The following is a 72,089-nucleotide window of genomic DNA, read 5'->3' on the forward strand; positions in this document are numbered from 1 at the left end:
CAACACAGATAAGAGGGCTTATGAGTCCACACCTGTCAACACGAACTGTAGCGAACTGGTTATTAGCATTGGGACTACCGGCACGCACGCCTCTAGCCGTTTTCCTCTCTCGCCGCAGCATCGATGTGCAGACTGGTGCCATTAGAAGATCACTTGGAAGATGTGTAAGGTGCAATATTTGTGGTTTACTTATTTTACAACTGAAGACAACTGTGTAAGTAGGAATGACATGTTTGATGTCGCAACATGAGCACAAAAATACACGCTTTTACACAGTTTTCAATGTGACAACAAAAAGCAGTTGTCAGGATAACTCATCTCGTCAACATCAAAAAGTGAAATAATCCTAAACTCAACAAGATTAAATATTAACTCTCAGAAGGTTAAATTATCCTAAACACGACAATATTAAAGTTTAACTAGAAGTTTCTTTACAAAATTGTTCCTACACTTACATTATGATGTTGGTCAGTACTACGAAAATCGTCCGATTCCGGTTCAAAGTTCGGTACTATTTTTAGGATGACAATCAACTCTATGGTGGATGGTTAGTTATGTGACAAATTGAGCAAAAAAGATTACCCAAGGTCGCTCGATTTTACGGTGGACGCAAGCTGGTGAACCAACAAGTTTACACCTTGTAACCTCCCCCTCACTTATCGACCTTAATGACAGTGAAAAATTAAACCGCGTGTACCTAATGGAAATTTGGGAAAAGCAATCGTCACCGAGGTTAATTTGTCGGTAAAGAGGGAGGAAAGGATTACATCTAAATGAAAGGAAAAATGCTAATGAAACTGGTGGAAATTAATTTTGAAATAGGGGTAAAGTTAATAAAGAAAGTAAATGTGCAGACGTTACATTAACAATTAATTAGCGGTAATTAGGTATTTGAGATTTGTGGGAAATTATGGTCGCCAGTCCTAAGGACAATTACTATAGTAACTGAAAAAGAAAGGTTATTACACATATAATTAGCACTAGAAGCGTGGCAACTGAAGGTTGACACGTGTAGTGTGAAAACTGAAAGTTTGTCAGAAGTAATAAATTTCGCTACACTCTGACTTAATTTAGCAAAAGAATTAATAAAACCGGAAAATTGAAAGTTAATTTAGTGACTGAAATTAATAGTGAGCTATGTTTCTGAAGCACAACGAAATTCAGTAAAATGCGGTTAGTCTTGGACTACCTCAACAATCATTTCAAAAGCTACTTGAATCTACGCAATTTAGAAATAAGAGATTTAACTTTGAACTTGAATTAAATGATTCTGAACAATTAACAATAGTAAAATTTGGTACGTACCAAGCTGAGCTGCAGTCACAGGTAAGCTAAAATATGGCAACAAGACTAGCACTCTTAATTTGTGCTTGTGTAATCTAGATATTGTAGCCAGCTATGAATACTTTAACTCAACTTTGAAATTAAAGCAGCGAAATTGAATTATATTGTACTTTAATGCTGGCGTCTGAATTTCAACGACACTCGGGTTCATTCCGGAAAAGGAAGGGACCCTGCTTGGTAATGCAATTGGGACAATGAGCAACAAAGGTTCAAGCTAAGTTGCTGTAATTTTGTGATGCAACCATTTTAAAAGTATGAAAAGCTGAGGTCTGCCATACAGTTCTAAATACGTGCTTCCAGTCTTCCTTGTTGGTTGATTGGAGGTTTGAAGTCGTCGATCGAGGAGGTGGCGACAGTCACTCATTGTCGGCCGTCGCTGTTGCAGAGGCTGGATGTTGGCGCGCCTTCTTCTCGACACGGTCGCCAGTCGAAACGGGCTCTTGATGTGCGCCAGATAATGCTTTCCGTCCGCGACACCATGTCAGAAACTATCATCGCAAGTCGAGCGCAATTACATGCTGCCAAACCCCGAAAGCGCGGCAACTCGCGGGAGCGTCACACAACACACCTGCTCCACTCGCTACTCCAGCCACACTCTCCCTGGCCGCGCTCTACGCGGCAGAGTTAACACTACCAAAGATCCTACACACTTTGATTCTTCACACGACCTATCGATGTAATCGTTCGATAGCAGTTTTCCCTAGGCAAGACCCAGCGTAAAAATACAAGTAATATTTACGAAACAAACCAATTATACATCGACATAAATGCATAAATATATATATACCAATAGTAAAACAATTACAATATGTAAAGACACAGAAATGTCATATATTCAGGTAACAAAAATAAGGAAAACAAATTTATAGTACAGTAGATGGAAATAGGAGGATATGCATTTCCGGCGTTACAACCTCTGCACGCGGTATTTACCTTAAGCTGTGATGAGCTGTCGTCTGCTAGGCTACTCTCTTCCGGTGAAATTCCTATAAAACTAATTACACCATTGCTGAATTTTTCCAGCAGAAACTTTGTCTATGTTTCTCATTATGCGAGACAACATGTACTCATCCTTCGTCTTAGAATGTGGCGATATACACGCGCATGGTTGGATCAGCGTGTATATCATAATGCCCTCTCAGTTCTCGCAAGAACAATTAACTAATTGGCTGGTTCGTTTCTCCAAAGTTGGAGCTAAACGATGCTACAGCTAATTTGTATCTGTATATCAGCCGCTGTGAACGCAGTGTTCACACAAATTACTCCTCTGCGTCGTACAGAGCGTTATGCACCCTGTTCTGCAGTTGACGCCAGTTCAGAGAAGAACCTCCGAAAATTTCCGTCTTGTCTTACTCATAGCCGAACTGTCTCCCCACCTGGGTTCTTTCGTTCTTCCCGTCTCGGCTTTTTTCGACCAAGGAGCGTTCCTCTTATTTTATGGAAACTCTCTCTACCAATCGCTAGGTCCCTACCATTAAATTGTCTCTTTTCTCCTTCCCAGCGCATTTCCTCCAATCGAATGTTTTGTGCCCATTCCAGATGCTTAAATGCATACATTGTCTTCCTCACATATGTTCCACTTTCTGGACATGTGATCGAAAACGCGTCACTGGTCTTGTTTCGTATCCATTTGTAATTCTGAAAGGCAGATTTCTAAAATCTCTCTTTCCTGTCCTCCCTCAGATTGGCCGTTATTTTCACTCTCCTCATCTGAGTCACCTGGCCAGTCGTTGACTTTCTGCCCGGGACATCCCTTTAAGTGGTTTCCGTGTTACCCCTGTAGCGCAGCCTTGCCTCTGCCCTCGTCCCTCTGAATTCCAAACTAAAACGCCTCTTGCTCCTTGTTTCACCTTCCACTCAAACGTGCATTATAGGAACGGTGTGTTAATTACCGTCAATTGAGTGTCATCCCTTTTTGCATTTCATACTGACAGGCAAATTTGCTCATTACTACCAAATTAAGTTAGATGTCATATTCACCTTGCCATTGTGATATATGAAGCTCTCATGTAAGGTGTGAATCTGACCTTCATTTATTCTGCCACCTTACAGATTGAACGGCGCGCTGCCATCTTCAGCGATGAAAGCAGATCCTGCCTGCACGCAACTGGTGGTCGTTTGTTTGTACGTCGTAGACATGGTGAGCGCCGTCTCGTTGAGTGCACTCGTCCAAGACACACTGGCCACACCCTAGGCCTTAAGGTCCAGCTACAACTCTTGTTCACCTTTGGTGTTTGTGGAGGGGCCGATAACCAGCGCTTGGTACGTGCAGAATGCTGTGACTCTCGTTCGTTTGCTGTTCTGCAACACGAAGGTGATTTGTCTTTACGACAGGATAATGATCGTCCACACTCTGCCTGTGAAATTCAATGGGCTCTAAAAGACGTGCAGCAACTTTCCTGTCCAGCACGATCTAGACTTCTCGCTAATCGAACACGTGTGCGATCTTACGGGACGAGAAGCTACTCGTGCAACTCGTCAACCAACAACTTTTAAAGAACTAAGTGAAGAGGTCGAGCAGGTGTGGCATGACGTGTCCCAGGACAGTATTCGCCATCTGCACCATCGACTGGACGCCAGAGTCAGTCTAAAACGGTGTATTAATCTTTTTCGGACAATGTTGAGCGGATGATTTGGATGGGATTCGGTTAATGAAAAGGGGACATACAATTCAAGGTGTATTTCCCCAAAACAATTAATTAATTGTAATAAATTACACTGTGGCTTACAAATTACAGTGACACAAACAAATCAAGCTGCTTACAATAAAAATGTTATATACCACAGGTAAACAGAGAAACTTCAAAACTGTCTACAAAAAAAATGGTTCAAATGGCTCTGAGCACTGCTTTGGTCATCAGTCCCCTAGAACTTAGAACTCCTTAAACCTAATTAACCTAAGGACATCACACAAATCCATGCCCGAGGCAGGATTCGAACCTGCGACCGTAGCGGTCGCGCGGTTCCAGAATTTATCGCCTAGAACCGCTCGGCCACTCCGGCAGGCAACTGTCTACAATTTGATACATGAACAAATAATCATTGTGCATTGTGCATTAAACTACATACTTTCACCCAATACAGTTAAATTTTTAAATGTGAAGCACAAATCTATAATTTACAATTAAATTTTCAGTTGAAGTTACTCCTTCCTATACCTTCTTTAAAAGAGTGATAAAATTTCCAACAGGTATCTCAATTAAAAATGCCCTAAAATCCTTAATACAACAACACGTACATGACTAAACATATGTACGGCAAAGCCCAACATCAACAGCGCAAAACACATTCAAACTCTCGCCAACATGGGCCGCTTGCCGGTGAAAACATGTTACGACTACAGCAGCGGGCAAACTTACATAGGTAATAACAGAGGCCACCTAGCAATCTTGCCAAAATCAGTTTACACGAAGGAGGAAGAAGGGGGGGGGGAGGAAACACAATAAATGCCATACGCAAGTGCACTTGCCAAACCTACTACTAAAAATACAGTATAAAAGGCTTTCAATTAATGACAAATCCGGGATAGGTCCGGCAATATTGCACCTGAGCACTAGTAGCCAAAATAAGGTTGACAGATACCAAGGTCTGACATCATCTTAGGGCTAACTGGCACAACAAATAAATAAGAGCAAAAGAAGAAGCAAATGCTAATGCCCAAGAATTTAAATAGGATTAAGTACACACGAGGCTAAAATCAATTGCTAGCACCTTGGACATCATCTTAGGCTTAACTGAAACTACAAATAAATAAAGGTAAAAGAACAGACAAATGACAATGCCCATCAATTTAAATAAAAATGAGTAAGCACAAGGCTGAAAGCAAAAGCGATTGCTAGCAACTTAACAAGCACACAAAAAAATATCAAACTGCTGCCACATCGCAAAACGGAACGGACGCGCACGCAGTCCCCAGCAAGCCAGAAAACCAATAACACACACTCCAGCAACCGAGACAGACTGACCACAGTAATTTCAACTCAGAATCGGGGGGCGTGAGCACACCGGGTCCACGCAAAACACACTGCCACATAATTCTCACCAACAGATACGGCTGACCCCCGGGCGGGAAAACAGGGGCGACGATCGGGTACACACCAGCAGAAAACTCGACACCCAGACACCGGCTAAAACGGAATCACGCAGAAAATATAAACAACAGCTGAAGTAAGGTGAAGTAAGGTGAAACGAACCCCGCCACGCAGACCGGACAGAGCAAACACACAGAAAGCCTGCCCTGCAGTCCTTACAACTCCTGGGTGCGGAGACCCAAGCGATATCGTGGCACCCTTTTCAGAGGCTGAGAACCTCGAGCGATCGCGTCCGGGGATCCATCAGTTGTCCACTACAACGCCCAAATCAACGAGGCCCGCCAACAACGAGACCACACCTCCGTGCCGGGGCGGAAGGCAAAATACCACCAGCTCGGTGCGAATCCAACTGCCGAGACGATCGCGAGCGGCCCCCCGCGAGAAACGATCCAGAGGGCAGCAGCCGCCTCAGCACCTGCGCAGGCCGAACCACACGGAAACAGAAATACGAGGGCAGTTCAATAAGTAATGCAACACATTTTTTTTCTGAAACAGAGGTTGTTTTATTCAGCACTGAAATACACCAGGTTATTCCCCAATCTTTTAGCTACACAACACTATTTTTCAACGTAATCTCCATTCAATGCTACGGCCTTACGCCACCTTGAAATGAGGGCCTCTATGCCTGCACGGTACCATTCCACTGGTCGATGTCGGAGCCAACGTCGTACTGCATCAATAACTTCTTCATCATCCGCGTAGTGCCTCCCACGGATTGCGTCCTTCATTGGGCCAAACATATGGAAATCCGACGGTGCGAGATCGGGGCTGTAGGGTGCATGAGGAAGAACAGTCCACTGATGTTTTGTGAGCTCCTCTCGGGTGCGAAGACTTGTGTGAGGTCTTGCGTTGTCATGAAGAAGGAGAAGTTCGTTCAGATTTTTGTGCCTACGAACACGCTGAAGTCGTTTCTTCAATTTCTGAAGAGTAGCACAATACACTTCAGAGTTGATCGTTTGACCATGGGGAAGGACATCGAACAGAATAACCCCTTCAGCGTCCCAGAAGACTGTAACCATGACTTTACCAGCTGAGGGTATGGCTTTAAACTTTTTCTTGGTAGGGGAGTGGGTGTGGCGCCACTCCATTGATTGCCGTTTTGTTTCAGGTTCGAAGTGATGAACCCGTGTTTCATCGCTTGTAACAATCTTTGACAAGAAATTGTCACCCTCAGCCACATGACGAGCAAGCAATTCCGCACAGATGGTTCTCCTTTGCTCTTTATGGTGTTCGGTTAGACAACGAGGGACCCAGCGGGAACAAACCTTTGAATATCCCAACTGGTGAACAATTGTGACAGCACTACCAACAGAGATGTCAAGTTGAGCACTGAGTTGTTTGATGGTGATCCGTCGATCATCTCGAACGAGTGTGTTCGCACGCTCCGCCATTGCAGGAGTCACAGCTGTGCACGGCCGGCCCGCACGCGGGAGATCAGACAGTCTTGCTTGACCTTGCGGCGATGATGACACACGCTTTGCCCAACGACTCACGGTGCTTTTGTCCACTGCCAGATCACCGTAGACATTCTGCAAGAGCCTATGAATATCTGAGATGCCCTGGTTTTCCGCCAAAAGAAACTCGATCACTGCCCGTTGTTTGCAGCGCACATCCGTTACAGACGCCATTTTAACAGCTCCGTACAGCGCTGCCACCTGTCGGAAGTCAATGAAACTATACGAGACGAAGCAGGAATGTTTGAAAATATTCCACAAGAAATTTCCGGTTTTTTCAACCAAAATTGGCCGAGAAAAAAAATGTGTTGCATTACTTATTGAACTGCCCTCGTACAAGTGGCTATCGATAGTGCCGGATACGCAAAGCGCCAGAGAAATGGCACAAATGTGTTTTGGCTTAATTGTGGAAGACGTTTGTTATTGGGCCTTAAGCCGTTTGTGCTATTGCTAAATATAGTTAGCTGATGTTCTTGGACTATCTGTTAATGAGCAACGCCGTAGGGTGATTAATAATTTGTTCGCAACTGCTTAATACTTGAATCACTTGATTATCTCATCTTGGTCCTCCATCGTGGTGTGACCGTAGTTGTTTTCTAATTATCATCTTACTCTCATGCATTCCAAGTGTTGTATTTAACTGCGCACTTTTTCATTGGAAAAGTTTTAATTTTTTAATCAACTAGTGTTCTAGTATACTTTATTTTGTGAACGCAGTACCTTTCTACGACCCGAGCAGCTCCCTATCGTATCAGATTCTAAAATTTCTTCATTACTTTTTATAAGACACATGGTTAACAGTTTTTACAGCCCAAACAATTGTTTAAGATTGTGTCACATATGATCTTTATAAGGTATTTAATTTGAAGCATGTAAAAATTTACTGACAATGTTTTAACAAGTTTTCTCTTCTTAAAAAACGTACACGAAGATTGTAGTATCACATGAAGAGAATGTAGTTGATGTACCGACTGTAATGCTACAACACGCATACAGGCTGGTTTTAGTGAAACGTTCGCTACTTGAGAGGGTCCCCATGAAAAGTGAGTCAACGTAGGACAATGAAACTTTGAGGAAATATTTGTGAGGACACGCCGAAGAAAAATAACGAAAAAAGCATAGAAAAGCACACATTTTAATTTCCACGCGAGAGGGTAACGTTTATTAACTGCTTACTGTGTTAACGTTTCATATTGCAAACGATGCTCAGTGTGACCACCATCTGCATCCACGACAGCCTGGAACCGCACTAGAGATTACACTAAAAAAAATGTAAATGTCATGTGACTAGGACCACCCGTCGGGTAGCCCGTTAGCCGGGTGCAAGTCTTTCGATGTGAGGCCAATTCGGCGACTTGCTCGTTTGCTCGTCGATGGGGATGAAATGATGGTGAGTAGGACAATACAACACCCAGTCCCTGAGCGGATAAAAATCTCCGACCCAACAGGGAACTGTCGCGCTGACCACTAAACTACCGGGGACGGACAGAGATTGCACTAATGCTGCCTGAAAAACGGTGCACCACGGAATAGCAGTAGTGACACAGCTTGTGTACTGAAACTCCCTGGCAGATTAAAACTGTGTGACGGACTGAGACTCGAACTCGGGACCTTTGCCTTTCGCACTATCCCGCGAAAGGCAAAGGCCCTGAGTTCGAGTCTCGGTCCGGCACACAGTTTTAATCTGCCAGGAAGTTTCATATCAGCGCACACTCCGCTGCAGAGTGAAAATCTCATTCTAGCTTGTGTACTGCCTGAAAATCGCACATTGCGTCAGCACTCACAGCCATGGCAACAGTAACTTCTTCAACAATTTGTGGCAGAATTGGCCATCGGCCACTTGTTGGAGCAATTCCGAAGTGACCAGTTCATTCGAACCTCCGAATCATGTTACTCAACCCCATTGTGGGTATAGGACCTTTTCGTAATTCTCGATTCTCGCGAAGAGCTGCATCACTCTTGCTCCTTATAGATGTCAGCTACCTCCAGCCGTAATTCACACTGATGTTTGTGTTTCATTCCTAATTCGCCATACCCATCTACTCTGGGTCACGCAGCAGAAGTTTAATTATAGCCAACCTGTACAATGACAATTCGAGATCCAATGCGTCGCCTGTAAAAAAAAAAAAAAAAAAAAAAAAAAAGAAGTGTAGAGTCCTAAACCTGCTGCCCACCAATAAGACAAAGGCACGCCATATGCATGGTACACATTTATGACTCAATGTAGATGAGCTTGTTTTGATATGTAATACACATCCATTTGCTAATCATACTTGTACTTATTAGGACAGTGGTAAATCATCCGGATTACACAGACTACGACACAACTGCGAATAAGACTGATCTAGAAAGTCCTTAGACTTTTGCCGAGAGGTTCTAGGCGCTACAGTCGCAGGTTCGAATCCTGCCTCGGGCATGGATGTGTGTGATGTCCTCAGGTTAGTTAGGTTTAAGTAGTTCTAAGTCTAGGGGACTGGTGACCTCAAATGTTAAATCGCATTGTGCTTAGAGCCATTTGAACCATTTTTTAACCAAAAGTTTTGCAATCACAGACGAAAATAAAGGAAATTTATACAGGCGTTCCTTTTCTAAATTATAATGTAGTATTCATCACAAATAATTTAAAAGTAAATGCTCAATGGCTTTAATGATTTTCGTATTGGATTATGTCTTTTCTCCTTTCTCTTAGTAAATATTGTGTGTTCTTGTTTATATATTGTAAGGAGATTCTACCAAATAATGGCAAGGCCTGTTCCAACCTAGTTTTTGAAAGAAACATCAAAAACTTTTAGTAAACTGGATCAACTGTTTTGCAAAAAAATGTTCTTTTATGCAAGGTTAGGCATACGACTTTAAGACCCACCAGGGCTGCCGAGCGCGCTAACGCGGTGCTTCCTGGACTCGGCTAGGCGCGCCGGTCCCGGATCGAATCCGCCCGACGGATTAACGACGAGGGCCGGTGTGCCGGCCAGCCTGGATGTGGTTTTTAGGCGCTTTTCCACATCCCGCTAGGTGAATACCGGGCTGGTCCCCACATTCCGCCTCAGTTACACGCGTGGCAGACATTTGAAACACGTCCGCACTCTTTCACGATTTACACTCGACGCAGACAGTTGGGGTACTCTGATTCCATCCTGGGGGGTACGGGGTGGCGGCAGGAAGGGCATCCGGCCACCCCTAACACTAACACTGCCAAATCTGTTGCAACCACGCCGACCCTGCGATCGTTGCGGGACTATGGCGTAAGCGAAAGAAAGAAAGGCATACGATTTTAAGATGATTTGATGATAATAGACTTCATTAATATAAATGTGTGTGATGCTGTGTATTATAGAGGATCAAGAAAACAAAACAAAAGGTTGATTCTAAAAACATTTATTGCACATAGTATAAAACAGACAGTATTTTCAGTGCAAATATGTATCAATAATAATATATTATTGCATATTTACACAAATGAAGATTTACAGTGTTCTATACATTAAATTAAGGGAAGAAAGGTACGAGTGGAGGAAGAGTGGACAGTGGACTCTGCTCTGGCACTACCCGCCTTCAGCAAGTGGGCTGAGGACGGCTCCAGCCCAGCAGGGGCACTCGCTCAGTCGTCATCCGGCGCCAAGGCCTGTCTGTGTCCGAAAGTGGAAGCAACCTGTGTTACAAGGTGCGTCCCATCGCGTGCTGAGACTAGGATGCAGCAGTGTAGCAACAGGTGTCCATCACGACATTTGTGCTTGCCATACAGGTATATGTTACATGTGTGTGTGTGTGTGTGTGTGTGTGTGTGTGTGTGTGTGTGTGTGTGTGTATGCATGTGGTAAACATTTCCAGGGAGGGAGCAGATGTGATGTTCAACTTAGGCAGGTCCGACGGGCAGGTTGGTGGCGGCGACTCTGAAGCCCAGGGCGTCGGCGTGGTACTTGACACTCTGCACCAGGCCGTTGCCGTCTACGTAGGAGTAGCCGCCGACAGTGGAGCCGTCAGCAGCGCGGCTCTCAGTCTTAGCGGAGTTTCCGTCGGCGTAGCCGTAGGTGTACTGGCCGAGTTCGTCCTGGACGCGGTACTGGCTGGAGGCGGCCACTGGCAGGACGGCCGCGGCGGCGGGTGCGGAGTAGGCGACAGGCGCGGGGGCGGAGTAGGCGACGGCGGCGGGGGCGGCGGCGACCACGTACGCCGCAGGAGCGGCGGCCACGACGGGGGCGGCGGCGGCGTAGGCGGCCACGGGACCGGCGGGGACCACCTGCGCACCGTGAGCGGCGACGGCGGAGTAGGCGAAGCTGCGGGCGGGAGCGACGGCCAGGGCGGGGGCGGCGTAGGCCACGGGGGCGGCGAGGGCCGTGGCGGCGGGGGTGGACAGCACGGCGGCGGGGGCGGCCGCGCTCAGGAAGCCGGGGCTGCGCTTCTTGCGGCCGAGGACGGCGGCCTTGGCGGCCAGGTGGGCGTCGAAGTGGGCGGCCTTGGCGGCGGCGACTTCGGGGGTGTCGGCGACGACGGCGGGCGCGGCGGCCACGGCGACGGCGGGGGCGGGGGCGGCTGCCAAGGTGGCGGGCGCGGGAGCGGGAGCGGCGGGACCGACCGGCAGGTTAGTGGCGGCGACGCGGAAGCCGTTGACGGGGTCGGACACGTAGTGGGCGCTCTGCACGATGCCGTGGGCGTCCACGTAGGAGTAGGCGCCCGCGACGGAGCCGTCGGCGGTGCGGATCTCCTCCTTGGCGGAGGGGCCGCCGCTGTAGCCGTAGTGGTACTGGCCGAGCTCGTCCTGCGCGTGGAACTGCGAGGACACGGCGGGCGCCAGCACGGAGGCGGCGGGCAGCGTCAGCGGGGCGGCGTGGATGCCCAGCCCCGCGGCGTACGTGGTGGCGCCCAGGTAGCCCGGCCTGGGCTCGGCGAGCGCGGCCGCCACGGCCAGCGAGAGGACCACCTGCGGGCAGGCAGCAAGGCCGTCACCACCGGGCCGCCAGAAGCTGACGTCGCACATGACACACACCGAAGCATCAAAAAAAATGGAATAGGCGTGCGTACTAGCATTGTATTGTATTGTATGTTAAAAGGGGACCTAGAAACGACGGAGAGGCTCCGTCCTCGCCGCAGCCGCAGTGGTCCACAACCCCACGACGACTACCGCAGTACACTTCACCCCTCCGCTGCCCCACACCAAACCCAGGGTTACTGTGTGGTTCGGCTCCCGGTGGACCCCCCAGGGAACGTCTCACATCAGACGAGTGTCACCCCTATGTTTGCGTGGTAGAGTAATGGTGGTGTAAGCGTACGTGGAGAACTTGATGGCGCAGCAATCGCCGACATAGTGTAACTGGGGCGGAATAAGGGGAACCAGCCCGCATTCGACGACGCACATGGAAAACCGCCTAAAAACCATCCACAGACTGGCCGGTTCACCGGACCTCGACACAAATCCGCTGGGCGGATTCGTGCCGGGGACCAGGCGCTCCTTCCCGCCTTGAAAGCCGTGCGTTAGACCGCACGGCCGACCGGGCGGGCTCGCGTGCTAGCATACAGACATATGTAAACAGGCAGAATACGCCGCTGCGGTAGCAGCGCCAACACAAGACAGCAAAGTGTCTGGCGCATTTATCAGATCGGGTACTGCTGCTACAATGACAGGTTATCAAGATGTGAGTTTGAACCTGGTCTTATAGTCGGCGCGCGAGCGACGGGATACGCCATCTCCGAGGTAACGATGAAGCGGAGTTATTCCCGTACGACCATTTCACGAGTGTACCATGAATATCAACAACCCGGTAAAACATCAAATCTCGGACATCGCTCAAGCCGGAAAAAGATCCTGCAAGAACGGGAGCAACGACGACCGAAGAGAATCGTCCAACGTGACAGAGGTGCAACCATTCCGCAAATTGCTGCAGATTTCAATGTCGGGCCATCAACAAGTGTCAGCGCGGGAACCATTCAACGAAACATCATCGATATTGCCCTTCAGAGCCGAAGGCCCATTCGTGTACCATTCATGACTGCATGACGCAAAGCTTTACGCCTCGTCTGGGCCCGTCTACATTGACATTGGACTGTTGTTGAGTGGCAATATGTTGCCTAGCCGGACGAGTCTCGTTTCAAAGTGTATCCAGCGGATGGACGTGTACGGATATCGAGACAACCTCATGAATCCATGGACCCTGCATATCTTGAATGGATTCCCACGTAGATTTCGTCGAAGTTGTTATGGCTCATCTTGTTGATTCTAGAGTGATTCCACTTTGACTGCTAGAAGGTCCAGATCTGTATTTTAGCAATATTTGTAGACCTAGCAAATGCGTATTTGAGGAAATTCTTAATGATCAAACAATCCCAGATCAGAACAATGGCACGGTAGAAATAATATTTGATTTGGTATTCACGATACACATTTTTATTAAACTTCTTGTAAATTCACATATACTTCTTCTTAATTGTCACATCATCAAGAAAACAATTTTGTATCAACCTTTATATATTTAATTTCCACTTTAACCAAAAATGGTTCAAATGGCTCTGAGCACTATGGGACTTAACATCTGAGGTCATCAGTCCCCTAGAACTTAGAAATACTTAAACCTAACTAACCTAAGGACATCACACACATCCATGCCTGAGGCAAGATTCGAACCTGCGACCGTAGCAGTCGCGCGGTTCCGAACTGCAGCGCCTAGACCGCGCGGCCACCGCGGTCGGCGCACTTTAACCAAACACAAGACTTGACTGTTCGAAATAACAACTTAACTTCTGCAAAGCGAAACAAAGATTGCTCTGTGCTCATTCGCGCCAAAACGTCAAAGATTATGATAGTCTCACAGAAATTAATACACACAAGAACCATATCACTGTGATATATCGATACATCGGAGTACCTATACATTAATAAAACCAAATGTGATATTACTGGTATCGAGAACTGGGGTTGGAGTGCCGTAATGGTCACGTAAATAAAGAACCATTACAAGACCCAGGGTTCGATTCAGGGAGATGTCACAGACGGTTCATGATTTGCAGTGAGTTTTCAAATGTCTTTCATCTCGACGTCTCTTTCTTGGTTGTAAGAAGATGCGACAAGAGCGATGGCTGCACACACTCCAGAGAGTTTGTACTGTCGATCAGTACACAGGCTACTTTCAGGTGTCTATTATTGATGTCTACAGTGACTGCCACTCATCCGCCCCACGCCGCCTTCAACACCAATTTTTGACGTGCCACTGACGCCACGAATTTTAATAAAAATACGACGAAGGTATAAATATCATAATATTAAATTAATAATTTATTTACATCAGTCCTTATTAAATGTCCATATATTACCTTCAAAGAGATTGCAAATCACAGGAACATATCATTGAAAAGCTTTAAAATATATATGTGTTTCATGCTCTTGATTTAACAACACAGACAGCAACAAACTTTCACAACTTTGGAAAAGTCATAATTATATATATATATACATATATATATATATATATATATATAGATATATATACACTCCTGGAAATGGAAAAAAGAACACATTGACACCGGTGTGTCAGACCCACCATACTTGCTCCGGACACTGCGAGAGGGCTGTACAAGCAATGATCACACGCACGGCACAGCGGACACACCAGGAACCGCGGTGTTGGCCGTCGAATGGCGCTAGCTGCGCAGCATTTGTGCACCGCCGCCGTCAGTGTCAGCCAGTTTGCCGTGGCATACGGAGCTCCATCGCAGTCTTTAACACTGGTAGCATGCCGCGACAGCGTGGACGTGAACCGTATGTGCAGTTGACGGACTTTGACCGAGGGCGTATAGTGGGCATGCGGGAGGCCGGGTGGACGTACCGCCGAATTGCTCAACACGTGGGGCGTGAGGTCTCCACAGTACATCGATGTTGTCGCCAGTGGTCGGCGGAAGGTGCACGTGCCCGTCGACCTGGGACCGGACCGCAGCGACGCACGGATGCACGCCAAGACCGTAGGATCCTACGCAGTGCCGTAGGGGACCGCACCGCCACTTCCCAGCAAATTAGGGACACTGTTGCTCCTGGGGTATCGGCGAGGACCATTCGCAACCGTCTCCATGAAGCTGGGCTACGGTCCCGCACACCGTTAGGCAGTCTTCCGCTCACGCCCCAACATCGTGCAGCCCGCCTCCAGTGGTGTCGCGACAGGCGTGAATGGAGGGACGAATGGAGACGTGTCGTCTTCAGCGATGAGAGTCGCTTCTGCCTTGGTGCCAATGATGGTCGTATGCGTGTTTGGCGCCTTGTAGGTGAGCGCCACAATCAGGACTGCATACGACCGAGGCACACAGGGCCAACACCCGGCATCATGGTGTGGGGAGCGATCTCCTACACTGGCCGTACACCACTGGTGATCGTCGAGGGGACACTGAATAGTGCACGGTACATCCAAACCGTCATCGAACCCATCGTTCTACCATTCCTAGACCGGCAAGGGAACTTGCTGTTCCAACAGGACAATGCACGTCCGCATGTATCCCGTGCCACCCAACGTGCTCTAGAAGGTGTAAGTCAACTACCCTGGCCAGTAAGATCTCCGGATCTGTCCCCCATTGAGCATGTTTGGGACTGGATGAAGCGTCGTCTCACGCGGTCTGCACGTTCAGCACGAAAGCTGGTCCAACTGAGGCGCCAGGTGGAAATGGCATGGCAAGCCGTTCCACAGGACTACATCCAGCATCTCTACGATCGTCTCCATGGGAGAATAGCAGACTGCATTGCTGCGAAAGGTGGATATACACTGTACTAGTGCCGACATTGTGCATGCTGTGTTGCCTGTGTCTATGTGCCTGTGGTTCTGTCAGTGTGATCATGTGATGTATCTGACCCCAGGAATGTGTCAATAAAGTTTCCCCTTCCTGGGACAATGAATTCACGGTGTTCTTATTTCAATTTCCAGGAGTGTATATATATATATATATATATATATATATATATATATAGTCAAGGCTCACCGGCCATTTGACCGTCTTCACAAACAGTGCCCGAACTCTTACGGGAATCGGCAACAAGCCGCAAGTAATGAGTATAATTTGGAGGGGCACTATGAATACAGTGAGGGACAGTAAGTTGGGAATGTGGGTCTCACGGGAGGCGTGTCAGAGATAAGTCCCTGCAGTCGCACTATCCGCTGTGTCCCAGGTGGCTCAGGTTGATAGAGCTTCTGCCATTTAAGCAGGAGATCGCGGGTTCGAGTCCCGGTTGGGGCACACATTTTCAACTATCCCCGTTGACTTATATCAACGCCTATATGCAGCTAAGGGTATTCATTTCATTCTAAAGCCATAATTTACACCAATGAAACCAATAAAGCCCCAATGTGCACTCACAGCTGTTAGTATTTCACTCAGCAAGAAGTCAGCAGCTCTAGATGTGTATAAACAGGGTGACTGGCGCTTCTTTCTGTCGTTTCCGCCTGCTTTTGGCAGCAATTAATCTGTATGACTTTTTTTTTTCTTACTGGACAGTGTTTCTCTCTTGACTTAGACATCTTCCTCGAACTCACAAGGACGTCAGATTTTTTCATGGTAGTAGGTTGCTGGCTGCCACGTTCTTTGAAGCATATCAGTTAGAAAGCCCATATACATGTGCTTTCTCCCTGGAGAGTAGTTGGATTCATTGCCATTTTCGAGACCCTAAATTTCATGCTACCTTATTTTCATGTAGTCGTCTAAAATTCCGGAGACAGATATATGTAGAAATATAAATGGTTTTTAGAAATTGCCCTTTCGAGGTGTTCACAACAAGCATCACCCTCGCTTTGGATCCATGACTGCGCTTCCCTGCTGAAAATAAATTGAGGCGCAGCTTATTTTATTTTTTATTTATTTATTTATTGTTCCGTGGGACCAAATTAAGGAGAAGTCTCCATGATCATGGAACGAGTCAATACATGAAATTATAACACGATATTAGAAACAGATAAAATGAAATATAAAAAAACATATTCAGGTGACAAGTCGTAAGTTTAAATGAAGAAAATCAACAATGTAACACTGGAATTTGCTTAATTTTTTAGCTCTTCCAGGAGCTCCTCGACAGAATAGAAGGAGTGAGCCATGAGGAAACTCTTCAGTTTAGATTTAAAAGAGTTTGGGCTACTGCTAAGATTTTTGAGTTCTTGTGGTAGCTTATTGAAAATGGATGCAGCAGAATACTGCACTCCTTTCTGCACAAGAGTCAAGGAAGTGCATTCTACATGCAGATTTGATTTCTGCCTAGTATTAACTGAGTGAAAGCTGCTAACTCTTGGGAATAGGCTAATATTGCTAACAACAAACGACATTAAAGAAAATATATACTGTGAGGGCAATGTCAGAATTCCCAGATTTTTGAATAGGGGTCGACAAGACGTTCTCGATCTTACACCACATATAGCCCGAACAGCCCGTTTTTGAGCCAAAAATACCCTTTTTGAATCAGAAGAATTACCCCAAATCTAGTGAATAAATTAACTATTCTTGCTGCAGTCAGAGAGCTATGACAACTGCGGCACTTCTGTTGGCACAGTCGATTGGAGTTCTTCCAAACTTTCCAAGTTCTGTTTGAGGTCATCTCCACCATACAGTCTAAAGAACATACATATTTGATAGCGAAAAACGCGGGATTAGTTCCACCTGATCTCGCTGCCGAACTCTTGATATAACACAGTGTTTTACTTGTTGCAAGGGCAACGTACTTTCACAGGAACTGAGTGTCTGAAAGTCACGGGAAAGTTGTTCCCCTGTACTTGATGTGGCGTCAGGCGCTAACGCAGAGTCGACATCTCAGCAGTCTGTTACAGACAGACCAGACTGAAATTATAAGTGTCGATGGACGTCAGAGAAGCCGCAGTTGAGATGCTAGAGACAGGGTTGTAGCCTACCCCCAATGTTGTTCAACTTGTACACTGAGTAAGCTGTGAAGGCAACCAAGGAGAAATCAAGAAAGGGAATTAACGTTCAGGGAGAAGAAACAAAAACTTCAGGGTTTTCCTATGACGTTGTGGTTCTGTCAGAGACACCATAGGGTTCGGAAGAGCAGTTGAACGGAATGGATGGCATATTGAAAAGAGATTATAACATGAACATCAACAGAAGTAAAACAATAGTAATAGAATGTAGTCGAATTAGATCAGTCGATCTTAAGGGAATTAGACTAGGAAATATGACACTAAAAGTAGTAGACGAGTTTTGCTATTTGGACAGCAATATAATTGTCGTTGGGCAAAGTAAAGAACATATAAACTACAGAATAGCAATAGCAAGAAAAGCATTTCTGGAAAAAAGGAATTTGTTAATGCCTAATATAAATTTGAGTGCAGGAAGACTATACCGAAAATACTTGTCTTCATTGCAGTCTTGTACGAAAGTGGAACGTTGACGACAAGCAGTTCAGACCAGAAGAGAACAAAATCATTGGAAATGTGGTGATATAGAAGAATGCTGAGGATTAGATCGGTAGATCGAGTAACAGATGAGGAGCTACTGAATGGAACTATGGATAAAAGAAATTTATGGCAGAACCTGATTAAAAGAAAGGATCGATTAATAGGCCACATCCTGCGGCATCAAAGTATCGGCCGTTTGGTTGTGCAGATAAACTGTAAGTAATTTGTTTAGGTTTTCATGTTGGTGACGCTGCGTAGAGCTCTGTATGAAAATCACTGACTGTGCTGTGTGCAGTATGTGGCTGGTTGGCATTGTTGGAATACTCGCTTGTGTAGTGTTGGGCAGTTGGATGTGAACAGCGCGTAGCGTTGTGCAGTTGGAGGTGAGCCGACAGCAGTATTGGACGTGGAGAGAAAAATGCCAGAGTTTTGAGAGGTTGCTATAAGCGGACGATCTGGATATATACGGGGTCGTCCATTGATAGTGACCGGGCCAAATATCTCACGAAATAAGCATCAAACGAAAAAACTACAAAGAACTAAACTCGTCTAGCTTGAAGGGGGAAACCAGATGGCGCAAAGGTTGGCCCGCTGGTGGCGCTGCCATAGGTCAAACGGATATCAACTGCGTTTTTTTTAAAATTGGAACCCCCATTTTTATTACATATTCGTGTAGTACATAAAGAAATATGAATGTTTTAGTTGGACCACTTTCTTCGCTTTGTGATAGATGGCACTGTAATAGTCAGAAACGTATAAGTACGTGGTATCACGTAACATTCTGCCAGTGCGGACGGTATTTGTTTCGTAATACATTACCCGTGTTAAAATGGACCATGTACCAATTGCGGAAAAGGTCGATATCGTGTTGATGTATGGCTGTTGTGATCAAAATGCCCAACGGGCGTGTGCTATGTATGCTGCTCGGTATCCTGGACGACATCATCCAAGTGTCCGCACCGTTCGCCGGATAGTTACGTTATTTAAGGAAAGAGGAAGTGTTCAGCCACATGTGAAACGTCAACCACGACCTGCAACAAATGATGATGCCCAAGCAGGTGTTTTAGCTGCTTCACGGCTAATCCGCACATCAGTAGCAGACAAACAAATGGTTCAAATGGCTCTGAGCACTATGGGACTCAATTGCTGTGGTCATAAGTCCCCTACAACTTAGAACTACTTAAACCTAACTAACCTAAGGACATCACACACATCCATGCCCGAGGCAGGATTCGAACCTGCGACCGTAACGGTCATGCGGTTCCAGATTGTAGCACCTTTAACCGCTCTGCCACTCCGGCCGGCAGCAGACAAACTGCGCGAGAATCGGAAATCTCAATAACGTCGGTGTTGAGAATGCTATATCAACATCGATTGCACCCGTACCATATTTCTATGCACCAACATTTGCATGGCGACGACTTTGAACGTCGTGTACAGTTCTGCCACTGGCCACAAGAGAAATTACGGGATGATGACAGATTTTTTGCACGCGTTCTGTTTAGCGAAGAAGCGTCATTCACCAACAGCGGTAACGTAAACCGGCATAATATGCACTATTGGGCAACGGAAAATCCATGATGACTGCGACAAGTGCACATCAGCGACCCTGGCGGGTTAATGTACGGTGCGGCATTATGGGAGGAAGGATAATTGGCCCCCGTTTTATCGATGGTAATCTAAATGGTGCAATTTATGCTGATTTCCTACGTAATGTTCTACCGATGTTACTACAAGATGTTTCACTGCGTGACAGAGGGCGATGTACTTCCAACACGATGGATGTCCGGCACATACCTCGCGTGCGGTTGAAGCGGAATTGAATAGCATATTTCATGAGAGGTGGATTGGTCATCGAAGCACCATAGCATGGCCCGTGCGTTCACCGGATCTGACGTCCCCGGACTTCTTTCTGTGGGGAAAGTTGAAGGATATTTGCTATCGTGATCCACCAACCACGCCTGACACCATGCGTCAGCGCATTGTCAACGCATGTGCGAACATTACGGAAGGCGAAGTACTCGCTGTTGAGAGGATTGTCGTTACACGTATTGCTAAATGCGGTATTTACAGGTAATTACGCTGCAACAGCATGCGTTCTCAGAAATGAGAAGTTCACAAAGGTACATGTATCACATTGGAACAACCGAAATAAAATGTTCAAAAATACCTACATTCAGTATTTTAATTTAAAAAACCTACCTGTTACCAACTGTTCGTCTAAAATTGTGAGCCATATGTTTGTGACTATTACAGTGCCATCTATCACAAACGAAAAAGTGGTCCAACTAAAACATTCATATTTCTTTACGTACTACACGAATAGGTAATAAAAAATGGTGACTTCCTGACACTTAAATCTATACTCGATGTTAACAAATTTTTCTTCTTCAGAAACGCTTTCCTTGCCATTGCCAGTCTGCATTTTATATCCTCTCTACTTTCACCATCATCAGTTATTTTGCTCCCCAAATAGCAAAACTCCTTTGCTACTTTAAGTTTCTCATTTCCTAATCTAATTTCCTCAGCATCCCCCGACTTAATTCGATTACATTCCATTATCCTCGTTTTGGTTTTGTTGATGTTCATCTTATACCCTACTTCCAAGACACTGTCCATTCCGTTCAACTGCTCTTCCAAGTCCTTTGCTGTCTCTGACAGAATTACAATATCATCGGCGAACCTCAAAGTTTTTATTTCTTCTCCATGGATTTTAATACCTACTCCGAGCTTTCCTTTTGTTTCCTTTATTGCTTGCTCAATATACAGATTGAATAACATCGGGGATAGGCTACAACCCTGTCTCACTCCCTTCCCAACCACTGCTTCCCTTTCATACCCCTCGACTCTTATAACTGCCATCTGCTTTCTGTACAAATTGTAAATAGCCTTTCGCTCCCTGTATTTTACCCCTGCCACCTTCAGAATTTGAAAGAGAGTATTCCAGTCAACATTGTCAAAAGCTTTCTCTAAGTCTACAAATGCTAGAAACGTAGGTTTGCCTTTCCTTAATCTTTCTTCTAAGATAGGTCGTAGGGTCAGTATTGCCTCACGTGTTCCAACATTTCTACGGAATCCAAACTGATCTTCCCCGAGGTCGGCTTCTACCAGTTTTTCCATTCGTCTGTAAAGAATTTGCGTTAGTATTTTGCAGCTGTGACTTCTAAAACTGATGGTTCGGTAATTTTCACATCTGTCAACACCTGTTTTCTATGGGATTGGAATTATTATATTCTTCTTGAAGTCTGAGGGTATTTCGCCTGTCTCATACATCTTGCTCACCAGATGGTAGAGTTTTGTCAGGACTGGCTCTCCCAAGGCTGTCAGTAGTTCTAGTGGAATGTTGTCTACTCCAGGCGCCTTGTTGCGACCCAGTACTTTCAGTGCTCTGTCAAACTCTTCACGCAGTATCATATCTCCCATCTCATCTTCATCTACATCCTCTTCCATTTCCATAATATTGTCCTCAAGTACATCGCCCATTATAGACCCTCTATATACTCCTTCCACCTTTCTGCTTTCCCTTCTTTGCTTAGAACTGTGTTTCCATCTAAGCTCTTGATATTCATGCATGTGGTTCTCCTTTCTCCAAAGGTCTCTTTAATTTTCCTGTACGCAGTATCTATCTTACCCCTAGTGAAATAAGCCTCTACATCCTTACATTTGTCCTCTAGCCATCCCTGCTTAGCCATTTTGCACTTCCTGTCGATATCATTTTTGAGACGTTTGTATTCCTTTTTGCCTGCTTCATTTACTGCATTTTTATATTTTCTCCTTTCATCAATTAAATTCAATATTTCATCTGTTACCCAAGGGTTTCTACTAGCCCTCGTCTTTTTACCTATTTGATCCTCTGCTACCTTCAGTATTTCATCCCTCAAAGTTACCCATTCTTCTTCTACTGTATTTCTTTCCCCCATTCCTGTCAATTGTTCCCTTATGCTCTCCCTGAAACTCTGTACAACCTCTGGTTTAGTCAGTTTATCCAGGTCCCATCTCCTTAAATTCCCACCTTTTTGCAGTTTCTTCAGTTTTAATCTACAGTTCATAACCAATAGATTGTTGCCAGAGTCCACACCTGCCCCTGGAAATGTCTTACAATTTAAAACCTAGTTCCTAAATCTCTGTCTTACCATTATATAATCTATCTGATACCTTTTAGTATCTCCAGGGTTCTTCCATGTATACAACCTTCTTTCATGATTCTTAAATCAACTGTTAGCTATGATAAAGTTATGCTCTACGCAAAATTCTACCAGACGGCTTCCTCTTTCATTTCATACCCCCAATCCATAGTCACCTACTATGTTTCCTTCTCTCCCTTTTCCTACGCTTGAATTCCAGTCACCCATGACCACTAAATTTTCGTCTCCCTTCACTACCTGAATAATTTCTTTTATCTCATCATACATTTCATCAATTTCTTCGTCATCTGCAGAGCTAGTTGGCATATAAACTTGTACTACTGTAGTAGGCGTGGGCTTCGTGTTTATCGTGGCCACAATAATGCGTTCACTATGCTGTTTGTAGTAGCTTACCCGTAATCCTATTTTTTTATTCATTATGAAACCTACTCCTTCATTACCCCTATTTGATTTTGTATTTATAACCTTGTATTCATCTGACCAGAAGTCTTGTTCCTCCTGCCACCGAACTTCAGTAATTCCCACTATATCTAACTTTAACCTATCCATTTCCCTTTTTAAATTTTCTAACCTACCTGCCCGATTAAGGGGTCTGACATTCCACGCTCCGATACGTAGTCATAACGACGTCCTCCTGAGTAGTCCCCGCCCGGAGATCCGAATGGGGGACTATTTTACCTCTGGAATATTTTACCCAAGAGGACGCCATCATCATTTAATCATACAGTAAAGCTGCATGCCCTCGGGAAAAATTACGGCTGTAGTTTCCCCTTGCTTTCAGCCGTTTGCAGTACCAGAACAGCAAGACTATTTTGGTTACTGTTACAAGGCCAGATCAGTCAATCATACAGACGGGTGCCCCTGCAACTACTGAAAAGGCTGCTGACCCTCTTCAGGAACCACACGTTTGTCTGGCCTCTCAACGGATACCCCTCCGTTGTGGTTGCACCTACGGTACGGCTATTTGTATCGTTGAGGCACGCAAGCCTCCCCACCAACGCCAAGGGTCGTGGTTCATGGGGGGTTGATAATATTTAATATAATTTATTCAGGTTCTAATAGATGGTGAATGTCCGCATCCAGTGAGAGACATTGGATAGCTTTCCCACGCCAGGTAGTGACAGATGCGTGTGTGTCTCCCGGTTAGGCCAGCAGATGTCAGCCACCGGAGTTTCATGCAGATAGCTATCCGAAAAGAAACTTGCGACGCTACACATTGACCAGCGAAGGCGTGTCTGGAGACAATGCAGACAGCGGTGGGATACCAACCTGACTGTCACCCAGGGTACCGCCCGACAACGAGGTGCCATTTCTTTTCCTAGCATGACTTCTCTGTTTGTCATCCATGGCACCCTTACAAGACAACGGTACGTTGACGATATTCTACGTCCGTTTTGTTGCCATCCTGGGCGAACATTTCAGCAAGATAGTACCTGCCCGCAAACGGTGAGAGTTTGTGCTGCCTGTCACCGTGCTTGCCAAATCCAGTGTTGGCCAGCAAAGTTACCAGACCGGTGCTAAACTCAGAACATTCGGAGTATTATGGGCAAAGCCTTCCAGCTATTTCCGAATTTCGACAATCTAACTAGCCAAGTCGACAGAATTTTGCGCTATATCCCACAGGAGGACATCCAAAAACTCGATCAGTGCCATGCAAAATGACTGCTTGCATAAGGGTCAGAGGTGGACCAACGAGTTACTGACTTGCCAGATTTGTGAAACTATTTCTCTCGAATAAATCATCCAATTTTTTTCTGAAATTGTACTCATTTGTTTGTCTGTACGTCTACACCACATCTACCAATTCCTGTCCCATTTGGATGACTCCTCATCGTGCACATTTTTAGTTTCTCTTTTTTTGTTTCTTTCTTGTCTTAGAGTGTGTAAACAAAGAGATTACTTATTCTTTATTTTCATAGAATCAAACAAAATTATTAATGCTAGTAAATGTTGTTAAAAATATGTAGAGGCCTATACTTCTATATGATGTTTGTTGTACCAGAAACAGTATACACATCTTGATCTCTAGTGAAACTGGGCACGTGCTGTGCTTTCTGTGATGTGAAGGTATTGGTAATTTCACAGTCATCTAGTGACGATTCTTTCTTGACAATCATTGTCTACGGCACACATGATTGATATTCCTTCACAGCCGTGGCTGCAACATATTCCTCACATCTAGTCACTTTTTTATTTATACTCAATTAAAAAAATGATGTTCATATCCGGATGCGGACTCACCATTAACCTGAGTGTAGGACGTTAATGATTCTCCCATATTTACAGTAGAATCATTTCTAAACAGTTTTTCATTATTTTAACGTAGCGAAAGACTTCTCTTGACTAGTTGATTCACTGATTTTTTTCACTTTCCTTTCGCATTTTAACTTTTCCCTACCTTTTCCTATTTTTTGATAATTCCCGAGGTATCTTATCCGTGGAGGCATTATCATAGGTCGTCCAACTAGCTAAGCACCTGCTATTATCGCTGGATAATTTTCTTAATTGTGCAATAATTATTTGTCACTTATCATCTTAGAGCAAACAACGTATCGTGACATGATGCAGTTCTCAACAGTAAAAGTGTGTCTGCAGTCATCCACGCCGTTGCTTAAAATCAGTCTGAGATGATGGCACTGACAAGCAACGTGGATATATCCAATCCATTTGTAATCACAAAAATCTTAATAAAACCGTGAAATGCACACGGAGCAACGATAGTAGTCAGAAAGTTAGCCATTAAAGAACATTTCATTGTGAGGTGCGCCAATCCGTGCCACCGAAAACAGGCATCAAATGAATTGCACTTTTTTGCGGATGCATAACATAAATTCTCACAGGCAAATATGTTTAATGAATATGGAGATATTCTATGCTGTACGTATATTCAGGATAATTTGATTTCGCAAATCAGTCATCTGGCCTGTTTATTAAAGTTTGCGGTCAGTTCTAGTGTCAATTGAACAAGTCGGCTTTTGTCAAGGCCGAATGTGTGATTAGGGTTCCCATGTCTAGCCGGTGCCCCGTCGGGACACTGAGATGATGGTGTATAAATGAAGCAAAAAGTTTATTCAATATAAGCACCTTTTATTTATAACACAATTACAGCGAACTTGTTGCAGCAGTAGTAGTTGGTACACCATACTTTCTGAAAGGGTTCACCTTTTTCAGAGTCTTTTTTTCTCTTTTACATATTTACAAAACTCCATGCATATCAGTTTGTGGTTAAACTGGCACTGAAAGATTGATTCCACAGTCACTGGCAGCAGTCCATATGTTTCATCAGTCTACTGGACGGACATAAGCGAAAATACTCTTTCGACAGTGGCAATGTGTGCGGGAATAGAAAACAAATACTCTCATAATTTTAGCAGTTGGCATCTGCGTTCAAAATCTTTGGGTTCGTTACGAAAGTAATTCCACTTCAAAAGAGTTTTTAGACTTCCAGTCTTCCAACTAACGCTTAGTTTCTGTCCTTTTTTACGTTTCCTGTATGTTATTATTTATTTCATTTTTCCGTTGTTGTGTTACATTTCAGTTTCTCCTCGCCAAAATCACGGTAGTCCCGTATTATTCAATATTTATTATTAAAAATTACCGCTATTCAATAAAATTAAGAGTTCGCGATGCGCGAGACAGTAGTGGAATTTAGGTTCTCCATAGTTCCCTTTCTTACTCGCGTAACCTACGACAACTCGTTATTTCTGACATGTATATTTCTCTTTCTCTGTTCTTACTTTTTTGGTACATTAAATTCTTTTCGATATAGTTCGTGGCTAAGTTATTAATAGCGTGAACTATGATTGTAAGTGTATCATCTTTTTTATCTGTGCTATAATCGTTTGTTTACGAATACAGTATGACCCGTTGTCTTCTAAGATGTCTCTGGTCTCTGGATAGCATTTGGCTTAGGTATGGCGTCACTTGTCAAAGCTGAGGGATGGAATCTGACACTATAATTGATCGAAGCTTTGTCTGAGATAGTTTCTGTTGGAAGGGCACTATTAACATCACAAACACTGCGACCTGTTACTTTTATTAATACTTTTTCGTCCCAACATTCAATATCGCCTGTCACTAAATAACTTCTCAATGGAAAGACAACAATCGGCGAAAGTTCGCACAAGATATTCGAACAGAAGTGACAGTGGCACAGAGCACTAGTTGCCAATCGTGTATTTATTCTAGTATTGTTGACGTAGCAATAATTGCTTCCTACATTGTTGATACAAATTGATTTGGTCTGCTATGCTATATTACGATTATGGATCTACATGCCTTCCACCTGGTTACTGTCCGCAAACAACAGAGTTGTCAAATCATTCTGTAGGTTGTTGTTAATTCCAAGCTTGCCAGCCATCCTAAAGTGTTCTGTATTTTGAAGAATGTAGAGTTTAACGTAACTAATGTTATGGTTAACTGGCATCTACCTGCAACACATATTATCTACTGTCATGTGTCTTATGAAAATAGTGTTTATTCAAAGCTCGAGAGCCTTTTAATTCATTGCTGGTTTTGGTAATTCATTAAAATATTGTTTAGCACTTAGTGCTTGCCCAGTTGGCTTAATTTATTGGCGTTCTGCATTTTATTACAGTGCTCTTTAATACTTTTAGTGCTTATAAAATTTGTTTTATGCATTGGTTTTATATTTAATTAGAATAGTGTTTAATTCTGCCTATATGCGTTTGTTACAGGATAGATTTGCCGTTAGTTAATGCGTTATTTAACAGGGGCGGAGCCAAAAAGGGACTTAGTCTTATGCTTAGGTCGGTCTGGTGGCATTCACCAAAATATTTTGTACATTTGTTATACGGGGTGATCAGAAACAGTCTGAAAAGTTTGTAAGTGTGATGCAGGGTAGAGTATGCTGAGAAGTAATTGTTAAGTAAAAAATTCGATATGTTGCTCCGTTTCCGAGTTAATTAGCGTTGGAGTGAGTCAATGAGGCGATTGCGCGTGCAAATTCAGGCTGACCACCAGAGACGGTGTCGTCAAATATGTTCTTTGCTTGGCTTCCTAAAAACCAAAAAGAAAGCGATAAAAAAATTCAACATGGGACTTTAGTAAGAACTGAACCCGAGCGAAAGGCTGAGCAGTCTCGTGGGCTGTCGTGAACGGTAAGAGAATAACTTACACTAATTGTATCTGGCGGGCCGCTTGAATATGCTAGCACAACGGTCTTATTGACTGACTTCAATGCTCATTTATTCGGAAACGGTACAACGTATCGCATTTTTTCTTAACAATTGTTTCTCAGCACAGCCTATCCTCCAACACCCTTACGAACTTTTCAGACTGTTTTTGATCACCCTGTATATCTGCGGGAATAGTGCCTATTTTGGTAAGACAGCTGATTATAGTAATTCTGCATTACTTTCCATCTGCTATATGCGGAACAAGCCGCCTGTATAGTAATTATCTTGTCATTTGTTTATTTGGAGTTTTGCCCACCGGGCGTAGTTGATGCCATCTATATATTTGCACAATTATTGCCACTGTTTATTTTCCTGTAATCTTCGAAATTAGCCGCTGCCTTGCGTTGGTGTTTTGTATTTAACTTGTATATGACTTAATGCAACTGTAAAGTAAGAGAAACCGTCTAGAAGCGATTTTATTATAAGTTCAACTTGGTGGTTTGGTAGGTCATTGCGCCTTAAATGACCCTGTGTTTAAGCTTAAGATCCTCCATAAGAAATACTAATTTCTGTGAATCCTGCAGCACCTTCACCTATTGTAAAGGTTGTTGCATGGTCGCCAGCCTTCAATTATGTTTCTTTGTATTTGTCGTAAATGCGTAATTCTTCCCACTGAAGTTTGGCCAGTGTTGATGTAAAGTGATATTGATGGCAGAGGCGTCGCGTTCCTTGGTTAAAATTATACGCAAAATTGAAACGGCTTCGCAATGATAGATATGTTTCGTTGGGCCTTAAGCCATTTATACATTTGCTAAAAATAATTAATTGTATGGTCTCGACCTGTATTTCTTTATTAACCACTTATACTCCAATTTCTTAATGCTTTAATTACACTGCTTGAAAAAAGCACTACATCTACAAACACGATGTCTATTTTGATACGATGACGCCATATGCCCCGTGGAGGATAGTAGATATATTGATAATGATTTCACTGACGTCCGCCAACAGATAACGTAGTGCCATGACCACCAGAGCACCATCTGTGTCTACCCATTAGTAAGGAATGCTTACAGCCAGAAGGCTTCTTGTGGAACAAACGTGTGAAGCAAGTAGGCAACCATACCATGGATATGCACTTGTGATTCCTTCAGCCCTCTGAGCTAGTCTGAAAGAGGTCAAATCTTAGCCTTCCGAATAGCGGGATGCTCCTTTCTGAGTATTGCCACACAAGTTAGAAGTGTTGCGTCAGTTGTACAACGATGCTGATGTCAGTGGGTACGCGAACCTTCTCACACCCATAGACGAGGTTCTGGATGTCCGCGAAGCACAGTACCCGCCAGTGTCATCATATTGTAAGGGGAGCAGTGGCAGGTCGTATCTCTACCACAACACAGATAAGAGGGCTTATGAGCCCACACCTACACACCTATCAACACGAACTGTAGCGAACTGGTTATTAGCATTGGGACTACCGGCACGCACGCCTCTAGCCGTTTTCCTCTCTCGCCGCAGCATCGATGTGCAGACTGGTTCCATTAGAAGATCACTTGGAAGATGTGTAAGGTGCAATATTTGTGGTTTACTTATTCTACAACTGAAGACAACTGTGTAAGTATGAATGACATGTTTGATGTCGCTATATTAGCACAAAAATACACGCTTTTATACAGTTTTCAATGTGACAACAAAAAGCAGTTGTCAGGATAACTCATCTCGTCAACATCAAAAAGTGAAATAATCCTAAACTCAACAAGATTAAATATTAACTCTCAGAAGGCTAAATTATGCTAAACACGACAATATTAAAGTTTAACTAGAAGTTTCTTTACAAAATTGTTCCTACACTTACATTATGATGTTGGTCAGTACTACGAAAATCGTCCGATTCCGGTTGAAAGTTCGGTACTATTTTTAGGATGACAGTCAACTCTATGGTGGATGGTTAGTTATGTGACAAATTGAGCAAAAGATTACCCAAGGTCGCTCGATTTTACGTTGGACGCAAGCTGGTGAACCAACATGTTTACACCTCTGCACGCGGTACTTACCTTAAGCCGTGATGAGCTGTCGTCTGCTAGGCCACTCTCTTCCGCTGAAATTCCTATAAAACTAATTACACCATTGCCGAATTGGCTGGCTAATGGCTCTGAGCACTATGGGACTTAACATCTATGGTCATCAGCCCCTAGAACTTAGAACTACTTAAACCTAACTAACGTAAGGACAGCGCACAACACCCAGCTATCACGAGGCAGAGAAAATCCCTGACCCCACCGGCAATCGAACCCGGGAACCCGGGCGTGGGAAGCGAGAACGCTACCGCACGACCACGAGATGCGGGCATTGCTGAATTTTTCAGCAGAAACTTTGTCTATGTTTCTCATTATGCGAGACAACACGTACTCATCCTTGGTCTTAGAATATGGCGATATATACACGCATGGTTGGAGCAGCGTGTATATTATAATGCCCTCTCAGTTCTCGCAAGAACAATTAACCAATTGGCTGGTTCGTTTCTCCAAAGTTGGAGCTAAACGATGCTACAGCTAATTTCTATCTGGATAACAGCCGCTGTCAACGCAGTGTTCACACAAATTACTCCTCTGCGTCGTACAGAGCGTTATGCACTCTGTTCTGCAGTTGACGCCAGTTCAGAGAAGAGCCCCCGAAAATTTCCGTCTTGTCTTACTCATAGCCGTACTGTCTCCCCACCTGGGTTCTTTCGTTCTTCCCGTCTCGGCTTTTTTCGACCAATAGGAGCGTTCCTCTTATTTTATGGAAACTCTCTCTACCAATCGCTATGTCCCTACCATTAAATTGTCTCTTTTCTCCTTCCCAGCGCATTTCCTCCAATCGAATGTTTTGTGCCCATTCCAGATGCTTAAATGCATACATTGTCTTCCTCACATATGTTCCACTTTCTGGACATGTGATCGAAAACGCGTCACTGGTCTTGTTTCGTATCCATTTGTAATTGTGAAAGGCAGATTTCTAAAAGCTCTCTTTCCTGTCCTCCCTCAGATGGGCCGTTATTCTCGCTCTCCCCATCTGAGTCACCTGGCCAGCCGTTGACTTTCTGCCTGGGACACCCCTTTAAGTGGTTTCCGTGTTACCCCCTGTAGCGCAGCCTTGCCTCCGCCCTCGTCCCTCTGAATTCCAAACTAAAACGCCTCTTGCTCCTTGTTTCACCTTCCACTCAAACGTGCATTATAGGAATGGTGTGTTAATTACCGTCAATTGAGTGTCATCCCTTTTTGCATTTCATACTGCCAGGCAAATTTGCTCATTACTACCAAATTAAGTTAGATGTCATATTCACCTTGCCATTGTGATATATGAAGCTATGAAGCTCTCATGTAAGGTGTGAATCTGACCTTCATTTATTCTGCCACCTTGCAGATTGAACGGCGCGCTGTCATCTTCAGCGATGAAAGCAGATCCTGCCTGCACGCAACTGGTGGTCGTTTGTTTGTACGACATAGACATGATGAGCGCCGTCTCGTTGAGTGCACTCGTCCAAGACACACTGGCCACACCCTAGGCCTTAAGGTCCAGCTACAACTCTTGTTCACCTTTGGTGTTTGTGGAGGGGCCGATAACCAGCGCTTGGTACGTGATTTGTCTTTACAACAGGATAATGTTCGTCCACACTCTGCCTGTGAAATTCAATGGGCTCTAAAAGACGTACAGCAACTTTCCTGTCCAGCACGATCTAGACTTCTCGCTAATCGAACACGTGTGCGATCTTATGGGACGAGAAGCTACTCGTGCAACTCGTCAACCAAACAACTTTTAAAGAACTAAGTGAAGAGGTCGAGCAGGTGTGGCATGACGTATCCCAGGACAGTATTCGCCATCTGTACCATCGATTGGACGCCAGAGTCAGTCTAAAACGGCGTATTAATCTTTTTCGGACAATGTTGAGCGGATGATTTGGATGGGATTCGGTTAATGAAAAGGGGACATACAATTCAAGGTGTATTTCCCCAAAACAATTAATTAATTGTAATAAATTACACTGTGGCTTACAAATTACAGTGACACAAACAAATCAAGCTGCTTACAATAAAAATGTTATATACCACAGGTAAACAGAGAAACTTCAAAACTGTCTACAAAAAAAAATGGTTCAAATGGCTCTGAGCACTGCTTTGGTCATCAGTCCCCTAGAACTTAGAACTCCTTAAACCTAATTAACCTAAGGACATCACACACATCCATGCCCAAGGCAGGATTCGAACCTGCGACCGTAGCGGTCGCGCGGTTCCAGAATTTATCGCCTAGGACCGCTCGGCCACTCCGGCAGGCAACTGTCTACAATTTGATACATTAACAAATAATCATTGTGCATTGTGCATTAAACTACATCCTTTCACCCAATACGGTTAAATTTTTAAATGTGAAGCACAAATGTATAATTTACAATTAAATTTTCAGTTGAAGTTACTCCTTCCTATACCTTCTTTAAAAGAGTGATAAAATTTCCAACAGGTATCTCAATTAAAAATGCCCTAAAATCCTTAACACAATAACACGTACATTACTAAATATATGTACGGCAAAGCCCAACATCAACAGCGCAAAACACATTCAAACTTTCGCCAACATGGGCCGCTTGCCGGTCAAAACATGTTACGACTACAGCAGCGGGCAAACTTACATAGGTAATAACACAGGCCACCTAGCAATCTTGCCAAAATCAGTTTACACGAAGGAGGAAGAAGGGGGGGGGGGGATTAAACACAATAAATACCATACGCAAGTGCACTTTCCAAACCTACTACTACTAAAAATACAGCATAAAAGGCTCTCAATTAATGACAAATCCGGGATAGGTCCGGCAATATTGCACCTGAGCGCTAGTAGCCAAAATAAGGTTGACAGATACCAAGGTCTGACATCATCTTAGGGCTAACTGGCACAACAAATAAATAAGAGCAAAAGAACAATCAAATGCTAATACCCAAGAATTTAAATAGGATTAAGTACACACGAGGCTAAAATCAATTGGTAGCACCTTGGACATCATCTTAGGCTTAACTGAAACTACAAATAAATAAAGGTAAAAGAACAGACAAATGACAATGCCCACCAATTTAAATAAAAATAAGTAAGCACAAGGCTAAAAGCAAAAGCGATTGCTAGCAACTTAACAAGCACACATAAAAATATCAGACTGCTGCCACATCGCAAAACGGAACGGACGCGCACGCACTCCCCAGCAAGCCAGAAAACCAATAACACACACTCCAGCAACCGAGACAGACTGACCACAATAATTTCAACTCAGAATCGAGGCGCGTCAGGACACCGGGTCCACGCAAAACACACACTGCCACATAATTCCCACCAACAGATACGTCTGCTCCCCGGGCGGGAAAACAGGGGCGACGATCGGGTACACACCAGCAGAAAACTCGACACCCAGACACCGGCTAAAACGGAATCACGCAGAAAATATAAACAACAGCTAAAGTAAGGTGAAGTAAGGTGAAACGAACCCCGCCACGCAGACCGGACAGAGCAAACACAGAAAGCCTGGCCTGCAGTCCTTACAACTCCTGGGTGCGGAAACCCAAGAGATATCGTGGCACCCTTTTCAGTGGCGGAGAACCTCGAGCAATCGCGTGCGGGGATCCATCAGCTGTCCACTACAGCACATCATCAACACGCCACACCGCCCAAATCAACGAGGCCCGCCCACAACGAGACCACACCTCCGTGCCGGGGCGGAAGGCAAAATACCGCCAGCTCGGTGCGAATCCAACTGCCGAGCCGAGCGCGCGCGGCCCTCCCGCGAAAAACGCTCCAGAGGGCAGCAGCCGCCTCAGCGCCTGCGCAGGCCGAACCAGACGGAAACAGAAATACAAGTGGCTATCGATAGTGCCGGATACGCAAAGCGCCAGATAAATGGCACAAATGTGTTTTGGCTTAATTGTGGAAGACGTTTGTTATTGGGCCTTAAGCCGTTAGTGCTATTGCTAAATATAGTTAGCTGATGTTCTTGGACTATATGTTAATGAGCAACGCCGTAGGGTGATTAATAATTTGTTCGCAACTGCTTAATACTTGAATTACTTGATTATTTCATCTTGGTCCTCCATCGTGGTGTGATTGTAGTTGTTTTCTAATTATCATCTTACTCTCATGCATTCCAAGTGTTGTATTTAACTGCGTACTTTTTCATTGGAAAAGTTTTAATTTTTTAATCAACTAGTGTTCTAGTATACTTTATTTTGTGATCGCAGTACCTTTCTACGACCCAAGCAGCTCCCTACCGTATCATATTCTAAAATTTCTTCATTAGTTTTTATAAGACACATGGTTAACAGTTTTTACACCCCAAACAATTGTTTAAGATTGTGTCACATATGACCTTTATAAGGTATTTAATTTGAAGCATGTAAAAATTTACTGACAATGTTTTAACAAGTTTTCTCTTCTTAAAAAACGTACACGAAGATTGTAGTATCACATGAAGAGAACGTAGCTGATGTACCGACTGTAATGCTACAACCCGCATACAGGCTGGTTTTAGTGAAACGTTCGCTACTTTAGAGGGTCCCCATGAAAAGTGAGTCAACGTAGGAGAATGAAACTTTGAGGAAATATTTGTGAGGACACGCCGAAGAAAAATAACGAAAAAAGCATAGAAAAGCACACATTTTAATTTCCACGCGAGAGGGTAAAGTGCTTACTGTGTTTACGTTTCATGTTCCAAACGATGCTCAGTGTGACGACCATCTGCATCCACGACAGCCTGGAACCGCACTAGAGATTGCACTAAAAAAATGTAAATGTCATGTGACTAGGGCCACCCGTCGGGTAGACCGTTAGCCGGGTGCAAGTCTTTCGATGTGAGGCCACTTCGGCGACTTGCTCGTCGATGGGGATGAAATGATGGTGAGTAGGACAACACAACACCCAGTGTCTGAGCGGATAAAAATCTCCGACCCAACAGGGAACTGTCGCGCTGACCACTAAACTACCGGGGGCGGACAGAGATTGCACTAATGCTGCCTGAAAAACGGTGCACCACGGAACAGCAGTAGTGACACAGCTTGTGTACTGACACTCGCTGGCAGATTAAAACTGTGTGACGGACCGAGCCTCGAACTCGGGACCTTTGCCTTTCACACTTGCCCGCGAAAGGCAAAGGTCCTGAGTTCGAGTCTCGGTCCGGCACACAGTTTTAATCTGCCAGGAAGTTTCATATCAGCGCACACTCCGCTGCAGAGTGAAAATCTCATTCTAGCTTGTGTACTGCTTGAAAATCGCACATTGCGTCAGCACTCTCAGCCATGGCAACAGTAACTTCTTCAACAATTTGTGGCAGAATTGGCCATCGGCCACTTGTTGGAGCAATTCCGAAGTGACCAGTTCATTCGAACCTCCGAATCATGTTACTCAACCCCATTGTGGGTATAGGACCTTTTCGTAATTCTCGATTCTCGCGAAGAGCTGCATCACTCTTGCTCCTTATAGATGTCGGCTACCTCCTGCCGTAGTTCACACTGATGTTTGTGTTTCATTCCTAATTCGCCGTACCCGTCTACTCTGGGTCACGCAGCAGGAGTTTAATTATAGCCAACCTGTACAATGACAATTCGAGATCCAATGCGTCGCCTGTAAAAAAAAAAAAAAAAAAAAAAAAGTGTAGAGCCCTAAACCTGCTGCCTTCCAATAAGACAAAGGCACGCCATATGCATGGTACACATTTATGACTCAATGTAGATGTGCTTGTTTTGATATCTAATACATATCCATTTGTTAATCATACTTGTACTTATTAGGACAGTGGTAAGTCATCCGGATTACACAGACTACGACACAACTGCGAATAAGACTGATCCAGAAAGTCTTTAGACTTTTGCCGAGATGTTCTAGGCGCTTCAGTCCGGAATCCCACGGCTGCTACGGTCGCAGGTTCGAATCCTGCCTCGGGCATGGATGTGTGTGATGTCCTCAGGTTAGTTAGGTTTAAGTAGTTCTAAGTCTAGGGGACTGGTGACCTCAGATGTTAAGTCGCATTGTGCTTAGAGCCATTTGAACCATTTTTGAACCAAAAGTTTTGTAATCACAGACGAAAATAAAGGAAATTTATACAGGCGGTCCTTTTCTGAATTATAATGTAGTATTCATCACAAATAATTTAAAAGTAAATGCTCAATGGCTTTAATGATTTTCGTATTGCATTATGTCTTTTCTCCTTTCTCTTAGTAAATATTGTGTGTTCTTGTTTATATATTGTAAGGAGATTCTACCAAATAATGGCAAGGCCTGTTCCAACCTAGTTTATGAATAAAACATCAAAAACTTTTAGTAAACTGGATCAACTGTTTTGCAAAAAAATTTTCTTTTATGCAAGGTGAGGCATACGAATTTAAGACCCACCAGGGTTGCCGAGCGCGCTAACGCGCTGCTTCCTGGACGCGGCTAGGCGCGCCGGCCCCGGATCGAATCCGCCCGACGGATTAACGACGAGGGCCGGTGTGCCGGCCAGCCTGGATGTGGTTTTTAGGCGCTTTTCCACATGCCGCTAGGTGAATACCGGGCTGGTCCCCACGTTCCGCCTCAGTTACACGCCCCGCAGACATTTGAAACACGTCCGCACTCTTTCACGATTTACACTCGAGGCAGACAGTTAGGGGCACTCTGACACCGTCCTGGGGGGTACGGGGTGGCGGCAGGAAGGGCATCCGGCCACCCCTAACACTAACACTGCCAAATCTGTTGTAACCACGCCGACCCTGCGATCGTTGCGGGACTATGGCGTAAGCGAAAGAAAGAAAGGCATACGATTTTAAGATGATTTGATGATAATAGACTTCATTGTTATAAATGTGTGTGATGCTGTGTATTATAGAGGATCAAGAAAACAAAACAAAAGGTTGATTCTAAAAACATTTATTGCACATAGTATAAAACAGACAGTATTTTCAGTGCAAATATGTATCAATAATAATATATTATTGCATATTTACACAAATGAAGATTTACAGTGTTCTATACATTAAATTAAGGGAAGAAAGGTACGAGTGGAGGAAGAGTGGACAGTGGACTCTGCTCTGGCACTGCCCGCCTTCAGCAAGGGGGCTGAGGGCGGCTCCAGCCCAGCAGGGGCACTCGCTCAGTCGTCATCCGGCGCCAAGGCCTGTCTGTGTCCGAAAGTGGAAGCAACCTGTGTTACAAGGTGCGTCCCATCGCGTGCTGAGACTAGGATGCAGCAGTGTAGCAACAGGTGTCCATCCCGACATTTGTGCTTGCCATACAGGTATATGTTACATGTGTATGTGTGTGTGTATGCATGTGGTAAACATTTCCAGGGAGGGAGCAGATGTGATGTTCAACTTAGGCAGGTCCGACGGGCAGGTTGGTGGCGGCGACTCTGAACCCCAGGGCGTCGGCGTGGTACTTGACACTCTGCACCAGGCCGTTGCCGTCTACGTAGGAGTAGCCGCCGACAGTGGAGCCGTCAGCGGCGCGGCTCTCAGTCTTGGCGGAGTTTCCGTCGGCGTAGCCGTAGGTGTACTGGCCGAGTTCGTCCTGGACGCGGTACTGGCTGGAGGCAGCCACTGGCAGGACGGCCGCGGCGGCGGGTGCGGAGTAGGCGACAGGCGCGGGGGCGGAGTAGGCGACGGCGGCGGGGGCGGCGGCGACCACGTGCGCCGCTGGGGCGGCGGCCACGACGGGGGCGGCGGCGGCGTAGGCGGCCACGGGACCGGCGGGGACCACCTGCGCACCGTGAGCGGCGACGGCGGAGTAGGCGAAGCTGCGGGCGGGAGCGACGGCCAGGGCGGGGGCGGCGTAGGCCACGGGGGCGGCGAGGGCGGTGGCGGCGGGGGTGGACAGCACGGCGGCGGGGGCGGCCGCGCTCAGGAAGCCGGGGCTGCGCTTCTTGCGGCCGAGGACGGCGGCCTTGGCGGCCAGGTGGGCGTCGAAGTGGGCGGCCTTGGCGGCGGCGACTTCGGGGGTGTCGGCGACGACGGCGGGCGCAGCGGCCACGGCGACGGCGGGGGCGGGGGCGGCTGCCACGACGGCGGGGGCGGGAGCGGCGGGACCGACCGGGAGGTTAGTGGCGGCGACGCGGAAGCCGTTGACGGGGTCGGACACGTAGTGGGCGCTCTGCACGATGCCGTGGGCGTCCACGTAGGAGTAGGCGCCCGCGACGGAGCCGTCGGCGGTGCGGATCTCCTCCTTGGCGGAGGGGCCGCCGCTGTAGCCGTAGTGGTACTGGCCGAGCTCGTCCTGCGCGTGGAACTGTGAGGACACGGCGGGCGCCAGCACGGAGGCGGCGGGCAGAGTCAGCGGTGCGGCGTGGATGCCCAGCCCCGCGGCGTACGTGGTGGCGCCCAGGTAGCCCGGCCTGGGCTCGGCGAGCGCGGCCGCCACGGCCAGCGAGAGGACCACCTGCGGGCAGGCAGCAAGGCCGTCACCACCGGGCCGCCAGAAGCTTACGTCGCACATGACACACACCGAAGCATCAAAAAAACTGGAATAGGCGTGCGTACTGGCATTGTATTGTATTGTATGTTAACAGGGGACCTAGAAACGACGCAGAGGCTCCGTCCCCGCCGCAGCCGCAGTAGTCCACAACCCCACGACGACTACCGCAGTACACTTCACCCCTCCGCCGCCCCACACCAAACCCAGGGTTACTGTGTGGTTCGGCTCCGGGTGGATCCCCCAGGGAACGTCTCACATCAGACGATTGTAACCCCTATGATTGCGTGGTACAGTAATGGTGGTGTAAGCGTACGTGGAGAACTTGATGGCGCAGCAATCGCCGACAAAGTGTAACTGAGGCGGAATAAGTGGAACCAGCCCGCATTCGATGAGGCAGATGGAAAACCGCCTAAAAACCATCCAGAGACTGGCTGGTTCACCGGACCTCGACACAAATCCGCCGGGCGGATTGGTGCCGGGGACCAGGCGCTCCTTCCCGCCTTGAAAGCCGTGCATTAGACCGCACGGCCGACCAGGCGGGCTCGCGTGCTAGCATACAGAGATATGTAAACAGGCAGAATACGCCACTGCGGTCGCAACGCCAACACAAGACAGCAAGTGTCTGGCGCAATTGTCAGATCGGGTACTGCTGCTACAATGACAGGTTATCAAGATGTGAGTGAGTTTGAACCTGGTCTTATAGTCGGCGCGCGAGCGACGGGACACGCCACCTCCGAGGTAACGATGAAGCGGAGTTATTCCCGTACGACCATTTCACGAGTGTACCATGAATATCAACAACCCGGTAAAACATGAAATCTCCGACATCGCTGAAGCCGGAAAAAGATCCTGCAAGAACGGGAGCAACGACGACCGAAGAGAATCGTCCAACGTGACAGAGGTGCAACCATTCCGCAAATTGCTGCAGATTTCAATGCCGGGCCATCAACAAGTGTCAGCGCGGGAACCATTCAACGAAACATCATCGATATTGCCCTTCGGAGCCGAAGGCCCATTCGTGTACCCTTCATGACTGCACGACGCAAAGTTTTACGCCTCGTCTGGGCCCGTCTACATTGACATTGGACTGTTGATGAGTGGCAATATGTTTCCTAGCCGGACGAGTCTCGTTTCAAAGTGTATCCAGCGGATGGACGTGTACGGATATGGAGACAACCTCATGAATCCATGGACCCTGCATATCAGCAGATGTTACAGGCTCTGTAATAGTGTGGGGCTTGTGCAGTTGGAGTGATGTGGGACCCCTGATACGTCTAGATACGACTCTGACAGGTGACACGCACGCAGGCATCCTGTCTGGTCATCTGCATCCATTCATGACCATTGCGCATTCCGACGGACTTGGGCAGTTCCAGCAGGACTGTGCAACACCCCACAAGTCCAGAGTTGCTACAGAGTGGCTGAGTTTAAACACTTCCGCTGCCCACCAAACTCCCTAGACATGAACATTATTGAGCATATCTGGGATTCCTTGGTAGGTGATCTTACGGATTTGCGGACAGCCTTGCGGGATTGATGGTGTTTTCTTCCAGCACTATTTCAGACATTAGTCCAGTCCATGCCACGTCGTGTAGTACCAGTTCTGCGTACTCGCAGGGGCCGTACACAATATTAGGCAAAAGTACCAGTTTCTTTGGCTCTTCTGTGTAGATGGCAGAAGATGTCGTTAGCGTTTAGATCAAGTAGTTACTGGCGGCATTTGGAGGGGAGTTCTGGAATACCGTTCAGTTTATCTTAGTTGCAGCAATGGGTTATTCATAAGTATGTGAAGGGTGTCAGCGGACGACTATACGAAAACTGCGAGACACACAGAACGCAGACACAAATCAGTCATTAGAGCATCTCTGATAGTTCTTAACTCACGTTATAGGTACTCTCAATATGCGCATGCAGTTCACTTAAGTCGCTACTACTGCGGCTCAACGGCAGCTTCACACTTTGTAAAATTGCTCTTTGGTTTGCCTATCTGCAGATGTGAACCAGATATCTAGTGGATCATTTTCTCTAATACGCTTTCCCCCTTCTGGTGATCTCCACAGCTCCGCCACGGTGCATATGATAAGGGGATATTCTGTAACCACTGACATCTGACATTGTACGCATGTCTTCTAATTTTCACGCTATCGTTCTCTGGAACCTAGAAGGTACTTATGAATAGCCCTGTATTTTCAGTAAAGGTTTTTTTATCACAATGGTGACACGTATGTGCAAGGAAGTTATATTTCATGTGACACACCTTGGCATGTAAGCTGTCGGAAATTCAATGGTAAACCTGTCCGTAATGACAATGCCTGTCTTGTATCGTCTGCTACTTGTGTTTGACATAAGCATCTCTGTAAAGCTCCTACAGTGACTAAATCACCTCCTGACGAGAATCGTCGCTCTTCGTTGCATCTCCTCCATCTCACTCAGTAATTAAACTTGTTTTTGCAAGTCACTACTTTCGAAGACGAATCGCTGTTTCCTTAAGAGTTTCACAGTGAATCTCACATTGGCGTCTGCTTCTCTTACTAACAGCTTTATGTGGTCATACCACTTTAGGTACTTAACTTGTTTCCAGTCGTTCAACGCCAAGTGGGATCGAACAGTAGTCGATTGCTTCGGCTATACGTGTCCAATACACTACATTTATCAACTGCCAGGCCCTGCATCAATTATCGGTCCTCTGCAGGTCCTCGTGCATTTTGGTACGGTCTTCTGGTGTTGCAGCCTTCCTTTCCTGCAGACAACAGCCTCCAACGCTTCCAGTAGACCGCTAATAGAAACGCGACAAAAAATAAAAACACCTACAGCCGTCCTCAGGATTTTATTTTGTCAGCCGGCCGGTGTGGCCGAGTGGTTCTAGGCGCTTCAGTCTGGAGCCGCGCGACTGCTACGGTCGCAGGTTCGAATCCTGCCTCGGGCATGGATGTGTGTGATGTCCTTAGGTTAGTTAGGTTTAAGTACTTCTAAGTTCTAGGGGACTGATGACCTCAGGTGTTAAGTCCCATAGTGCTCAGAGCCATTTGAACCATTTTTTATTTTGTCGCTACCAGTTTCGACGCTTCATTGCGTCATCTACAGGCTGTTTTGATGCGGTACAGGTTGATACGATCCCCATGCATAACCCATCAGTTGCCAGCATTACTGGATTCGCAGATAATGTGTCAGCACTCCAACCATCAACTGTCAACTGACACGAGACCCACTCAAATAAAAGGATGGACATACAAAAGACTAATAGGAACGGTAAGCAATAAAGTTCCTATAATACGTCCTTTGGATATTACCGAAATTACCTGTACATTAGCTGATTTTGTTCCATTACCTATGGTGTTTTCCGTTCGATCTGCTACAAAAGTACTGAATTCAGTCACAAATCTGGTCCGACATTCGGTAAGCTCTTACATTGTTCACTAAACGTCAGTGCGGAACTGTGTCGAATGCCTACCGGAAGTCAAGGACATTAATCTCGGCACCACAGCTATGGTCTACTACAGTACATTATGCAGTTGTGATGCGCTCGAAAAACAAAGTACTGTAAGTGCTGTGAGCTATTTCTCCATTATAGTGGTTAGTATATTAGTGCACTCTCATTATTTAGACTTCTACGTTTTCCTGTCTTATTGCTATGAGCAGAACACCGTGATGGTTATCTGAGATCGAAAGCGTTTATGTAATAAAGCTGTAAATGACTGATATTCTTTGCTGCACCTAGAGTACGTGAAAACAGAAGAAAGAATGGTGATGGGAGGGGATTAACCACCAGCGTATAAGCAATTTATCTGTAGCGACTAGTGAAAATCTGTGACATGGCCAGGAGACGAATCTGCATAATTTTTCTTTCCGTCAGCCATATTACTATTATTGTATCGAAGCATACCTCCTGAACTGCCCATACATCGTTATTGAGGCAATGGAAGTCGGGGTTTACGTTATGTAGCCGCTACAGAGAGATTAAATTGTCACTACATAATCTTGCGTATTTCTGTTCCTTTGAGAACTCTTAACTGGAACGTTCGACAACGTGAAAGTGACGAAGATTTCTAATTTCTCAGGCCAGTACATATAAGAAATAAAACCGGGCGATATTCAGTGTGTACACGAAGCAAATGGAACGAATAGTAATGGAACACCGTGAGAGAAATTCTGTGAGTAAAAAGAATGCCAATCTGGGATGCAGTCTTTCTTCCCTACTGTTTAACCTGTACGTCGAAGAACCGATGAATTAACAAAACAAGGGTTCAGAAGGAGGTTAAAATTGAAAGTGAAGGGATGTCAGTGATAAGATTTGCTGATGAAATTGCTGTCCTCTGTGGAATTGATGAATTGCAGGACACGTTAATTGGAATAAACAGTCTACTGACCGCATAATATGAATTGACATTAAATAAAGACGAAGGTATTCAGCAGAAATTAGATTGGCCACACACTTAGCATTAAAACTAGGGACCACGTAACTTATAACCGTAAAAGAGGAGGACGAAGCATTTGAGATGCTGTAACGCGGAAAGGTGACGAAAATTAAGTGGAATAGTAAGAATTAAGGAGGGTCTCCCCAGAGTCGACGAGCAAAAGAATATGTAAAAAATCTAACTGTAAAATGTGATACGATTTTTGTTAAGGAATTAGGTAATAATTTCCATTGTACTAGAACAATAGAGTGAAAACCTGTGGGGAACGGCGGAGATTAGATGTAACGCTTAATTAAGGACGTTGGTTGCGGGTACACCCTGAGATGGAAATATTGCCACAATGGAGGATATCGTGGGAGGCTGTACAAAATCAGTCAAGAGACTTATGACGACCTTGCTTTCACGCCTCCCTCCTCCCAATTCGAAGAAAACCTCTTCGAAACGTCTAGCTGTGATAATTCTTTATGGCTGTATCCAGCCCTTGCAAAATGTATACGTGCCCAGTAAACTTTTAAATAGCCCTCGTATCACTTCAGTGAAAGTGCAGAAGAATTACAGGATCTGTTGAATGCGACAAATAGTGTATTGAGTACAGAATATAGATTGAGAGTAGACCGCAGAAAGACGAAACTAACGAAGAGTATTAGAAACAAGTTTTGAGATACGCTTCACTTCAAAACGCGTGAGCCGGCCGGAGTGGCCGAGCGGTTCTAGGCGCTACAGTCTGGAACCGCGCGACCGCTACGGTGGCAGGTTCGAATCCTGCCTCGGGCATGGATATGTGTGGTGTCCTTAGGTTAGTTAGGTTTAACTAGTTCTAAGTTCTAGGGGACTGATGACCACAGCAGTTAAGTCCCATAGTGCTCAGAGCCATTTTTGAACCAAAACGCGTGATCCCGAAGCACATGAAGTGAAGGAAAACTGCTACCTTGGCAGCAAGACAACACATGACGGACGAACCGAGGGGGGCATAAAAAATTTACTAGACAGATCAACATTCCACTGGAGGAAAAAATTTCTGAGAAATGACGTTTGGAGACTAGCATTGTATAGAAATGGATCATGGACGGTGGGAAGATCAGAAAAGATGAGAACCGACGCGCTTGAGATATACTGCTGTAGAAGGATATTGAAAATTAAATGAATTAGTAAAAATGAGGAGGTTCTCCGCAGAATTGGTGACGAGAGAAGTAGGTGCAAAACATTGACAAAAAGAAGGGACAGAATAATAGGATACGTGTTACAACAGGAAATAACTTCTGTGGTACAAGAAGGAGCTGCAGAAGGAAATAACTGTAGAGGAAGACAGACATTGGGAGACTGGAATATATCAAAGAATAATTGAAGACTTTGAGAGCAAGGGCTACTCCGAACTGAAGAGGTGAGCACTTTGTCACAGGGAATAAAACGGTGGCGATCCAAGTGAAGACGGGTGACACAGAAGTAATAATAAAGTACTCGGGAGCTAGCCGAAGATCAGTAGCGAGGAAAGCCCGGCGGCCAGCGGCCCACTCACCAGGGCGTTCATGTCTGCAGGTGCGGCCGGCGTCGGATGCTGAGCGACTGTGGCCAGTGGGGCGGCCGTCCCGCCTTTATAGAGAGCCGGGCTGGGCGTCCAGCATGCGCTGGCTGGGTCAGCGGCCGTTCGTACCCACGTCCACGTACCCAGGCCCGTGTCCGCCTCTGACAGCCTTTCCTTCTCCAGCCAGGCCCCGCCCTGACCCCGGCCAAGGACACATCTGTGCGTGCCGCCGACCGCCAAACGCCGACGCACGCTCCAGTTTCGGACAAGTCCGGCAGGGGGGCCGTCTTACAGCGTGTCTAATATATCCATATTCCGTAGAAACTTCTAATTATCAGACTACAGAAAGTTACAAATCATTAGCTCTTGTTGTAGCTTTTAGCTGGATAACGTTTTGTAGATGGTACGATATTAGCGGAAAACCTGCTCCCCACCTGCAGATTCTAACAATACCACCACTCGCAAAGTAGTTTAGAAATCAGATTAATAATGTTGCTCGCGCAGCATATGTTCGCTTTATCGGGCAACAACAAAGTTATTGACTGTGGATGGTATCGTCAGAATGGAAATAATGAAGTCACTGTAAAAAAGTCATTAATTTTGGCACTTATCTTGAATGGATTGCCATGTAGATTTCGTCGAAGTTGTTATGGCTCATCTTGTTGATTCTATGGTGATTCCACTTTGACTGCTAGAAGGTCCAGATCTGTATTTTAGCAATATTTGTAGACCTAGCAAATGCGTTTTTCAGGAAATTCTTAATGATCAAACAATCCCAGATCAGAACAATGGCATGGTAGAAATAATTTTTGATTTGGTATTCACGATCCACATTTTTATTAAACTTCTTGTAAATTCACATATACTTCTTCTTAATTGTCACATCATCAAGAAAACAGTTTTGTATCAACCTTTGTATATTTAATTTCCACTTTAACCAAACACAAGACTTGACTGTTCTTTTATAAAGCGAAATAACAACTTAACTTCTGCAAAGCGAAACAAAGATTGCTCTGTGCGCATTCGCGCCAAAACGTCAAAGATTATGATAGTCTCACAGAAATTAATACACACAAGAACCATATCACTGTGATACATCGATACATCGGAGTACCTATACATTAATAAAACCAAATGTGATATTACTGGTATCGAGAACTGGGGTTGGAGTGCCGTAATGGTCACGTAAATAAAGAACCATTACAAGCCCCAGGGTTCGATTCAGGGAGATGTCACAGACGGTTCATGATTTGCAGTGAGTTTTCAAATGTCTCTCATCTCGACGTCTCTTTCTTGGTTGTAAGAAGATGCGACAAGAGCGATGGCTGCACACACTCCAGAGAGTTTGTACTGTCGATCAGTACACAGGCTACTTTCAGCTGTCTATTATTGATGTGTACAGTGACTGCCACTCTTCCGCCGCACGCCGCCTTCAACACCAATTTTTGACGTGCCATTGACGCCAAGAATTTTAATAAAAATACGACGAAGATATAAATATTATAATATTAAATTAATAATTTATTTACATCAGTCCTTATTAAATGTCCATATATTACCTTCAAAGAGATTGCAAATCAGAGGAACATATCATTGAAAAAGTTTAAAAAAGTATGTGTTTCATGCTCTTGATTTAACAACACTGACAGCAACAAACTTTCACAACTTCGGAAAAGTCATAATTATATATATAAGGCTCACCGGCCATTTGACCACAAACAGTGCCCGAACTCTTACGGGAATCGGCAACAGGCCGCGAGTAATGACTATAATTTGGAGGGGCACTATGAATACAGTGAGGGACAGTAAGTTGGGAATGTGGGTCTCACGGGAGGCGTGCCAGAGATAAGTCCCTGCAGTCACACTATCCGCTGTGTCCTCGGTGGCTCACGTTGATAGAGCTTCTGCCATTTAAGCAGGAGATCGCGGGTTCGAGTCCCGGTCGGGGCACACATTTTCAACTATCCCCGTTGACTTAAATCAACGCCTATATGCAGCTAAGGGTATTCATTTCATTCCAAAGTCATAATTTAAATCAATGAAACCAATAAAGCCCCAATGTGCACTCACAGCTGTTAGTACACTCCTGGAAATTGAAATAAGAACACCGTGAATTCATTGTCCCAGGAAGGGGAAACTTTATTGACACATTCCTGGGGTCAGATACATCACATGATCACACTGACAGAACCACAGGCACATAGACACAGGCAACAGAGCATGCACAATGTCGGCACTAGTACAGTGTATATCCACCTTTCGCAGCAATGCAGGCTGCTATTCTCCCATGGAGACGATCGTAGAGATGCTGGATATAGTCCTGTGGAACGGCTTGCCATGCCATTTCCAACTGGCGCCTCAGTTGGACCAGCGTTCGTGCTGGACGTGCAGACCGCGTGAGACGACGCTTCATCCAGTCCCAAACATGCTCAATGGGGGACAGATCCGGAGATCTTGCTGGCCAGGGTAGTTGACTTACACCTTCTAGAGCACGTTGGGTGGCACGGGATACATGCAGACGTGCATTGTCCTGTTGGAACAGCAAGTTCCCTTGCCGGTCTAGGAATGGTAGAACGATGGGTTCGATGACGGTTTGGATGTACCGTGCACTATTCAGTGTCCCCTCGACGATCACCAGTGGTGTACGGCCAGTGTAGGAGATCGCTCCCCACACCATGATGCCGGGTGTTGGCCCTGTGTGCCTCGGTCAAATATGCAGTCCTGATTGTGGCGCTCACCTGCACGGCGCCAAACACGCATACGACCATCATTGGCACCAAGGCAGAAGCGACTCTCATCGCTGAAGACAACACGTCTCCATTCGTCCCTCCATTCACGCCTGTCGCGACACCACTGGAGGCGGGCTGCACGATGTTGGGGCGTGAGCGGAAGACGGCCTAACGGTGTGCGGGACCGTAGCCCAGCTTCATGGAGACGGTTGCGAATGGTCCTCGCCGATACCCCAGGAGCAACAATGTCCCTAATTTGCTGGGAAGTGGCGGTGCGGTCCCCTACGGCACTGCGTAGGATCCTACGGTCTTGGCGTGCATCCGTGCGTCGCTGCGGTCCGGTCCCAGGTCGACGGGCACGTGCACCTTCCGCCGACCACTGGCGACAACATCGATGTACTGTGGAGACCTCACGCCCCACGTGTTGAGCAATTCGGCGGTACGTTCACCCGGCCTCCCGTATGCCCACTATACGCCCTCGCTCAAAGTCCGTCAGCTGCACATACGGTTCACGTCCACGCTGTCGCGGCATGCTACCAGTGTTAAAGACTGCGATGGAGCTCCGTATGCCACGGCAAACTGGCTGACACTGACGGCGGCGGTGCACAAATGCTGCGCGGCTAGCGTCATTCGACGGCCAACACCGCGGTTCCTGGTGTGTCCGCTGTGCCGTGCGTGTGATCATTGCTTGTACAGCCCTCTCGCAGTGTCCGGAGCAAGTATGGTGGGTCTGACACACCGGTGTCAATGTGTTCTTTTTTCCATTTCCAGGAGTGTATTTCACTCAGCAAGAAGTCAGTAGCTCTAGACGTGTATAAACAGGGTGACTGGCGCTTCTTTCTGTCGTTTCCGCCTGCTTTTGGCAGCAATTAATCTGTATGACTTTTTTTTTTCTTACTGGACAGTGCTTCTCTCTTGACTTAGACATCTTCCTCGAACTCACAAGGACGTCCGATTTTTTCATGTAGTAGGTTGCTGGCTGCCACCTTCTTTGAAGCATATCAGTTAGAAAGCCCATCTACATGGGCTTTCTCCCTGGAGAGTAGTTGGATTCCTTGCCATTTTCGAGACCCTAAATTTCATGCTACCTTATTTTCATGTAGTCGTCTAAAATTCCGGAGACCGATATATGTAGAAATATAAATGGTTTTTAGAAATTGCCCTTTCGAGGTGTTCACAACAAGCATCACCCTCGCTTTGGATCCATGACTGCGCTTCCCTGCTGAAAATAAATTGAGGCGCATCTTATTTTATTTTTTATTTATTTATTTATTGTTCCGTGGGACCAAATTAAGGAGAAGTCTCCATGGTCGTGGAACGAGTCAGTACATGAAATTATAACACGATATTAGAAACAGATAAAATGAAATATAAAAAAACATATTCAGGTGACAAGTCGTAAGTTTAAATGAAGAAAATCAACAATGTAACACTGGAATTTGCGTAATTTTTTAGCTCTTCCAGGAGCTCCTCGACAGAATAGAAGGAGTGAGCCATGAGGAAACTCTTCAGTTTAGACTTAAAAGAGTTTGGGCTACTGCTAAGATTTTTGAGTTCTTGTGGTAGCTTATTGAAAATGGATGCAGCAGAATACTGCACTCCTTTCTGCACAAGAGTCAAGGAAGTGTATTGTACATGCAGATTTGATTTCTGCCTAGTATTAACTGAGTGAAAGCTGCTAACTCTTGGGAATAGGCTAATATTGCTAACAACAAACGACATTAAAGAAAATATATACTGTGAGGGTATTGTCAGAATTCCCAGATTTTTGAATAGGGGTCGACAAGAGGTTCTCGAACTTACACCACATATAGCTCGAACAGCCCGTTTTTGAGTCAAAAATACCCTTTTTGAATCAGAAGAATTACCCCAAATCTAGTGAATAAATTAACTATTCTCGCTGCAGTCAGAGAGCTATGACAACTGCGGCACTTCTGTTGGCACAGTCGATTGGAGTTCTTCCAAACTTTCCAAGTTCTGTTTGAGGTCATCTCCACCATACAGTCTAAAGAACATACATACGCCGAAGTGTCTCACTATTTGATAGCGAAAAACGCCGGATTAGTTCCACCTGATACTTTTTTGCGAAGCCGATCTCGCTGCCGAACTCTTGATATAACACAGTGTTTTACTTGTTGCAAGGGGAACGTACTTTCACAGGAACTGAGTGTCTGAAAGTCACGGGAAAAGTTGTTCCCCTTTTAAGATGAGGCATGCATGACACACAAATGTTACTTGATGTGGCGTCAGGCGCTAACGCAAAGTCGACATCTCAGCAGTCTGTTACAGACAGACCAGACTGAAGTTATAAGTGTCGATGGACGTCAGAGAAGCCGCAGTTGAGATGCTAGAGACAGGGTTGTAGCCTACCCCCAATGTTGTTCAACTTGTACACTGAGTAAGCTGTGAAGGCAACCAAGGAGAAATCAAGAAAGGGAATTAACGTTCAGGGAGAAGAAACAAAAACTTTTAGGCTTTCCTACGACGTTGTGGTTCTGTCAGAGACACCATAGGGTTCGGAAGAGCAGTTGAACGGAATGGATGGCATATTGAAAAGAGATTATAACATGAACATCAACAGAAGTAAAACAATAGTAATAGAATGTAGTCGAATTAGATCAGTCGATCTTAAGGGAATTAGACTAGGAAATATGACACTAAAAGTAGTAGACGAGTTTTGCTATTTGGACAGCAATATAATTGTCGTTGGGCGAAGTAAAGAGCATATAAGCTACAGAATAGCAATAGCAAGAAAAGCATTTCTGGAAAAAAGGAATTTGTTAATGCCTAATATAAATTTGAGTGCAGGAAGACTATACCGAAAATACTTGTCTGCATTGCAGCCTTGTACGAAAGTGGAACGTTGACGACAAGCAGTTCAGACCAGAAGAGAACAAAATCATTGGAAATGTGGTGATATAGAAGAAAGCTGAGGATTAGATCGGTAGAGCGAGTAACAGATGAGGAGCTACTGAATGGAACTTGGGATAAAAGAAATTTATGGCAGAACCTGATTAAAAGAAAGGATAGGCCACATCCTGCGGCATCAAGGTATCGGCCGTTTGGTTGTGCAGATAAACTGTAAGTAATTTGTTTAGGTTTTCATGTTGGTAACGCCACGTAGAGCTCTGTATGAAAATCAATGACTGTGCTGTGTGCAGTATGTGGCTGGTTGGCATTGTTGGAATATTCGCTTGTGTAGTGTTGGGCAGTTGGATGTGCACAGCGCGTAGCGTTGTGCAGTTGGAGGTGAGCCGCCAGCAGTGTTGGATGTGGAGAGAAAAATGCCAGAGTTTTGAGAGGTTGCTATAAGCGGACGATCTGGATCTATACAGGGTGGTCCATTGATAGTGACCGGGCCATATATCTCACGAAATAAGCATCAAACGAAAAAACTACAAAGAACTAAACTCGTCTAGCTTGAAGGGGGAAACCAGATGGCGCAAAGGTTGGCCCGCTAGTGGCGCTGCCATAGGTCAAACGGATATCAACTGCGTTTTTTTAAAATAGGAACCCCCATTTTGATTACATATTCGTGTAGTACATAAAGAAATATGAATGTTTTAGTTGGACCACTTTCTTCGCTTTGTAATAGATGGCACTGTAATAGTCAGAAACGTGTAAGTACGTGGTATCACGTAACATTCTGCCAGTGCGGACGGTATTTGCTTCGTAATACATTACCCGTGTTAAAATGGGCCACGTACCAATTGCGGAAAAGGTCGATATCGTGTTGATGTATGGCTGTTGTGATCAAAATGCCCAACGGGCGTGTGCTATGTATGCTGATCGGTATCCTGGACGACATCAAGTGTCCGGACCGTTCGCCGGATAGTTACGTTATTTAAGGAAACAGGAGGTGTTCAGCCACATGTGAAACGTCAACCACGACCTGCAACAAATGATGATGCCCAAGTAGGTGTTTTAGCTGATGACGCGGCTAATCCGCACATCAGTAGCAGACAAATTGCCCGAGAATCGGGAATCTCAAAAACGTCGGTGTTGAGAATGCTATATCAACATCGATTGCACCCGTGCCATATTGCTATGCACCATCAATTGCATGGCGACGACTTTGAACGTCGTGTACAGTTCTGCCACTGGGCACAAGAGAAATTACGGGATGATGACAGATTTTTTGCACGCGTTCTGTTTAGCGAAGAAGCGTCATTCACCAACAGTGGTAACGTAAACCGGCATAATATGCACTATTGGGCAACGGAAAATCCACGATGACTGCGACAAGTGCAACATCAGCGACCCTGGCGGGTTAATGTATGGTGCGGCATTATCGGAGGAAGGATAATTGGCCCCCGTTTTATCGATGGTAATCTAAATGGTGCAATGTATGCTGATTTCCTACGTATTGTTCTACCGGTGTTACTACAAGATGTTTCACTGCGTGACAGAGGGCGATGTACTTCGAACACGATGGATGTCCGGCACACAGCTCGCGTGCGGTTGAAGCGGTATTGAATAGCATATTTCATTAGAGGTGGATTGGTCGTCGAAGCACCATACCATGGCCCGTGCGTTCACCAGATCTGACGTCCCCGGGTTTCTTTCTGTGGGGAAAGTTGAAGGATATTTGCTATCGTGATCCACCAACCACGCCTGACACCAAGCGTCAGCGCATTGCCAACGCATGTGCGAACATTACGGAAGGCGAAGTACTCGCTGTTGAGAGGAATGTCGTTACACGTATTGCCAAATGCGGTATTTACAGGTAATCACGCTGCAACAGCATGCGTTCTCAGAAATGATAAGTTCACAAAGGTACATGTATCACATTGGAACAACCGAAATAAAATGTTCAAACATACCTACATTCAGTATTTTAATTTAGAAAACCTACCTGTTACCAACTGTTCGTCTAAAATTGTGAGCCATATGTTTGTGACTATTACAGTGCCATCTATCACAAACGAAAAAAGTGGTTCACCTAAAACATTCATATTTCTTTACGTACTACACGAATATGTAATAAAAAATGGTGGTTCCTATTTTTTTTTAAATGCAGTTGATATACGTTTGACCTATGGCAGCGCCATCTAGCGGGCCAACCATAGCGCCATCTGGTTTCCCCCTTCAAGCTAGACAAGTTTCGTTCTTTGTAGTTTCTTCGTTTGACGCTTATTTCGTGAGATATTTGGCCCGGTCACGATCAATTGACCACCCTGTATATATATGACGACTTTTGAACACTATTAAGGTAAATACATTGTTTGTTTTCTATCAAAATCTTTCATTTTATAGCTATGCCTATCCGCAGTTAGTGCCTTCAGTAGTTAGAACCTTTAATTTAGCTGGCAGTATTGGCGCTCGCTATATTGCAGTAGTTCGAGTAACGAAGTTTTTTGTGACGTAAGTGTTTCATGAAAGGTATAGGTTGTTGTTAGTCAGGACCATTCTCTTGTAGGGATTATTGAAAGTCAGATTGCGTTGCGCTACAATATTGTGTGTACGTTTAGTTCAAAATGGCTCTGAGCACTATGGGACTTAACATCTGTGGTTATCAGTCCCCTAGAACTTAGAACTACTTAAACCTAACCAACCTAAGGACATCACACACATCCATGCCCGAGGCAGGATTAGAACCTGCGACCGTAGCAGTCACGTGGTTCCAGACTGAAGCGCCTAGAACCGCACAGCCACACCGGCCGGCTGCAAGTTTAGTGATGATCAGAATAAGTAATGAGAAAACTATCTGAGTACTTTGAGTTTTACTGAGTTGTCCTTGTATCAAATAACGTAGAAGTTTACTAGCACAGTCATTCATAATTTTTCAAAGGGGACATGACGAAACGTGTGTGGTAAAAAAATGGTTCAAATGGCTCTGAGCACTATGGGACTCAACTGCTGTGGTCATAAGTCCCCTAGAACTTAGAACTACTTAAACCTAACTAACCTAAGGACATCACACACATCCATGCCCGAGGCAGGATTCGAACCTGCGACCGTAGCGGTCGTGCGGTTCCAGACTGTAGCGCCTTTAACCGCTCGGCCACTTCGGCCGGCGTGTGTGGTAAAAACTGTGACGGAGAGCAAGACTTGACTACAGAACGCAAGTTCAAATGGATGAAGGTTGCGGTAGTTCATCGATGATGAAATGGCGTGTACTGAATAGACAGGTATGGAGAGCTGCAGCTAACCAATCTTCGAACAGAAGATCACAAGAACAACACGTGTCCTGTGCCATGCATGCCACGCTTCAAAGGAAACCACTACCTCTACCGTATCACACAAGACCCTACTACCCTATCATATGGATCCATCTGTTAGCCCATTGCACCATCCCGGCGAACTATCGCTTTTACAAGACAATGCACCACCTTATAGATTCAGAACAGAGTCAATATTTTACCTTGTGAGGCAAGTATCTGAACCGAATTCTGCCAGTCTGAGAGTCCAGTATTTCACGGTTCATTTACCTCCCTTCGCACATACATCGTCTTTAAGTTAGCCTTGATACCGTAAAGGCTCTAGAGATTCTGCTAAAAGATAATCTGACAAATCCTAATGAACATCAAATGTTTACTCCTAACAGACCGCCTCAGAGAAAACTTTCCTGTCAGACTTCTTAGAAAATTAATCTACAGCTTTTTTTTTTTTTTTTTTTTTTTAATCCCAAGCCAGCTAAGAAACCTAGCATGACCCAGGTGTTTGGTTCAAATGGCTCTGAGCACTATGGGACTCAACATCTCAGGTCATCAGTCCCCTAGAACTTAGAACTACTTAAACCGAACTAACCTAAGGACATCACACACATCCATGCCCGAGGCAGGATTCGAACCGGCGACTGTAGCAGTCACGCGGTTCCGGGCTGAAGTGAGCCGGGTGTTTATTTATTCCATTCTTCTATTAGTCCACCTCCTCCTTCTCCATCTATTTGCCCAACTCCTCCTCCTCTCTCTCCCTCTCTCTCTCTCTCTCTCTCTCTCTCTCTCTCTCTCTCTCTGTCCATCTCCTCCACTCTTTTCTCTCTATTTGCCTCCTCCACCCCCTCTGTCTCTATTCACCCTCCACATATCTGTCTCTCTCTCCTCCCATCCCATCTCAACTCTCTCTGCCCATCTCCTCCTCCCCACTCTCTCTGTCTATCTCCTATGCCCCTCTATGACTGTCCAACTCCTCATCCCCCTCCCCCTCTCTCTCTCTCTCTCGGTCCATCTGCTGACCCCCTCTCTCTGCCCACCTTCTCACACCCCCTCTCTCGGTCCATCTCCTGATCCCCTCTCTCTGTCCACCTCCTCACGCCCCCTCTATCAGTACCTCTCTTCCTCCCCTTTCTACTGTATATGAGTATGAGTTGCACTCCATTTTTAGAAAACATAGCTTTTCACGCTACTGGAAGGTCTCAGATAGATTATATAATGGTAAGACAGAGATTCACGAACCAGGTTTTAAATTGTAAGACATTTCCAGGGGCATATGTGGACTCTGACCACAATCTATTGGTTATGAACTGTAGATTAAAACTGAAGAAACTGCAAAAAGGTGGGAATTTGAGGGGGTGGGACCTGGATAAACTGAAAGAACCAGAGGTTGTAGAGAGCTTCAGGGAGAGCATTAGGGAAAGAGTGACAAGAATTGGGGGGGGGGGGGGGGGAATACAGTAGAACAAGAATAGGTAGCTTTCAGAGACGAAATAGTGAAGGTAGCAGGGGATCAAGTAGGTAAAAAGACAAGGGCAAATAGAAGTCCTTGGGTAATAGAAGAGATATTGAATTTAATTGATAAAAGTAAAAAATATAAAAATGCACTAAATGATGCAAGCAAAAGGAATACAAACGCCTCAGAAATGAGATCGACAGGAAGGGCAAAATGGCTAAGCAGGGATGGCTAGAGAACAAATGTAAGGATGTAGAGGCGCATATCACTAGGGGTAAGATAGATACTGCCTACAGGAAAATTAAAGAGACCTTTGGAGAAAAGAGAACCACTTGCATGAATATCAAGAGCTCAGATGGAAACCCAGACCTAAGCAAAGAAGGGAAAGCAGAATGGTGGAAGGAGTATATAGAGGGTATATACAAGGGCGATGTTCTTCAGGACAATATTATAGTAATGGAAGAGAATGTAGATGAAGATGAAATAGGACATATGATATTGCGTGAAAAGTTTGACAGAGCACTGGATGACTTAAGTCGAAACAAGGCCCCGGGAGTAGATAAGATTCCATTAGAGCTACTGACAGCCTTGGGAGAGCCAGGCCTAACAAAAGTGTACCATCTAGTGAGCGGGATGTATGAGACAGGCGAAATACCCTCAGACTTCAAGAAGAGTATAATAATTCCAATCCCAAAGAAAGCAGGTGCTGAGAGATGTGAAAATTACCGAACTGACAGTTTAATAAACCACGGCTGCAAAATACTAACACGAATTCTTTACAGACGAATGGAAAAAGTGGTAGAAGCCGACCTCAGTTTTGATTCCTTAGAAATGTTGGAACACTTGAGGCAATACTGACCTTACGACTTATCTTAGAAAATAGATTAAGAAAAGGCAAACCCACGTTTCTAGCATTTGTAGACTTAGAGAAAGCTTTTGACAGTGTTGACTGGAATACTCTCTTTCAAATTCTAAAGGTGGCAGATACCTAACTCCATTTTCAGTCCGTCAGCAATGCGCCATTCCTATGTTGCCTCCCTATTCTCTTTGAGTGTATGTTCTATGGATATCTTTGCTACCACCAAACTATGCCGGTGAATACACGTTCGACAGTTGCTTATTACGAGAATATGTGTACTGTGTGAGATGTTGCTGGAACTGGAGACCCAAGTTTGGTACACTCTTGACCCACTCTTATTTGGATGTGATCTAGCGAAGAAGGAATTCTGCACCGGCTCACCTGTCCTATCGGAAAGGAAATAAAAGAAATAGCAAAGATGAATTACAAATGTGGTAAATGTTTATTGAACAAGCGATTGCTATAAAGGATATTTTTAACGGTGGTAAGGTGTATGTATTCGACCCCTGTGATGACAGCTCTTTTACTTTTGTTGGACGACAGTGTTGGTGATTCCCATGATTCCTACACAACGAATTTCGTGCTTTTATGACACATAATGCGTTACCCGAAACCACCCTTTTTCTTAATAACAAAGAGTCTAAAAAACGAAACCGTTATTAATACCGTTTAGCGTAACGTTTCAACGGCATGTAGTGAATTTCTACACGTCTCGATCTTCCAGAAATATGCTCATGGTTACATTATACGCACAAGGCGTACACGCTTTACGCTTTTGTCCGCATCACATCAAAGACAGTGATGTGTAATTCTAACACATTTGCTGATGCAATACCAGTCATGATGTGGATCAATAAACACTACAAATGAGAAGCCACTATGTACATAAACAGTAACCCCGTAAGAACCGTCAATGAGTACAGGACAATTCACCTGGCATAGCAGAAACACATCTCCATGTTTGTTATCCTATCAAAGCGTTATATGATCATGAGGTCAGTTGTTTTGGTGAAACAGATTACAGTACTAACTTACTTACGTTTCTAAGAAAAAAATGTAGCTCAAAATTATCATACATTCCAGTGGTCTGTTGCCATGCGCCGGCCGCTGTGGCCGAGCGGATCTAGGCATTAAAATTTCTACACCAAGAAGAAGTGCAGATGATAAACGGGTATTCATTGGACAAATATATTATACTAGAACTGACATGTGTTTACATTTTCACGCAATTTGCGTGCATAGATCCTGAGAAATCAGTACCCAGAACAACCACCTCTTGCCGTAATAACGGCCTTGATACGCCTGGTCATTGAGTCAAACAGAGCTTGGATGCCGTGTACAGGTACAGCTGCCCATGCAGCTTCAAAACGATACCACAGTTCATCAAGAGTAGTGACTGGCGTATTCTGGCGAGCCAGTTGCACGGCCACCATTGACCAGACGTTTTCAATTGGTGAGGGATGTGGAGAACGTGTTGGCTAGGGCAGCAGTCGAACATTTTCTGTACCCAGAAAGGCCCGTACAAGACCTGCATATGTGGTCGTGCATTATTCTGCTGAAATGTAGGGTTTCGCAGGGATCGAATGAAGAGTAGAGCCACTTGGCGTAACACATCTGAAATGTAACGTCCACTGGTCAAAGTGCCGTCAATGTGAACAAGAGGTGACCGAGACGTGTACCCAATGGCATCCCATACTATCACGACGGGTGATACTCCAGTATGGCGATGACGAATACACGCTTGTAATGTGCGTTCACCGCGATGTTTCCAAACACGGATGCGACCATCATGATACTGTAACAGAACCTGGATTCATCCGAAAAAATGACGTTTTGCCATTCGTGCACCCAGGTTCGTCGTTGAGTACACCATCGCAGGCGCTCCTGCCTGTGACGCAGCGTCAAGGGTAACTGCAGCCATGCTCTCCGAGTTGATAGTCCATGCTGCTGCAAACGTCGTCGAACTGTTCGTGCAGATGGTTGTTGTCTTGCAAACGTCCCCATCTGTTGACTCAGGGATCGAGACGTGGCTCCACGATGCGTTACAGTCATGCGGATAAGATACCTGTCACCTCGATTGCTAGTGATACGAGGCCGTTGGGATCCAGCACGGCGTTCCTTAGTACCCTCCTGAACCCACCGATTCCATATTCTGCTAACAGCCATTGGATGTCGACCAACGCGAGCAGCAATGTCGTGAGACAATAAACCGCAATCGCGATAGGCTACAATCCGACCTTTATCAAAATCGGAAACGTGAAGATACGGATTTCTCCTCCTTACACGAGGCATCACGTCAACGTTTCACCAGGCAACGCCGGTCAACTGCTGATTGTGTACGAGAAATCGATTGGAAACTTTCCTCATGTCAGCACGCTGTAGGTGTCGCCCCCGGCGCCAACCTTGTGTGAATGCTCTGAAAAGCTAATCATTTGCATATCACAGCATCTTCTTCCTGTCGGTTGAATGTCGCGTCTGTAGCACGTCATCTTCGTGGTGTAGCAATTTTAATGGCCAGTAGTGTACGTTCTGTAGGGTTTTGGGGGCTAGATGTTCTGCTGTATTTGCTGTAATGGCTGCCCCCAAAGCGTGTGTAGCAGCGTGGTGACACGGTGTGGCTAGTCGCGGGCAGTCACCGCCGGTGCAGCAGCCTGGCGGGGCGGGGGGGGGGGGGGGGGGGGGATCGCCAGCCCAGCCTGGTCTGGCCGCAGGTGGATGCCTCTCGCCGGCCTTGCGGCGTCCGCGGCTGATCCAAGGCGAGCGGCCGCCTCAGTGTCAGGGCCAGCCGTGGGAAAAACGCGGCGCGCATCCCGCCACCGCTGCTGCGGCCAGCCGTTTCAGTCGGCGCAACTACAAATCGGGGTGTCCATTAATACCTGCGCTTCATCCGCGGAAGGTACGTTAAAGCATCGCATTCACGGCCTAGTAGCGCAAGCAGTCTCTCAGCTCAAAAACAATAAAGCACCTGGACCAGATGGTATCCACTCGCAAACACTGAAAAGACTGGCACCGCAGATCACCCCGTTACTGAACGATGCCTTAAGGCTGGGCAGGGTACCTACAGTATGGAAAACCTCCAAAGCAGTCATTATTAATAAATCAGCGGACAGGGTTCCTTCAGATCCAAAGACTTACAGGCCAATATGCCTAATAAACACCCTAGCAAAGATTCATGTAAAGCTACTGTGTAAGCGCCTGCAAACACACAGAGTTTTCAGGGGTACGAGCCAACACCAGTTCGGCTTCAGAACTGGCAGATCAATAGATGATGCCATCAACCAGGCCCTGCACATACGAGGTGCATCCAAGTTCTAAGGCCTCCGATTTTTTTTCTCCGGACTGGAAAGAGATAAAAACATGCGCATTGTTTGAAAATGAGGCCGCGTTCATTGTCAATACGTCCCAGAGATGGCAGCACCGTACGGCAGACGGAATTTTACCGCCAGCGGCGAGAATGAGAACTGTTTTAAATACTTAAAATGGCGACGTTTTCCTTATTTGAACAGCGTGCAATCATTCGTTTTCTGAATTTGCGTGGTTTGAAACCAATTGAAATTCATTGACAATTGAAGGAGACATGTGGTGATGGAGTTATGGATGTGTCAAAAGTGCGTTCGTGGGTGTGACAGTTTAATGAAGGCAGAACATCGTGTGACAACGAACTGAAACAACCTCGGACTCGCACAAGCCAGTCTGACGACATGATCGAGAAAGTGGAGAGAATTGTTTTGGGGGATCGCCGAATGACTGTTGAACAGATCGCCTCCAGAGTTGGCATTTCTGTGGGTTCTGTGCACACAATCCTGCATGACGACCTGAAAATGCGAAAAGTGTCATCCAGGTAGGTGCCACGAATGCTGACGGACGACCACATGGCTGCCCGTGTGGCATGTTGCCAAGCAATGTTGACGCACAACGACAGCACGAATGGGACTTTCTTTTCGTCGGTTGTAACAATGGATGAGACGTGGATGCCATTTTTTAATCCATAAACAAAGCGCCAGTCAGCTCAATGGAAGCACACAGATACACCGCCACCAAAAAAATTTCGGGTAACTGCCAGTGCTGAAAAAATGATGGTGTCCATGTTCTGGGACAGCGAGGGCGTAATCCTTACCCATTGCGTTCCAAAGGGCACTACGATAACAGGTGCATCCTACGAAAATGTTTTGAAGAACAAATTACTTCCTGCACTGCAACAAAAATGTCCGGAAAGGGCTGCGCGTGTGCTGTTTCACCAAGACAGCGCATCCGCACGTCGAGCTAACGTTACGAAACAGTTTCTTCGTGATAACAACTTTGAAGTGATTCCTCATGCTCCCTACTCACCTGACCTGGCTCCTATTGACTTTTGGCTTTTTCCAACAATGAAAGACACTTTCCGTGGCCGCACATTCACCAGCCGTGCTGCTATTGCCTCAGCGATTTTCCAGTGGTCAAAACAGACTCCTAAAGAAGCCTTCGCCGCTGCCATAGAATCATGGCGTCAGCGTTGTGAGAAATGTGTACGTCTTCAGGGCGATTACGTCGAGAAGTAACGCCAGTTTCATCGATTTCGGGTGAGTAGTTAATTAGAAAAAAAATGAGAGGCCTTAGAACTTGAATGCACCTCGTAGTTAACACTACAAAACAGAAATACGCCATGGCATTTGATAATCTCTGGTGGCCCGCACTGTTTCAGAGGCTAAGACATCTGGAGGTACCGCAGTCATTGCACAACAGTTTTCTAGACTACTGTAAAGACCGAGTAGTCGAATGGCAGATGGACAGCCGGAAATTAATTAAAAGAATTACCAAAGGCTGTCCTCACGGGTCGATCTGCGGCCCAATCTTCTGGGGCATAACAATCGAATCCCTCCTACAACTTCTGGATGGGGGATTACAGGTCAGACGGAACTGTCGCCTACGCAGATGACCAATTAGTTGTAGTCACTGCAAACAACAGAGCCCAGTTAGAAGAGAAAGCCAGTGGAATACTACAAACAATTACTCAGTGGTGTCACAACAACAAACTCAGGATAGCCGAAAACAAAACAATACACACTTTACTGAAAGGATCACTCCAAAGGAATCCTTCGGTTAAAATTGGGGACACAAACATCAAACGAGCACACATTACGCGCTATCGTGGGGTACACATAGATGAAAAATTGAATTTCCACGAACACATAAGGCTAACAACAGACAAAGCAGAAAAAATACTACACAAACTGGTGAGACTAAATTCAAAACAGTACAGACTACCTCTACCAGTCATATATACAAACTACTGTGCGCTCTTCGAATCAGTACTCAGCTTCGCAGCTAGCACGTGGGCACATAGACTGAACGTGGTCACCAACAAAGCATCCGTCAGACGAGGGTAGAGAAGTGCCCTACTTAGGCTATCTGGAGCCTTCGGTACCACCTCAGCGCATGCACTGTGTGTGGTGCTCGGGATATGCCCCATAGATATCATGATCAAATACAGAGCTGCAAGGTACTGGTGAAAGGTGGGGAGACTAGATAAGGTACACACAATAACCGGCGTACCCATAGAGACGAAACGCCACTTTAAAAGTTGGCGTTTGGATACATGGCAAGGTGAGTGGGGTGTAAGTGATAAGGGACGTAGACTGCACGACTTCCTCCCTGACATAAGGGAGCGGTTGAGAATGAGACATATCGATCCCAGCCGCGGTATGGTACATTTCTTAACCGGACACGGACCTTATCCCACGCACTTAAACCGCGTGAGTCTGAGGCAGACACCTACATGCACATGCGGGGAAGAAGGTTCCCCAGAACACACTGTCTTTTTCTGCGGGCAATACGCGAACAATAGACATACACTGCACTTAGACTACACAGATACAGACATAGATATATACACAGCAATAAGAGACGAAGAACAATGAGCACAATTAAACGCACTGACAAACATTACATCCGGACACGACATTACAGACATGCCTATGTGCAGCGTAACAACAATCTCCAGAGGATGGACAGCGATACCCACAGTGACAGCGAAAATAGTGACAATGAGGAGTAACAGGAGGAGGAAGCTGAGATGTGACAGTAAACAAGCAAAAGTGCTGGCGATCTAACCAAGAAAACACCAAATACTATACATGAATGGGCACCTACAGTAGTTAATACATACGATTAGTAATAAATAGATAAGCAACATTATTTCTCTACTAATAACCATTTGTGTGTGTGTGTGCGTGTGTGTGTGTGTGTGTGTGTGTGTGTGTGTGTCTGTCTGTCTGTCTGTCTGTCTGTGTGTGTGTGTGTGTGTGTGTGTGTATGTGTGAGACTGGGGGTCAACGGCTCGAAGAAACCATTCCGAGGTATTCACTGTCAGTCACATTCGGTGATGGTACTAACAAATCTCTCCTCTATCCTATCTTCTTTTTATATTCTTCTTAAAAAAAACAACAAAATTTTATTTATATTTCAACCTTAAATTATCGTTATTTTGAAAAATATCGTTCTTTGTAAATGTTGTAGATAAAACAAAAGAAAAGAAAACTGTAAAAAGATGAAAAACGAAAATTGTAAGATGTACGACCTGTGTTAAACATCAGGTAACAGGTCTATAATTTGGCAATAAATAAATAAAAAAAATTGACGGCCTCACTCTACTCATAATGCAGCCTTCAAATCGTTCGTGAGCCCTCCGGAAAAGTCACCTCTAGGAGACAGTGCGGTAATATAGTGTAACACCTCACGTAGCCTCGACAATGTCATCAAGTCGCAATGAAGAGAATCCACACGTTTCTTTAGAAATGCCATAACCAATAGAAGCCACTAAATGATGACCAGGTCCCGCAGAGCTACCAAATTGCGGGGATGGTGACTGCTCCGTTTCATCGTTGTTCCGAAGAGTCCCACACACTTTCTATGGGATTAACACTTTACCGTCCGCACGTCTCGTACAAATTTATTCGCTGTGCGCCGGCAGCGCTAATTCGGATTACTTGGCTTGTCGCCCACCGCTTGTCACCTTTTCGTTGATGACAAGCTTCAAACACATTGACTTTTTCGCGCTTTAATTTTCCGGAAATCCTCTATTTTGCCGTATCGTTCCACAAACTCGAATTTTCTTTTCAAGTAACTTCTCTGCAAGTTCTATTCTGATATAATAATTATCCGTGCAGAGCTGATGCCAATTTCCATCAGAAGGTGTCAATAGTTCCATCACTGTTTTTATTAAAGGCTCTCCAGCACCGGAATATATCTTGAATGAGGAAATGTATCCCGTACTCGAATCAGACAGCATCCAAATGAGTATGCCGTATTTCGTAATTTTCGACGGATTGGAACTTTAAAATTTAACCGTCCACGCCACAGTATCATTCCTTCATCAGTTGAGATGTTTTGACTTAGATTAAACGTTTCTTTAAACTTTTTTGGAAAAATAATCAATTACGAATTTCACTTTGACAAGCCGGTCGGCATTATCCGGTTTATTGTTGCTGTCGGAAAAATGTAAAAATAATAATATTTGTCTGAATAGGTTGCGGTGGCTGGTGCCGCCGGAGGTTCGAGTCCTCCCTCGGGCATGGGTGTGTGTCTTTGTCCTTAGGATAATTTAGGTTAAGTAGTGTGTAAGCTTAGGGACTGATGACCTTAGCAGTTATGTCCCATATGATTTCACACATATTTGAACATTTTTTTCTGAATAGGTTGCGGGACATCGTTTTGCGAATAATCATCGATCCTTGATTTTTTTACAATTCCCATAAGGATAGCAAGCCCAAACCATTTATAAGTTCGGGTCCCGTAACGTCGACCAATTTGGCATTTTTTAAATCTAGTTTCCTTCTATTGCAATTTTGACTGTAGTACTTCTTCGTTCAAATGGCTCTGAGCACTATGGGACTTAACATCTGCTGAGGTCATTAGTCCCCTAGAACGCAGAACTACTTAAACCTAACTAACCTAAGGACATCACACACATCCATGCCCAAGGCAGGATTCGAACCTGCGACCGTAGCGGCCGCACGGTTCGAGACTGAAGCGCCTAGAACCGCTCGGCCACAAACGGCCGGCAGTACTTGTTGGTTTCGTTGCTAATATATACAAATAGATCGTTCCTACACGGGCATATAATTCAACGATATCTTCGACGCTCTGTGTATCTTTGGGAAATATATTTGGACCCGGGGATCCTTCAAATTTATAATTGATCCTCGGTAAATCAAAGTCTGACCACTGTGCACTGTCTTCTTCATCTGATTCAGCCGAATCAGTTGGCAATCGTAGCGTTCGCCGAATTCTTCTTGGACGTATTTCACTATCTTTCTACGATTCTGCTTCACTTTCATTTTTTTTTATATCCAGTGACTTCTTCCCAATCGGCCAAGTCGTCCGGAACGTCAGACAAGACGTCCGCTCATTCATCGTAAATAATCCTATTGTCTCTTTCGTCCGCCATGATGAAAGGCACAAGTACTTATAAAAACAAAACACTTGTTGACGTGTGTAACTTATTGTTACCTAAACAAAACACCAACAGAATGTAAAATACACTAAAGTGCTGTCGCCGGCCACTGCGCGATGCCATGCTCGCGGTACCACTGTGGTGTCGCCGGCCACTGAGCTATTCTATGCAGACAACACCAATATGGTGCCGCCGGCCATTGACCGCTATTTCGAGCACAACACCACTGTGCTGTCGCCGAACGCCGTAGTGTTAAGATCGGGTGATTTAGCGGGTCAATCGAGGTTGAACGGGATGCCTCAATGCTCGCCAAACTGGGAATGCATGCGAGCAGACCTGTAAACGCGGAAGTTTCCAGCTTACATGACAGGATTTTCCGCAGCACATTCATCAAGAAGGCGTAGAAGAAACGACACTTTCTCATCGAGAATGCTGAAATACATATTCTGGTTCACATAACCTGAATTAATGAGTCCAAGTCACATTGTGAAGAACACTTCCAAAAATATCACTGAATTGTCTCTGACCTGAACTACCCCCTGCACACAATGTAGGTTAAACAGTCCATTGGGCTGTCGATGAACTCGACGCGTATCTTAACGTGCATTACAACCAACCAGTGATTCATCATGTATAGCTGATGTTCCTGAGACGTATTGAGTCTCACCTTTATCTACGACAATGACGTAGGTTGAAGCAATGCATTAAAATTCGTACCAGTGTTGGGATTGGAACCAAATATTCCTTCTTACTGGGCAGATAGATTATTCATTATGCCACACGGACACTGCTGCTAACACACCTGCATGGATTACCCTAGATTTTTTTTGGGGGGGGGGGGGGGATGTACTAGTGAAGTCTGTAGTGAAGTCTGTGGAACTGCAGCAGTAGCTAGAGTGCCAGAGAGACGCAATGGATAGGGCTTCTGTATAAGAACCAGGAGGCCTAGGTTCGAATCTGCGTGCTGATACAAATTTTAATTCATTGCATCTACCTATATCATTATCGTAGATAAATGTGAGGCTCAATATGCCATAGGAACATCAACTGTATATGATCAATATATCACCTACACCTGGGGTACACGCATGATTAACCCCATTTCCCCCTTTGTTAAAGTGCTATTCAAAGATTGGACAGCCACGGCAATACTGATGCGAGTTCAGAACGGGAAAACAATGGGATGAAGCGCGAACTGGAATTTTTAACGGGGAAGAAAACGTACTATCAGATCTGGCAGCCTGAGTGCCAGTTTCGTGCAATGGATACCGCAACTGCCTAGAAAACAGGAGACCTGGCTTCGAAAGGTAAGATTTAATACAGTTCATGCTGGACTATTTATTGCTGTTAGAAGGTGTTTACCATGGAGTGAAATTTAAATAGAAATTTCATATGAGTTCTTATAGGTATAAGTTATACTTGGCAACCAGAATACATTAATAATTGGTTTCTTTTACCGATCCCCTAGTCATATGACATAGTTGCGAAACGCTTCGAAGAAAATTTAAGTCTCATTTCAAATGGTACCCCACTCATACCATTAGACTTGGTGGTTATTTCAATCTACCCTCGCCGAGCGGGATTAGCCGAGCGGTCTCTGGCGCTGCAGTCATGGATTGTGCGGCTGGTCCCGGCAGAGGTTCGAATCCTCCCTCAGGCATGGGTGTGTGTGTGTTCGTCCTTAGGATAATTTAGGTTAAGTAGTGTGTTAGCTTAAGGACTGATAACCTTAGCAGTTAAGTCCCAAAACATTTCACACGCATTTGAACATTTGAACGCAATCTACCCTCGATATATTGAAGAAAAGTACGTGTTTAAAAACAGTAGTAGGCATGAAACATCATCCGAAATCGTAATGAATGATTTCTTCAAAAATTATTTTGAATACTTAGTTCAGGAGCCCAATCGAAGTGTGAATAGTTTCGAAAATATACTTGACCTCTTAGTAACAAACAGTCCTGAGCAAATGGGGAGCTTTATGACAGATACAGTGATTAGTGATCAAAAGATTGTCGTGGCAAGACTGAATACCGTAGCATACAAATCCACCAAAGATAAATGCAAAAGATGTCAACTTAAAAAACAGATAAAGTTCGCTTGACGCGTTCCTAAGGAACAGTCTCCACTCCTTCCAAACTAAATACGTAAGCTAGCCCTGACGTGGCTTAAATTCATAGAAAAAGAATGGACAGCAATTGAGAGATACATACCAAATAATTTAATAAGAGATGGTCCTGACCCCCTGTGGTATAGAAACAGGCCAGACACTGTTGCAGAAGCAACGAAAAAATCATGCCAAGTTTAAAAGAACACAAATTTACAACAGTCAGGATGTTTTACTAATGCTCGAAGTTTAGCGAGGACTTCAATGTGAGATGCTTCTAACTGTTTCCACAACGAAATCTTGAAGAAACTTCAAAGAGATTCTGGTTGTACGTAAAGTACACCAGCTGCAAGACACAATCAGTACCTTCTCTCCATTACAGCTATGGTAACTTAACTGACGACAGTACCACTAAAGCTGAGTTGACAAACACCGTTTTACAGAATTCCTACAGGAAGAAGATGAAGCTAAATGTTCAGAATTCAAATCAAGGACAACTGCCAACAGGTGTTACTTGGGAGTTAATAAATGCATTTCCTCCTATCCGTATTGTATACCAGTTAGCTTCCTTTCAGAGTATGCTGATACAGTAGCTCCATACTTACCAGTCATATTGAACCACAGAGGTGGCACTGTGCTGTCATAACACAGTGTGCGCTCAAGCTGATAATAAACAGTCTAAACAATTAAGAATAGTAATTCACAAATCGTAACTGGTCGGAATGATGCATGATGTTATTACAATAAGAATTATAAAACCAGCATAAAGATTGGAGCATGCTGGAGTGGCGAAATTTAAATTTTAGCTAAGTGAGCCTATCAGAATTGACCCAGAGGTGGCTGGAGCGCGAGTAGATCGGATAGCACGTTCAAAGGCTGCTGGCCCGGCCGATGGCTCCCAATATCGCTAATCAGCACGGCGGGCGAAGTCAATAGGGCTTGGAAAGGTTAGGAGGAGCCATGACAGAGATACAGAAAAATAGACTCGAAGTAAAAACTTAAAACGCAGTTCTCAGGGACGGACGCCCCTTCACTTTTGTCCCTATGGATGAGTCCAGCAGCAGACCCTGCCGAAAGGGAAAATAGTCCACAGTACATTTTGTTGTGTCGGACAGTAGACAATCGCCGTATTTATAAAAGCATTGTTCAGAGTTTGTCTCCATGTAGGTAAATCGGAGAGAATGGTGTATCTGAAAATTGGAGGTAATAATTGGCAGACTGTGTTGTCTGCCTTGCTGTCAGCAAAAATAGTGAGCAGTAGTGAGAAGAGACACTGTTAGAGGAGTCACGGTCAGTGATTCAACGGGCCGGACGTGGGGCGAGTGACAAATCGTCTTGATGGCACAGCAATCGTTGCTGGAACACATGCTCTCCAAATCGTCGCTAGGCAATGAAAACCTCGTAACTCAAATTGGTCAAATTTTACAGGAGAAACAAAAAACTAATTATAGAAATCACATGAGGACCTGATTAGTTAAATGTAGTGGTTTCTGCTACACCATATGGATCCGGTCATTGGTACATAAGACTTTATTATGCACTTCAAATTGTCTGCTGGTTTTTGGAGTTACGAGGTTTTCACAGTTATTTTTTTTGGTAGTGATGGAGATAAGAGGCATGTAACGAGTGTACGGTTAAGAATTGAAATGAATTTGTTTTAAAAAAACTTACTAAAATTTTACATTATTTGTGTATTATGAAACGTCTGTAACGATACATTGTTACAGATATAAAGTGAAATGAATAATTTCACTTTGATCAAAATATTGGAATATGGATGTTAATAAATTGCAGTGTTTAAAAAACATAGAAACAATGTTGTTAGCTTTAATTAACCTTTTCTTACTGTAAACATTTGTGCAGTTTATTAACATTTATTATTTTACTATTGCTGCTACACTGACAGTCATAGGTGGCTGCAAACAAGTTTAATTTCGGCTGCATTTTTTTATGCACGGACATGTTCTCTCATTACAAATGTGAGGCAGTGTGTCATAAAATGAATGCACATCCTTAGGAAGGACCAGCTTTAGTTGTTGCAAATGCGTAAACTTTTCTGCGCTGATCTTTAGTGGTGAACTGTAGAGAGGGGGCACTGTAAGTGAGCTGGGTATGTTTGACATCCTTCTTGGAAGTGGTTCCCATGTATCGCCGAATTTCAATTTCTATTCCATTTTTCCGGAGGGATCACACTTGAGACACCGGATATCAGTCACTGTTGGATCCCCAATTTTGGATCCTGGCCGAATAGATGAATACAACGAGAGCTTATCATAGGACTTGAAAAACGTGTGGTCCAAATAATTGACAACATAAGGTCTAGGTCTTTGTCTTGCGGTAGCACAAACTTCTACATAGCCAGCAGGAGTATAAATGTGTCTGTTTTTTAACTTCCTGTCTATGGTGGAGTGCATAGAATCACACTCCATTTGAGTGTGACCTTTCTCCAGAAATTTTTGCTCTATTGTAATGCCTTTCTGAGTGGCGAGATAAGCCAGTGCATTACTCATGACTGAGTTTCGATTCTGGTAAGTGCATCTGTCGCTATAGAAAATAGCTTCTGAATCATTTTGGACGTACGTTTCTATAAAATGCACGAGTATACTAGCAAATTCCGAAGCTGTTAGTCCACCTTCACTCTCGTGCCAAAGGTAACAATAACCATCGTTACTTTTTAAATCATAGATGGTAAAGTTGTGGACCTTCAGTTTGCTTTTATAGTACAGTGCAGATGCTTTTAGTCTGGGAGAAAGGAGAAGTGCTTGAAGGTCCACTGTAAACACTCTAGCTGATCCTAATTTATCACTATTTTTCGCTTCCTTTGCCTCAGTTTTTCGGGCCATATGCAAAGAGTATTCATTGTCTGAGAGATTGCCTGTCTGGTGAGAACAACAAAGATCGCACTGGTCCTTTTTAGGCGAAAATAAGTTAATCGAATACCTCGCAGAACTGTTTGTATGCCGCTGGGATTTGTCCTCTTTTCTTGCAAAATTGTGTATATTCCCTGTGTAGTTCTGATTTACTCTGCCAGTTAGGTTCCAAGTAGAGTTTTGTGGAAGAACGACGGCAGTAATGCGATTCCAGTTTCGGCAACTCTGCAAAAAAATCTGATGCTGATTGTCGTCCACCTGAAACTTTCGTTGGTCTCTCCTGCATTTGAGGCCCTTCTGCAAGCGTTCTTCCTGATGCACTAGATGCCCATGTTCTAACACTCAATTCGCCTAAGCACAAAGTATTCAGAAACATAGTCTTGCAGACAGTTTTTCTCTGTCCTACTACAAAATTGTAATATAGTGTGTTAGAACGGTGAGATTTAATAGATTCTGAATTATTTCTGCGTCTTTTAACTGGAACGTAGTAGACATGGCTTCTAACAAAAATTTTTCTTTCACCCCAAGACATATCCTGCCAGAAATGATTAAATATTCGCTGTCTCTGCTCTTCTGTAATATCCTTGCAATTCCTGTTCCGATTTAAGGAAGAATGTTTACAAGTACATCGTGGTTTCATTTCCCTCCTGCTCCTGCTCATTGTTGGTCTCTTTTTGCCAAACTCATCTTTTTGCATTCCTAAATAATCCTGTCCCCTCATACGTTTTTCTTTCTGCAAACTTTGAAGTGATTGATTGCTTTTCCTTTTACGCCGCTGCTTAGTACTCTTCACTCCCACATCAACTTCGTCATCGTCGTCTTCCTTGCTCTTGTTACTGCTATGGTCATTTTTGTTTTTATCTGGATCGTACGCATCACTACTGCCACTGGAGATATCATCCTCGCTGCTGTGTTCGAAAAGACTTTCAAACTCAGAAGTGGAATTCGCCTCTGTATTGGCTTCTTTTTCCGCATTATCTGTAGTGTAAACCAGAACTTCATCAATAACATTTAAATAATTTAATCACCTCAACTTCCAAACAAGGATCTTACTTCCAGTTACAACAATATAAACTACGGTTTACCTTCATTTTGTAGGTCTACCCTTTCTTTTGGTGCAGGACAAGGAGGAACCTGACTAGAATCTTCTTCCGGTGATTTTATACGATATGATCCGTTGTCGGCTTGTTTCACAAGGTGAAGAGTGAATTTACTCTTTTTACCCATAGCTGAAAACAAAGTAGTTACTGTTGAATATATAGGATTCTGTTCAGTTCTAAAATTAGAACCTCCTATGTACCGAGCGCAGTCTGCTTTACGCGCGATGAAAAACTCGTAAGTCAACATCGTATTTAACGAGGTCATTATTAATTCTGTATATTAAAATACAATACATAAATACCTAGAAATACTAACACGTACCTGTAGCAATAAAGCAGTGTTGGGTCTGTCAGTCAAAAAAGTTACTATCACGTCAAAAAACGTTTAAATCTCGGAGTATGTGTTCGCCCTGCACACTAACAATGGCGATTATCGGAGATGCGAGGTTTACAGCGCAAACTACATATCGCTGGAGATGTGAGGTTTTCATTATTGCCGCTAGATGGCAACACCGTTCAACTCGAAGATGGAAGGTTTCAACAGCCTATGTGGCATAATTTTCTACATTTGGTAATGCAGTTACGTGGATTTCATTGTCAGATGGAGTTACGAGGTTTTCATTGCCTAGCGACGAAATATAATCATGTAAGTATAGTTGCACAGGCAGTGATCTTTAATAATGTGGCCGAAGTATATTTTTGCTGGCGACAAGTTGGTGAGACTTAGACGTGAATAGCTTATGAACAAGACATATGGAGCACGCAGCGCAGTATCCCTGGTTGTGAAGGTACGTCAGCAGTCGGACGCAGCAGGGAGGACACAAAACGCAGACCAGCACTGGCAAAAAGGACATCCCTGGCCAAGAGAAGTATACTGGCACGAAACTTAGGCCTTAATTCGAGGAAGAAATTTCTGAGAATGTGCATTTGGAGCTCAGCATTGTATGGTAGTGAAACATGGACTGTGGGGAAACCGGACAGAAGAGAATCGATTCATTTGAGATGCGGTGCTACAGAGGAATGTTGAAAATTAGATGGACCGGTCAGGTAAGGAAGGATGAGGTTTTCTGGAGAGCCGGCAAGGAAAGAAATATGTGAAAAACACAAAAGGAGAAGGGACAAGGTGGTAGGACGTCTGTAAAGGCATCACGGAATAAATTCCATGGTATGAGAGGAAGCTGTAGAGGGTAAAACCTGTAAAGGAAAACATAGGTTGGAATACATGTAGCAAATAACTGAGGGCGTAGGTTGTAAGTGCCACTCTAAAATGAAGAGTGGCGCAGCAGAGGAATTCGTAGCGAACCGCATGAAAACTGTCTGAAGACTGAACACTTAAAAAAAGAAAATATGAAGAAACATTGGCGGAAATAAAAGAAAAGTTTCGAGTGAAGTTGAAATTCAGGGTGTAAGACTGATAGTACTACACGAAGAATTACAGGGCCTATTGAACTGAATGAACACTCAGCAATATGGACTGAAAGGGAAGCAAAGGAAGATAAAAGCAATGAGCGGTAGCACGAATCAGAGTAGGGACTTGTACTAAAGCGAATCATGGTGAGGAGAGGTGTATGTGGAAAAGACTGGAAGAAGCGATAGGCTGACAGGGAGTGTGTTAAGATGTTAGAGAATAACTTCCATTATATTAGGGAGGGTCGATGAAGCCAAAAGTTTAGAGAAGTTAGCGATGGGAACATACAGAACTAATAGTTGCGGATCTTGGGTGTGTTACTTTGAGATGAAGATATTGACACATGAGAGGAAATAGTGGTTGGCCGCATCAAAACATACAAATCACAAAAAAAGTGATTTTTATTTGTATATGGGCTGTGGCATTCGTTATCAAAATGTGGCCACAAATAAATCATTTGCGAAAAGTTGAAACATTGTTAATTTTTACCGCTGATAGGAAAGCTTGAAGAAAAATAAAAATGAGGGACACAGGTACAAGTCACAATTACGTTTACTGGATGGTTTATTTGTGCATATCTAGTTTTGGGCCTAACATCATCTTTGCTTCTCACATGAGGTTAACGTGGCACACAGAATAAAATAGGGAAAAAGAGACAATATCGCCATGATAAACACACTAAAATTCCCTCTGACTGTGTTCATCTCCTCTTACCCCTCCCTCTCTGTCCATCTCCTCCTTTTTCCCTGCTCTGTCCATCTCCTTCTCTCAACACTCTCTGTCCATTTTGTCCTCTACCATTTCCCTGTCCTGTTCCACCTCCTCTCTCCGACCATCCCTTTCTCCCCCTCTCTGTGTATCTCTTCTTTCTCGCTCTGTCTTTCTCCTCCTCTTTCCTTAGCTGTCCATCTCTTTCTCTCTCCTCTCTCTGTGCATCTCCTCCTCTTCCCTTTCTGTCCATTTCCCCCCTCCCTCTCTCTGACCATCTCCTCCTCCCCCTTTCTGTGCATCTCTTCCTTCTCCCTCTGTCTTTCTCCCCCTCTTTCCTTATCTGTC

General features: G+C 44.9%; 3 protein-coding genes across 4 annotated transcripts; 1 reads left to right on the forward strand and 2 right to left on the reverse strand.

The window, feature by feature from the left end:
* Positions 1–10,248: 10,248 nt before the first annotated feature.
* Positions 10,249–44,169, reverse strand: LOC126177055 (cuticle protein 21.3-like). The gene is made up of 2 exons (XM_049924290.1): positions 43,916–44,169; positions 10,249–11,807 (listed from the first exon to the last, which is right to left on the reverse strand). The coding sequence occupies exons 1-2, from the start codon at positions 43,925–43,927 to the stop codon at positions 10,743–10,745; spliced, it is 1,077 nt and encodes a 358-aa protein (XP_049780247.1). The 5' UTR covers positions 43,928–44,169; the 3' UTR covers positions 10,249–10,742.
* On the forward strand, positions 10,529–37,942 carry LOC126177056 (uncharacterized). 2 transcript variants are annotated; one of them, XM_049924291.1, is made up of 3 exons: positions 10,529–10,643; positions 10,676–10,750; positions 36,898–37,942. In XM_049924291.1, the coding sequence occupies exons 1-3, from the start codon at positions 10,579–10,581 to the stop codon at positions 37,802–37,804; spliced, it is 1,047 nt and encodes a 348-aa protein (XP_049780248.1). In that variant the 5' UTR covers positions 10,529–10,578; the 3' UTR covers positions 37,805–37,942. The 2 variants fall into 2 exon arrangements, with proteins under 2 accessions (XP_049780248.1, XP_049780249.1); XM_049924292.1 differs by lacking the exon at positions 10,529–10,643 and having other exon boundaries at positions 10,670–10,750.
* Positions 44,170–66,603: 22,434 nt separating the features above from the next.
* On the reverse strand, positions 66,604–69,752 carry LOC126176124 (uncharacterized). The gene is made up of 3 exons (XM_049923262.1): positions 69,611–69,752; positions 68,961–69,503; positions 66,604–66,722 (listed from the first exon to the last, which is right to left on the reverse strand). Exons 1-3 carry the CDS (start codon positions 69,750–69,752, stop codon positions 66,604–66,606), a joined length of 804 nt encoding a protein of 267 aa, XP_049779219.1.
* Between the last annotated feature and the right edge of the window lie 2,337 nt (positions 69,753–72,089).

The sequence above is a fragment of the Schistocerca cancellata genome, chromosome 3 (assembly GCF_023864275.1).
Source record: "Schistocerca cancellata isolate TAMUIC-IGC-003103 chromosome 3, iqSchCanc2.1, whole genome shotgun sequence".
NCBI classification, from domain to species: domain Eukaryota; kingdom Metazoa; phylum Arthropoda; class Insecta; order Orthoptera; family Acrididae; genus Schistocerca; species Schistocerca cancellata.

Excerpts from the sequence above, each read along its gene's own strand:
- LOC126177056 (XM_049924291.1), top strand. The coding sequence starts at position 10,579 with ATGCAGCAGTGTAGCAACAGGTGTCCATCACGACATTTGTGCTTGCCA. Across the intron at positions 10,644-10,675 it reads CCATACAGGTATATGTTACA|TGTGTGTGTGTGTGTGTGTA; the intron begins TGTGTGTGTGTG and ends TGTGTGTGTGTG. Across the intron at positions 10,751-36,897 it reads GTGATGTTCAACTTAGGCAG|GTCCGACGGGCAGGTTGGTG; the intron begins GTCCGACGGGCA and ends CAACTTAGGCAG.
- LOC126176124 (XM_049923262.1), bottom strand. The coding sequence starts at position 69,752 with ATGGGTAAAAAGAGTAAATTCACTCTTCACCTTGTGAAACAAGCCGAC. Across the intron at positions 69,504-69,610 it reads GGTAGACCTACAAAATGAAG|ATAATGCGGAAAAAGAAGCC; the intron begins GTAAACCGTAGT and ends TTTACACTACAG. Across the intron at positions 66,723-68,960 it reads AGAATCTATTAAATCTCACC|GGTCTGCTGCTGGACTCATC; the intron begins GTTCTAACACAC and ends CCCTTTCGGCAG.